This window comes from Schistocerca nitens, chromosome 1, assembly GCF_023898315.1.
Source record: "Schistocerca nitens isolate TAMUIC-IGC-003100 chromosome 1, iqSchNite1.1, whole genome shotgun sequence".
Taxonomy (NCBI): Eukaryota; Metazoa; Arthropoda; class Insecta; order Orthoptera; family Acrididae; genus Schistocerca; species Schistocerca nitens.
This window is the reverse complement of record NC_064614.1, coordinates 1,034,120,671-1,034,192,759: the sequence shown is the minus strand read 5'-3', so window position 1 is coordinate 1,034,192,759 and position 72,089 is coordinate 1,034,120,671.

Here is a 72,089-nt window from a genome sequence, read left to right as displayed (position 1 = left end):
AACTCCGTAGACTGCTCTATGAGCTCGGCTAGTTCGTCCATTCCTTGCGGTAATCGTGAAAGCGCATCTGCAATGTCATTGTCATTGCCTTTTATGCGGACGATTTTCAGCTGATACGATCGCAGTGTCAATGCCCATAGCGATAACCTGTTGGGAATCAACTTGCAGGTAAGTAATAAGCTCAAAGCCTGATGAGCACATTAGATCATAACAGGGTTATATATAATTATGATAAAATGAAATTTCTTGGCCACTCACACTACGGCCTGGGCTTCTTGCTCCGTAACCCAGTATGACTGCTCGCAGCTACTCATTATTCCGTTAGCAAATCCTATTACTCTCAAGTCTTTCTGCACATCTGCTTCTTCTATTTTGAACAGACAACATCCGAGTCCGTATGATGAATTACTCGTTTTTCATGTTTGTATGTTGCAGAAGGTTCGCGTTTAACAATGCTTGTTTGATATCTTTAAAAGCATTTTTACATTTCTCAGTCCGTACCCAGGGTACATTATTTTCGAGTACGCTTAGCATCGGTTCAGTGTCCAGTACTTGGCCTCATAGAAATCTACAGAAAATTGACAACACGCCTACAACTGCTTTTCATCGTCTTTTTGTAGATGGTCGTGAAAGCTCCTCGATGGCAAATGGCTCTGAGCACTAAGGGACTTAACATCTGAGGTCATCGGTCCCCTAGAACTTAGAACTACTTACACCTAACTAAGCTAAGGACACCACACACACCCATGCCCGAGGCAGGATTCGAACCTGCGACAGTAGCAGTCGCACGGTACCGGACTGAAGTGCCTAGAACCGCTCGGCCACCTTGGCCGGCTCCTCGACTGCAATAAGCTATTTCAGGTCAGGTACAATACCTGCCGGCGAAATGATATGAACTAGAAAAATTTTTTTCTCGTCAATCAGATTTTTATTTTTATTAATTTTCCATCTCCCTAGCTGTGGAAAATCTTTGCAGTACTCTTTCAAGTAATCCTAAGTGTTCTTCCCATTGTAGATGTAACACTTAGCAAGTCTTTGACATAGACAGTAACTTTGTCCGGTAAACTGGGCCTGGAAGAGTGTCTAGAGCTGCAATGAACACTCCGCCACTTACGTTGAACCTGAAAGATAACACACGGAACTCTTAAATGCGGCTGGCAAATATAAACGCTTTACATTTTCTAGACTCCTCTGATAACAGTATCTGCAAATATGAGGCTCTTACAGCTATCGTTGTTATAAGGTTTACACAAAAAACCTCTTGGATTTGCTCTTCCAAATTCTCAGGTCTGGCTTATATTTATTTCTCGAGCATCTAAGATTAGGTGTAATTTGCCGGCAGCCTCAGCTGCTACAAGCAAAGGATTACCATACCATGAACATTAAGACTCTGTTTTACCCCAATCAACGATTTTGGATATATATATTGTTATTTCGTCCTCCGTATTCCACGGTGTAGAATAATTGGCAATGCAGTACATTTCATGAGGCATTCCGTCAATGTTGTACTCATAGCCCTTGAGTATTCCAGTCTTGTCTGAAAACACTTGGACCTAGTCACACAACAAGTGTTCCAGCTCATCCTGCTGCTTGGTAGATAAGTATTCCGACTTTGCTTTCTCAATATGGGGCGTAATGCCTTCCCCGTCGTTAGAGTACTTAAGTTCCGTTTCAGTGGTATCAAAAATGTGCAATACCTGAGGCCCCTTACACAAAAGTTTTACATTCTGGTAATATCTATCACTTGTTTCCGTGGCCCTTACTAATGCCGATGCAACTCATTTTCTTTTATTGGTCAACGTGACTTCTCCATGAGGGAGGTCAATCTGTCCCTCTCTCTGCCGGAGAGACTCACGACTCCAAATACAAGGACCAAGAGTCCCCGGACGACATAATGTCATTTTATGTAGATTCGCATCCGACGTCGATTACGAGTTGTATTTGATATGTAATCGCTTGGGACTATACACCTATGGTTCCAGTTACACGACAGTTTTTCACTGGTAAAGTGGGTATTCTTTGCACTTGGGTTAGCGTCTTGAAAAACTCCATGCTCATCACGTTTGTGGAAACGCCAGTATCGTTTATTACATCCATTGGTATACTGTAAAGAGTACCTCCCCCCGTAGCCTGTACTATCTCTTTCTCTGGATTTGGATAAGACCTATTTTATTCTAATAATACCTGTGGCCCCTCACAAAAAACTAGTACATTCTGGTAATATCTATCACGTGTTTCCGTGGTCCTCACTAATGCCAAAGCTACTCCTTTTCCTTTATTGATCAACGTGACTTCTCCATGAGAGAGGTAATCTGTCCTTCTCTCTGGCGGAGAGACCCACGACTCCAAATGCAAGTTACATACGTCAGTGTATCTCAATCATAGTAATTCATGACTTCGATTGTGAGTAAGTTTGCTCTCATTCTTCTTCACAGGCCACAAAGGAGAGCAGATTGTGACTGAATTTAGTTTTTCTACGCAGATATACCTGGCTGGTGTGCATCGGATACCACTTCAACTATTCTCACGGTTTGACTGTTACTACCACTCAATTGCGAAGCCTGAGGATTCAGTGCTGTGACATTGATTGCGATATTAAAAATATTATTAGTGGTATTACTCTGTCCTAGGCTTTATTATCGCTCCATGGTGCAGGATATACTCCTTGTTTAGAACTTTTCCACTTAGCGATTTTTGCTAGGACTACAGCTACCTCTGTTCTCGTGACCTCTCTTTCGGTCTAATGACTTGCGTCGTGTCACAAGGCTTAGGCCTGTCCCACCCCTCATTAAATCGACGAAGACCTACGAATAATTGTAAGAACAGTTATTATTAATATGCCGGCCGAAGTGGCCGTGCGGTTAAAGGCGCTGCAGTCTGGAACCGCAAGACCGCTACGGTCGCAGGTTCGAATCCTGCCTCGGGCATGGATGTTTGTGATGTCCTTAGGTTAGTTAGGTTTAACTAGTTCTAAGTTCTAGGGGACTAATGACCTCAGCAGTTGAGTCCCATAGTGCTCAGAGCCATTTGAACCATATTATTATTATGTTCTTTAAGTTTGTTTTTGGGTTTTCAGAAGTACTGTGGGAAGAAAGTTTATTTATGTTGCAGATAACGTGGAAGACGTTACCCAACGATCACCACGAAAGTTCGACGTAGCGGCAAGTGGGCAAGGAACAAAACGAATGCTGCAAACTACCGCGAGCCATGGAAGAGCCTGGGCCGCGAGGGCGTCGAGCTTCCTAGGTCGTCGTTGGACAACGTCAAAGGAAGAGATAGTCTGCTTTCTCTTTGTAAACAGATCGATCGAGTCTTGAAAGGTTCATGAAAAGGTATAGGCGGGTGACAAATTTGGTGGGACTCGATGCATGTAATACTTCCACAGTTATTAAAAAGTTGTTAAACGGCAAAACCAATAGTTCATCGTTTATATAGATAAAAAGTAGTAAAGATATAGGAAAGGAAGAGTTGCGGCGTTAGAACGAAAAGTGATACATCGCTCAGCAAAGAAGAAGGACGTAAACAGCGGACGTTACGTGGTGAAAAAAAATCAACTGATAAAATAGTAAGTCTGTAATTAAGTATAAAGCCACGCAACACTACACTGGCTACTGTCATTGGTGTCGTTATAACCGTTTTGCGATTTGTGGTTAGTAATATTACCATAATCACTCTCTTTATTATCATTGCCGCTATATTATGGGGAATGGTTTCCCTTGTTTCTCTTCGATGGCGACATGTAACCATTGCTATGGTCGTCATTGTACTGTACATCTTCCTGTACAAAATCGATAGAATCTAATACTGAAATAAAATGTTCTGTGTTTTTGACACGTTAATTAACTTTTCCTTTACGTGATGCGGCTATATTGCCTGGAATAACCTGATACACAAGTGTTAGATATTTGTTCGTCCCAGTATCTACTCCTGTTGGTACATTTTTCAAAATACTATTTTGGGTTGCAAAATTAATGTGAATAAACCACTTTCCTAAGTCTTTCTTCAGTGCAGTGAAGCGAAACTTCGCAAGGAATGCTTTCTCAAGCATCTCATGCGTTTCACAAGAATCAGAGGCTTTCGTAGGCCACAAAACTGTTTCACCTCGAATATGAGATAGTATGTAATGAATCTTTAGTCTCTCACTCCACGTTTTAGGTAATATGGTCCTGAAAGTACTGGGTGAACTGACTTTTGTCGTCAGTAAAAGGTTGGTAATGCCTTCTCTTTACCACACTTTCTTCCACGGCCAATTCCGGCCTTGGAGATACTGCCTTCACAACTGAACTGTGTTGCAAAGAACAGTGATTACATACAGTTAAGTTGCTCACGTTATGTGACATAATCCCTAGCGGAATGTTACATAGATTCTGCTGTCGCAAACCGCATGGATAACTGTCAAAACGTGTGGGTCTGTGTTCCCACTTAAACATGTTAGCTTTGCCATACCTATCTGCATTGGCTACATGAACATTACCACCCAATGACTGTATGAACATCATTACTCAGTCTCTTGCTGTTAACTGAACATGTATTTGGTTCTACACGCTCCCGTACGTGTCATTGGCACAATATAACGTTATGTTTGGTTTTTAACACTGTATCATCCGAAACAGCATTTGCTAAATAATTATTTACTATAGGTTCTTGACGATTATTCCCTACTAAATTTTGTATTACATCCTTCGCCTTCTTCTCTAAGTGATGAATGATTCTATCGCCCTTGGCTTGCAACCGTTGGCTGCAAGTTTCAACACGCTTCTTACTTTCTTCTTCATGTTTGTGCTCTACCTGTTCGTTGGGTTCGAGCGATAAAATTTTGAATCTTTGTGTCAATTCTGACACTCCTTTTACTCGAAACTGCTCTGTCTGCAGGGCAGTTATTTGCGGGGTATATGCTTGTCGCTTCTTTCAACTGGGTAAACTCATCATTTCTTTCTTTTAAAATCTTGGTATCTCGATCTGCTCGTATACGTTCGTGTTCTATGATTTCATCGAGAGCGGCCAGCACGTTGCTATCTCGCTCTTGGCCACGCTCTTGTAACTTGCGCAACATTACAAATGTGTGAGCAGTTGGTGTTCCCCGTTGACATGTTCGGTAAACTATCTGTTATGGTTTGTTCAAAATGCTTTTTAGGCGTATTTTGTCTACTGTGCCTCTACTTTGACCACTGTGTCTCTCGTTGTACTGCCAGTGGTAAAAGACGGAGTATCTACTTCACTTATAGTTTCAGTTTGTAATTTTCTATCAGCATCCGTCATTTTCAGCAGATTGTCGGCTTTATGTACTGTAGGTGGCACAGCTTCTACTTCGACAAGCCTTGGCCACATTTCTGTTCTGCCAATTTTCTTTGCCTGATCGTATTTGTCAATCGAGGAACAACAATACTTTCAGTACACAAACACAAATGAAATCACAATAAAACTATACACAAATACTGACATAGGAAAAAACATACGCGTAGATAAATGAATTAGTGCTAGATATACAGTTCACTATGCTTACCCTGGTTCTGCTATGATTCACTGTCGTTTCGTGGAAGTAGGTCTGAGTTACTGCCGTTCTTACCTGAATTATATATAGTTAATTTACTTATTCTCTTTTTAAGAGTTTCCAACCAGCTTGAAAAATATATCCTTTCTCGCAGTCGAATAAGAGACAAATTTACACATATAAAGATACTGCACGGTTTCTGTGAATTGTTATCTGACAATGGGTTTGAGGAAGGCATGTATGACGAATAGATTTTTGTCTTATCTATGTTATACAGGAGCAGTTGATATGTAGAGATTCTAAACGATATACCGCAAAAACACTTACTTATATGGCAATAAGATGATTTGCAGTTAATGTAGTGACTCACTCTTCACTGTCAGTACAATTGGATATTAAATATCAATTACTTATGCAGCTTCATAAAGTGAAGCCAGAATCGTACGTCTTTCCCATTACTGCTCGCGTCAAGTTCTGGTGTTTAAATCAAAGTTTTTTGTTTTCAAATACTCGCCAGGATCATCTACACCATATTTTAAGCATTTATTGCGCCTTAGAGAGCGGTTTCGGTTTTAAATATATTGAAATTATAAAGTCTTCTTGCTGGTGGTAAGTGACAGTTCTTTTCGCCTCTGCAGCAGCTGTGCTAAACTGCTGGAAAATTTCAAATAAGTGGCAAATAGAAGTTATTATCTAATAACTGAATACATGTACGCTGAATGTTACTTTACAATGTATTAAGAAACATCCCCCCCCATTGAACCATAGACCTGGCCGTTGGTGGGGAGGCTTGCGTACCTCAGCGATATAGATAGCCGTACCGTAGGTGCAACCACAACGGAGGGGTATCTGTTGAGAGGCCAGACAAACGTGTGGTTCCTTAAGAGGGGCAACAGCCTTTTCAGTAGTTGCAGGGGCAACATTCTGGATGATTGTCTGATCTGGCCTTGTAACACTAATCAAAACGACCTTGCTGGGCTGGTACTGCGAACGGCGGAAAGCAAGGGGAAACTACAGCCGTAATTTTTCTCGAGGACATGCAGCTTTACTCTATGGTTAAATGATGATGGGGTCCTCTTGGGTAAAATATTCCGGAGGAAAAATGGTCCCCCATTCGGATCTCCGTGAGGGGACTACTCAAGAGGACGACGTTATCAGGAGAAAGAAAACTGGCGTTCTACGGATCGGAGGGTAGAATGTCAGATCCCTTAATCGGGGAGGTAGATTAGAAAATTTAAAAAGGGAAATGGATAGGTTAAAGTTAGATATAGTGGGAATTAGCGAAGTTCGGTGGCAAGAGGAACAAGACTTTCGGTCAGGTGAATACAGGGTTATAAATACAAAATCAAATAGGGGTAATACAGGAGTAGGTTTAATAAAGAATAAAAATTAGGAGAGTGGGTAAGCTACTACAAACAGCATACCGAACGCATTGTTATGGCCAAGACAGACATGAAGCCCACGCCTACTACGGTAGTACAAGTTAATATGCCAACTAGCTTTGCAGATGACGAAGAAATTGAAGAAATGTGTGATGAGATAAAAGAAGTTATTGAGATAGTGAGGGGAGACGAAAATTTAATAATCATTGGTGACTATAATTCGAGAGTAGGAAAAGGAAGAGAAGGAAACGTAGTAGGTGAATATGGATGGGGGGAAGAAAGGAAAGAGGAAGCCGCCTGGAAGAATTTTGCACAGAGCATAACTTAATCATAGCTAACACTTGGTTCAAGAGTCATAAAAGAAAATTGTATACATGGAAGAAGCTTGGAGGTACTGATAGGTTTCAGATAGATTATACAGGGTGAAAAGTATTTAAACCGACAAACCATGGGAGGTTGTAGGGGACATCAAAACAAATATTTTTCCCTAATGTCATTTTTCCTATGAGGAGTATTTAAACCAGTAGAGGAAGATTGCTCTCGCAGCAAATTAATTAAACCAACAAACACTTTTCCATTTTTTATGACTAAGAGGAAACACATTAACACAACCCAATTTCAATTACAGTAGATTTTCAAAAATGCTTCCATTGACACGTAAACAAAGGTACACCGTCGGATCATGTTCGGTCTGACACTGGCAAAAACCCCAGGAGTATTCTGAATTGTTCCTGCTGCTGCTACTATCCAGGCAACCAGATCCTCTTCTGATGCAACAGAAGCTGCGTAAACAAGGTTGCGCATCTCTCCACACATAGTTAAGTCCAGAGGGCACATATCTGGGGATCGAGCAGGCCATGGTACAGGACCACCTCTGCCAATCCACGTTTCTGGGAACCGTCGGTCCACGAATCGACGCACACGGCGACTGAAATGTGCCGGTAATCTGCTGAATGACCCGGTCTCATGTAGACGTTGGTACACAGCAGCGAAGGTCCTATGATGTGGGATACGGCGATTAGGATGTGGTACGCACCAACCATATCAGTATACTCACTCCAGGTGTATCGCTCCATTAGTAAACAAAGACAATGCACTGCTACACTGGTGGAAAGCAGTTGCCTACTACTGAAGAGCGTAATACGCCCTCTAACAACCGAATATCGTAATACGGCCTCCACCGCTTTAAATAAGCCTCATAGGAAAAAATGACATAAGTGAAAAATATTTGTTTTGATGTCCCCTCCAACCTACCAGGGATTGTCGGTTTAAATACTTTTCACCCGGTATAATGGTAAGACAGAGATTTAGGAACCATATTTTAAACCGTAAGACATTTCGAGGGGCAGATGTGGACTCTGACAACAATCTATTGGTTATGGACTGTAGATTAAAACTGAAGAAACTGCAAAGAGGTGGGAATTTAAGGAGATGGGACGTGAGGAAACTGACTAAAACAGTGGTTGTACAGAGTTTCAGGGAGAGCATAAGGGAACAATGGATCAGAAAAAAATGGTTCAAATGTCTCTGAGCACTATGGGACTTAACATCTATGGTCATCAGTCCCCTAGAACTTAGAACTACTTAAACCTAACTAACCTAAGGACATCACACAACACCCAGCCATCACGAGGCAGAGAAAATCCCTGACCCCGCCGGGAATCGAACCCGGGAACCCGGGCGTGGGAAGCGAGAACGCTACCGCACGACCACGAGCTGCGGGCACAATTGATAAGAATGGGGAATAGAAATACAGTAGAAGAAGAATGGGTAGCTATGAGGGATGAAGTAGTGAACGCAGCAGAGGATCAAGTAGGTAAAAGGACGCGGGATAGTAAAAATCCTTGGGTGACAGAAGAAATATTGAAATTTAATTGAAGAGAGAAGAAAATATAAAAATGCAGTAAATGAAGCAGGCAAAAAGGAATACAAACGTCTCAAAAATGAGATTGACAGGAAGTGCAAAATGGCTAAGCAGGGATGGATAGAGGACAAATGTAAGGATGTAGAGGCTTATCTCACTAGGGGTAAGATAGATACTGCCTACAGGAAAATTAGAGACCTTTGGAGAAAAGAGAACCACTCGCATTTATATCAAGAGCTCCGACGGAAACCCAGTTCTAAGCAAAGAAGGGAAAGCAGAAAGGTGGAAGGAGTATATGGAGTGTCTATACAAGGGCGATGTACTTCAGGGCAATATTATAGAAAAGGAAGGGGATGTAGATGAAGATGAAATGGAAGATACGATACTGTGTCAAGAGTTTGACAGAGCACTGAAAGACCTGAGTCGAAACAAGGCCCCGGGAGTAGACAACAGTCCATTAGAACTACTGACAGCCATGGGAGAACCAGTCCTGACAAAACTCTGGTGAGCAAAATGTATGAGACAGGCGAAATTCCCTCATATTTCAAGAAGAATATAGTAATTCCAATCCCAAAGAAAGCAGGTGTTGACAGATGTGAAAACTACCGAACTATCAGTTTAATAAGTCACCGCTGCAAAATACTAACGCGAATTCTTTACAGACGAATGGAAAAACGGGGAAGATCAGTTTGGATTCCGTAGAAATATGGGAACACGTGAGGCAATACTGACCTTACGACTAATCTTAGAAGAAAGATTAAGAAAAGGCAAACCTACGTTTATAGCATTTTTAGACTTGGAGAAAGCTTTTGACAATGTTGACTGGAATACTATCTTTCAAATTCTGAAGGTGGCAGGGGTAAAATACAGGGAGCGAAAGGCTATTTACAATTTGTACAGAAACCAGACGGCAGTTATAAGGGTCGAGGGGCACAAAAGGGAAGCAGTGGATGGGAAGGGAGTGGGACAGCAAAGGACTTGGAAGAGCAGTTGAACGGAATGGACAGTGTCTTGAAAGGAGGGTATAAGATGAACATCAACAAAAGCAAAACGAGGATAATGGAATGTAGTTGAATTAAATCGAGTGATGCTGAGGGAAATAGATTAGGAAATGAGACAATTAAAGTAGTAAAGGAGTTTTGCTATTTGGGGAGCAAAATAACTGATGATGGTCGAAGTAGAGACGATATAAAATGTAGACTGGCACTGGCAAGGAAAGCATTTCTGAAGAAGAGAAATTTGTTAACATCGAGTATAGATTTAAGCGTCAGGAAGTCGTTTCTGAAAGTATTTGTATGGAGTGTAGCTATGTATGGAAGTGAAACATGGACAATAAATAGTTTGGACAAGAAGAGAATAGAAGCTTTCGAAATGTGGTGCCCCATAAGAATGCTGAGGATTAGATGGTTAGATCACATAACTAATGAGGAGGTATTGAATAGAAATGGGGAGGAGTTTTTGGTTCAAATGGCTCTGAGCACTATGGGACTCAACTGCTGTGGTCATTAGTCCCCTAGAACTTAGAACTACTTAAACCTAACTAACCTAAGGACATCACACACATCCATGCCCGAGGCAGGATTCGAACCTGCGACCGTAGTAGCAGTCGCACGGTTCCGGACTGCGCGCCTAGAACCGCGAGACCACCGCGGCCGGCGGAGTTTTTGGCACAACTTGACTAGAAGAAGGGATCGATTGGTAGGACATGTTCTGAGGCATCAAGGGATCACCAATTTAGTACTGGAGGGCAGCATGGAGGGTTAAAAATTGTAGAGGGTGACCTAGAGATGAATACACTAAGCAGATTCAGAAGGATGTAGGCTGCAGTACGTACTGGGAGATGAAGCAGCTTGCACATGATAGAGTAGCATGGAGAACTGCATCAAACCACTCTCAGGACTGAAGACCACAACAACAATAAGAAACATAGCCATGATATATTTACCACGATACCAACCTACAAGTCCTGAGAAGAACAATCACCCTAATAACGATACAACACATAAGTAACAAAATCAGAACAAAACGAGCAATAAAGATCAATAGAGAGAAACTCTACTTGTGAGTTGCTATTTATACACTATTTACAACGGCAGCTATTCTTATATGTCTGCTTGCATTCTACACCCCTTTGATTGTCTTCCAGACAATTAATATCTGACTAAGATTGCTCATTTTTATAGGTTTGAAATTATTGTTTGTTAATTTTTAATGTCACTTTTTCTATATGGTATGTGCTATTTATTGAGTTCAGTACCCAAGGGATGCAATTCCCAGGATATTGCAGGTACTATTACTGATGATGCCATTCATGGAGGAGAAAAGTACATGGGCCAGTGACACCTGGCAGTGGTTATGTTGTTACCTGGTGGCTGGAGAACCACAGCCATCCATTGTCGGTCGATTAAATATACATCTTTTGCCAGGTCCATGCACACATAATGCATCTATGTAGTTGTTCACTGGCTGTATGGATGCAAAACCTCAGCAGAGTATTCCACCCCCCCCCCCCCCCCCCAGCCTTAGGAAGAGGATAGGTGGTAGTTCAAAGTTCCTGGAATGGACTGGGTCCCTGCTAGTGATTGGGTGTCTGTGGAGCTGAGGTCCACCTCCAATGGCATGGGCTCAAGTGTGGCGTGTGGGTAGCTGAGAGCCTCACTGGGGAGTTGGTAGTAGGCTGGAGCTGAGTTGACTCAGTGGTGTAGAGGAATTTGTCTCTAGATCAAAAGATGATGGTACATTACTGGTCCCAGGATGGTGACCAAAATGAGATTGCAGTTGATTGCCAACCTGAAGCATCACCTCAGTCATGGCCCTGTCCAGAAGATTGCAAGGGACCATATGAAACCAATGTAGGGTTTTTTTGATGAAGATAGAACCCCACATGTTCTGTTGGACAGAGAAACGACAGTGACTGGACTACTGGGGCAGGCAATGGTAGGATGACACACAACTGCAACCACTGAGGTCAGTTATGGAGGTGGTCTGTTCTGGTTCAGCATCCTGAGGAGTGGAACAATAGGAAGCCAGAAAGAACATGAGAGCATTGTCCAAAGACTGATGGCAGTGAAGCTGAGACCACTGGGTTTTAACTGTATGGATGAAGGATTTGGCTTGGCCATTGGAAGTATTGTTGGAGGGCACAGTATGTATCACTGCTATGCCATTTGCTTAACAGAAAGCATGGGATTTTGTAAACGCTAATTGAGGCTCTTTATCTGTGACAATAGCTTCAGGGAAGCCTCCAGAGAGAAAAACGTGAGATGGTGATAGAATGATCTGCTGACTGGCTGTGGTAGACGTGTGAGACATGGGTGAAACCAGTGATGATGAAACATGCGTACCCCATGATGGGACCCATGAAACCCATGTGGCAGAACTGTCTGGCCATGTAGAAAACGCCATGGAGATGTGGAGTGCTTGCACTGGTGGAACATTAGGCAACCATGTGGGTGATTGGCCATTTTATGTCTTGCCAGTACACACTTTGGCAGATCAGATGCATGATGAGCACAATGTCTCAGTGAATGACATGCAAGAAAGACAAGACACTCTGCTGAATGGCTGCTGGTGCAACCTTTGTCCCCCTCAAACAGGAAAACGTCACTGTGGATGGACACCTTATTTTAGTGATACAAATGGACCTTAATCTCCCGGTGTCGCAGCTTCTAAGTCTAGGAGCCAAATGCCTTTCACCAAGCAGAGTACCTCATAGATCACTGTGTCCTTGGCAACATAGTGCACAGTGGGCTTGATATCCAAGAAAGGTTAACCACAACCACCTCAGCAATGACGTGCAACTGGGAAAGATTTTGGGATCCACGTTGAATGGAGCCAGTGGCAGACGCAAGCCGTATTCTTGAATGCTGCTGAATGTCATAACTATAACTTGAAAGAAACGAAGCGCCACATTGAAGGCTGTGTGCCATTTTGGTCAGAATATTTGTCAACACTTTGAAAGAAGGGATTGTGCGGTTGTGGTGTGTGAACAGCGTGAAATGGCGGCTTTAGACATACTTACGAAACATTTCGAAGCAAAATATGTCTGCTAGAGTTTCGTTTCTGACTGAAGTTATATTGTGCAGCAGTGAGAGTCTTAGACACACATGCAATTGGTCATTTCACCCTATCAATCAAGCTTGAAATGTCCAATTCATAACTCCATTCATCACCTCTCAAAATTAGGGGCTTAGTGAAGATCACACAAGGTGAGGCACTAGGAACATATGGAGGCCTGTTTCAAGTCCCAAAAATGCTTTACCACATTCTAGGGTGTAAGAGGTGATGCAGGGGTTCTGTGATGGCTGCTCCATGTGCACACCTCAGTGCACCATAGGGTGTGGCAGATGCCTGATGCACTAAAAAAGTCATCGCAGTATCCCACTAGGTGAACTAAAAACCAGCCCTTCCCTTTATTCCATTTCATAATCCACCTGTTGCACGACCACGAACAATGCCTGCAGGTTGTCCGCCAAGTCTTGTGTGTCCTTGCCTGTGATGAGAACATAATCGAAATAGTTCGTAATGCCTGGTACACTGTGGGGAAGTGCTCAAGGTAGTGCTGAAAAATGGCCAGAGCAGTGTCTGTGTTCAGCGCAAGTGTATTATAAAGAAACAGTCCAAAAGGAGTATTGATCACTACGAAGCACTGAGAATCCTTGGCCAATTGAAGCTGGAGATACACAACATGGAGGCCAATCTTAGTGAACACTATGCAACCAGTGAGGCAGGTCATTCTACTCTCTAACTTGTGAAATGGATAAATATGTGTGACATATATAGCGCATTTATAGCTATATTGATGTCCCCCCTCCCAGTTGTGCAGCGTGCAATTTCTATGATGATGGTGGGGGTGACCACTCAGCTGTTGGGAATGGAGTGAGGTTACCCTCACCCTTCAACAGTTGTAAGACCAGCGAGAGTTTGTCTCTTGAGTGTAAAAAGAGCATTAAAGCATTACAGCTTCTGAAGAACTTCAGCATCACTGACGGGATAAGAATCACATGTACCTCAAAATCTGTGACTCCGAAGGGCGGTTTAGCTTTTAAAAGATGTCTTTTAGGTAGCGGTTGGCACCCAGCGCCGATGCCGTATGGGATGAGTGATGTATTCCTAAGCCAAGGGCGTTTAACAGATACAGGCGCAAGAGATTTATGTCTCAAGGATTACTGACCCCTAAAAGCTTCACTGTGAAGATGGTCAAATTGTACTGATCTTGCCGGCCGAAGTGGCCGCGCGGTTCTGGCGCAGTAGTCTGGAACCGCGAGACCGCTACGGTCGCAGGTTCGAATCCTGCCTCGGGCATGGATGTGTGTGATGTCCTTAGGTTAGTTAGGTTTAACTAGTTCTAAGTTCTAGGGGACTAATGACCTCAGCAGTTGAGTCCCATACTGCTCAGAGCCATTTTTTTGTACTGATCTTGGACAGTAAATTGGCTGTTGATTTCAACGTCATTACTGTAACTATGCAGTGGAGTGTTATAAGCGTGAAGTAGAAGGGACCCCACGCCATAATAAGACTGCTAAGTAGCACTGGTGTGTCTGGTGACTGCACGAAAGGAGCTTTTGAGAGCGGCGTCTGGTCGTACGGTCTTAACATACATTGTGGGAAATAGACCTGGATGGGGGTGTGATAGAGATGAGAGCGGCGCAGTGGTCGAGTGATGAACACTTGTGATGGGCTATACAGGGTGGCTGACTGTCTCAGAAAGTGTTCAAAAGCTCTGATAGTGGGTGGACATGTTTTTAAGGAGGGGTTCTTCATTTTATGGGAACCGTGTGTAGACTATCATCCGTGGTGTGCACGAGAACCTTGTCCTGGACAAAGGAAGCTGCTTATGATTTCGTATACTGAGAATTACTACACTGAAAAAGACGGAAGTGAGATGGACCCTGAAGATGGGCAATCAAGTAAGGCAGTCTGTTATGTTTATGGCAGCTGAAAAACTTGTGATTGGCTGCCACTGAACGCACCTGGGAGTCAGAGTCTTCTTACAAACATGACTTCAGCCTCTCATGGGACAGAGAGTAGGGTTTCACACTCAGTTTAAGTTGTTTTAGAAGTTGGAAAATGCCAGAAAGAATGTGTGTGCTACAGTGGGGCCATAGCCTAAGACGCGGTATTCCTTTTGTGTGATGTAGTTCGCCCATGGCTCGTCGTTCTTGTCATACTGCAGGAACCGCTGGAATGCTTTCCAGAAGCCCTTGATCACGGAGCCGATTTAGGACAGGTGGTCTGGGGCTCTGGAGGCACTGCGAAGATGCCACCAGCCAGTCACTCAGGATTTTAGGCGTGCGCTGCATCTACCAGACCAGTAACAACACCATCCATCAGTGCTGTCAAGCAGAAAGCAGCGTTACAGCAGTGTATTAGAAACTAGAGGAATGAACACCTAATTCACAGCCTTCCTACGTAGGAGCACACATGTGAGTCAATGACTAAAAAGAAAGAAAGAAACCTTAATCACAAACTGATAGGTATACTAAAGGGAGCGCAGGAAAAATACTTAAAGTGTGCATGTAACATACATCGGTAATCTTCTCTGATAGCAGTTGGTCATTCACAGTTTTCTCTGCTGGGAGTTTGTGTGGAGCAAAATAATTGAAAATTATAACTTCTTGCCTATCGAAGGAACGACAACAATGTCTGAAGGCTGAAGGCCTGAAATTGTCGCAGTAAAATGAAAGTTCCATAATCCAGTGTTCATACATAAAGCGTCCCACAGTTGAAGTCCTGATAGAATGAGGAAAAGATAAAGTCCAGAAGGGATCCCACAAAAGTTCAAATCTGGCGTACCGCCAGTGAAAAAGGAAGACGAATAATTCAAATTCCAGCTGGTCACAGAACCAAAGGCCACATCTCTACAGTGTAGAGACGAGTGGTGTAGGGACGTAGCTGGCAGCTCCTGGACGAAAAGTTCGATGTGAATGACAGCACAGTCATAGTGGTGGATCCAAAGTGAAATCCTGACTGTGTGTACACATAGTTTCCTCTGGGGTAGTACTGAAGTGATCTATAAAAATTTTATCAAAGTACCCCATTACTTCCATGAAAGCCAATGATATTTACATAACTCTGACCTAGTGTTAAAATAGTATGCAAAAGAGAGACAAAGTTAGATTATTTCCTTGAAAGCCAAATATGAATAGTGAAATGGCTCTCACACACACACACACAAACACATACATATATACACATACTCATACGCATACACATGTTTTGGTGATCAGTGCAGGCCAACAAGTTATGTTTGTGAGAAAGAGAGCCTCCACTCGTCTTACATATCATCATAACACACAGACAGATAGCTCCTCTTTATGTTGCGTCATGTAGAAACTAGAGAGGAATTAATGGGAAAGAAATATACAAAGAAGAACCAAAATGCATTCAACATATAAAGTTTATTATAAGAAAGTATTTAATACAATGTTTTTACATAGAATGTTGGCACTATCTGAGCAGCTATGATGGACCCCCAAGTTCCCATAAAATCATACACATACGAATGAGGGGACTGATGACCAGAGATGTTAAGTCCCATAGTGCTCAGAACCATTTGAACCATTTTGAACATACGAATGGTGCTATACACTTCAGCTTATAATCCATAATTTACATTTTGTTTCAGGTATTCACACCATTTACAGGTATACACATTATTTACGTTTTATCAGATGTATACTCAAATGGTTGAAATGTGTGTTCTAAATCACAGATTCCATTCGAAACAAACATTTTACCCATAACCCTTATTACTGCAGAGAAGTACTGTGGTGTTCCACTAATCATCAGTTACGGTTGGGATGACAAACGAAGTGCAGTGAGAGAATGGGAGAGAGTAGAAATGGAGGGGAAGTAAGAGAGAGTTTAAGGAGGAGGGAATTGACAGTGAGATAGAGGAGGAAGAGGTAATGCACAGACAGAGGGCGTGGCCTCTGTAAACCCTCGTCGTCAGTTTTGTAAAGGCCTCGTCGCTACAGCTGTGGAGGCCGAGTTGCCATTGTTGTTATGGTAGGCCGAGTTTTTGAGTTCGTGAAACGGCTGGCTCCTGGTGCAACACAACGCTAAGACAATTTCTCCCTGCCACTGAAATGAAATGGTCGTATGGGTTGTTGCCGGGGAGACCCCATGCGGGGTTGTTCGGCCGCCGTATTGCAAGTCCTTTTTAGTTGACGCCACTTCGGCGACTTGCGAGTCAAAGATGATGAAATACACACAACACCCAGTCATCTCGAGGCTGAGAAAATCCCTGATCCCGCCGGGAATCGAACCCGGCACCCTGTGCGCGGGAAGCTAGAACGCTACCGCAAGACCACGAGCTGCGGACTCTCCCTGCCACTATTGCACAGCTATGCTCCACGCTGAGCTAACAGGATAGGAGAAAGAAGGTCCTACAACACTCCTACAAATTAGTAACCAAGTTATATAAAGGAGTTAAAATTTTACTTATCTTAATGACTTGTTGAATTATTAAGTCTGCAACGCTGCTAGCAATATAACACAAAAAGGCCCTCAATGGCTAAGTGCAAATAATCATAGGTAGACTTCGCAGTACATAGCAAATGCGAATTACAACAACTGTTTGTTTACTTCTAAGGATTTACTAAACGACGTTCCCTGTCCACAGGGTGTTTCAAAAATGACCGGTATATTTGAAACGGCAATAAAAACTAAACGAGCAGCGATAGAAATACACCGTTTGTTGCAATATGCTTGGGACAACAGTACATTTTCAGGCGGACAAACTTTCGAAATTACAGTAGTTACAATTTTCAACAACAGATGGCGCTGCAAGTGATGTGAAAGATATAGAAGACAACGTAGTCTGTGGGTGCGCCATTCTTACGTCGTCTTTCTGCTGTAAGCGTGTGCTGTTCACAACGTGCAAGTGTGCTGTAGACAACATGGCTTATTAGAACAGAGGATTTTTCTGGTGTTGGAATTCCACCGCCTAGAACACAGTGTTGTTGCAACAAGACGAAGTTTTCAACGGAGGTTTAATGTAACCAAAGGACCGAAAAGCGATACAATAAAGGATCTGCTGAAAAAATTTCAACGGACTGGGAACGTGACGGATGAACGTGCTGGAAAGGTAGGGCGACCGCGTACGGCAACCACAGAGGGCAACGCGCAGCTAGTGCAGCAGGTGATCCAACAGCGGCCTCGGGTTTCCGTTCGCCGTGTTGCAGCTGCGGTCCAAATGACGCCAACGCCCACATATCGTCTCATGCGCCAGAGTTTACACCTCTATCCATATAAAATTCAAACGCGGCAACCCCTCAGCGCCGCTACCATTGCTCCACGAGAGACATTTGCTAACGATATAGAGCACAGGATTGATGACGGCGATATGCATGTGGGCAGCATTTGGTTTACTGACGAAGCTTATTTTTACCTGGACGGCTTCGTTAATAAACAGAACTGGCGCATATGGGGAACCGAAAAGCCCCATGTTGCAGTCCCATCGTCCATGCATCCTCAAAAAGTACTGGTCTGGCCCGCCATTTCTTCCAAAGGAATCATTGGCCCATTTTTCAGATCCGAAACGATTACTGCATCACGCTATCTGGACATTCTTCGTGAATTTGTGGCGGTACAAACTGCCTTAGACGACACTGCGAACACCTCGTGGTTTATGCAAGATGGTGCCCGGCCACATCGCACGGCCGACGTCTTTAATTTCCTGAATGAATATTTCGATGATCGTGTGATTGCTTTGGGCTATCCGAAACATACAGGAGGCGGCGTGGATTGGCCTCCCTATTCGCCAGACATGAACCCCTGTGACTTCTTTCTGTGGGGACACTTGAAAGACCAGGTGTACCGCCAGAATCCAGAAACAATTGAACAGCTGAAGCAGTACATCTCATCTGCATGTGAAGCCATTCCGCCAGACACGTTGTCAAAGGTTTCGGGTAATTTCATTCAGAGACTACGCCATATTATTGCTACGCATGGTGGATATGTGGAAAATATCGTACTATAGAGTTTCCCAGACCGCAGCGCCATCTGTTGTTGAAAATTGTAACTACTGTAATTTCGAAAGTTTGTCTGCCTGAAAATGTACTGTTGTCCCAAGCATATTGCAACAAACGGTGTATTTTTATCGCTGCTCGTTTAGTTTTTATTGCCGTTTCAAATATAACGGTCATTTTTGAAACACCCTGTATGTCAGCCCTGGACGATTATCTATAACCAAGTGGGCGAGAGCTGTTCTTCTGTTTTCCGAGTAGGCTTCTGTCCCATGTCGTCTGGTCTTTGGCGGATTGTACTCGGCCAGCAATTGGCCGAGGCGAAGTCGATATCTTCATACTCAGGGCCACCCGTGGCGCTGGTGGAACCCGCACAAGTGGCGAGTCTTTATGGCACTGGCACCAGCTCGCGTCTTAGCGTCAGTGAAGTTTTTGCCCTGGCTGTGTCTTGTTCGGACGACACAGCATCTAAGCCCTACTAACATTATCTGGTTAGGGAAAAGGAAAGGCACACAACCAAGCTTCGGAAAACATTTTTCTTACACCTTAAAAGCATCTGCTCTTTCCTTCGAACAGAACAACAGGTGGAAAATCTACTGTCGTTCATTCATCATAAGATATTTAAAATGCCTAATATCACCACAAAAACTCGGCTAATCTAATCAGTTAAGCATGGACGCCTTGATAAAACGAACTCACAATTTCCTTTTCATTACAACAAGTTAAGTCAGTCATATACAGCCGAGCGGGATTAGCCGAGCGGTCTCAGGCGCTGCAGTCATGGACTGTCCGGCTGGTCACGGCGGAGGTTCGAGTCCTCCCTCGGGCATGGGTGTGTGTGTGTTTGTCCATAGGATAATTTAGGTTAAGTAGTGTGTAAGCTTAGGGACTGATGACCTTAGCATTTAAGTCCCATAAAATTTCACACACAAGTTTCAGTCATATACAATTACCAATCAATGCAGTTATGATCACAATGGTCCTTAAATTAAACTTTTTAATTACAAGCAACCTCCAAAGGAAATCTGAAAATCAAAACATTAAAAAAATGCATAAAGCATCAAACCACATCAGTATCAAGTTCTCAGTACCTGCCTCTCACTGAATGTTATTCAGAACTTTGCTGTGGCAGTCGCACTGGTTGGCGTGTATTACTTTTGGTTGTCCTCCAACATGAAATCAGTTCCATAGACATGCAACAGCTCGCATTCTCACATTCCAAGTGAAATCTTCGATATTGATGGAACGTTTTTTGTTTTTTTGTTTTTTTCTCTTTTGTTGGGGGGTGGGGGGTGGTGGGGGAGACTATACGAGAAAGGCACGCGATAAGTCGATTTAGAGTAGAGATATGTAGACTTATTCCGCAAACAGCACCGCAGGAAATGACTTATAGTAAATGTGAGAGGGAACAGGGTAATCAGCAATCAGTAAATATGCGGAAATAGTGAGACGAAGTGTACTAGTATTATGTTTGCCATATGCCATACGCCATGTATTCCAGCATGTTAGCCCTTGGTTACGGACTGTTTCATGAACACAGCCGTCTTTATCTTAGCACTGGACTAATTAACGCCTTTGTACTCTACGCTATCTTGTCTCAGTTCCTCCCTAACCATGAACCTATTCTCGTACATACACAGAACTGATCGTAATCTGTCGCTGAAATGGCACTCCCTGAACCCAGGAAACGCAAAGAGATTCGTCGTTAATGGAGCAACACACAAATGGTAGGTTTCGTAGCTCAGGTGTCCTCACCGCACAAATGACCTGAAGTCGCTTCCTTTCCCCAGACAACAATAGTCAGGAGCTCTGCATCCTTCTCCTCCTCTCGCAATTCGTATTTACGTGTCCCACTTTGTTACACTTCTAACACCATACCGCGTTGTCCTTGTGATGCTCCTTCTCACACATACTACCTTTTTTCTCCATAACCTGTTCTCAAGAAGGGCAGATCCCAAACACCTCTGCCAGGCATTCCGATACAGTCAATAAGACAATGTCAGATTCCAATAAATAATAATTTTATGTTGCATGTACGTCTCTCCATCTAACCAACAAAGCTCTCTGCTACCAATATTGCGGCGATACTGGGACCAAACACTATTGACAGTGTCTGATTAGTGAAAAGGATTGAAACGATTTCCTGTTTTGGAAAAAAAAGGTTGAGCTATTCATCCAAAATTTTGTACCAAGATACTTATGCTGAACAACGATTTTTAATTAAACCTCTTAAGTGAAAGCAACCCTACACAGGAGATTTAAAAATTATGCTATTTGAAACCTTATGTAAGATATTAAAGCACATCTGTATACAGACCCAGTTCACAGTCCGTCGTGGCTTCCTCTCACCGAATATTACCCCGAACTGTGCATTGGCAGCAGAACGAGTTGGCATGTACTACTCTAGGTTATCCACTAACAAGAGGTTAGGTCCATAGACATGCGCCCTGTACTCACCCTCAAGATTATTTATAAGTTTAAGTGTACAGTTTGCTTGAAATACAAGTACTTTACGAACAGTTCTAAATAGTTGGTTTACACTCAGCTCATAGTTAACATTCACAATAACTGCCATCAGAAAATACGATAACCCATTAACTGCGAGAAAATAATGACGAAATCCATAAAACAGTCACATTAAATGGTCATAATTTCAGCTTAAGGAGGCGGCATCCCCGTAGGAAAAGAAAACCACTCACCTACGGTCCTACTTACACATATTAAATGCACCAGTCCTCAAGATACAGAACGTTTCACGGAAACCCGGAATCACGTTCAGTTCACTTATAACGCTGCATCTCCGTGGAGCATGCCACCCCACACAGGACACTGAACACACCCTTCATGTTGGAAGGAGGCCCGAAACACTCCGGTAAGTGGCCGACCTGCACAGCACTCGCGTTGTTACGTGTAGCTGTCATGGTACTTGCACGTGGAGGAACTTGCACTCCGTACCACAGCCACTTGTGAAGCACAGGTGTTTCCTGGAAACAACTGCCAGGCCGACACAGTTGAGCGTACCCTCCGTACCGTCTACTTACCCAGCCGTAATTAATTTTCAGCACGATGAAGCATCACTCTGCTCTCTCTCCATCATATTTGAATACGGACGACACAAACACTATTTCTCAGTCACCGCAGTAGAGAGAGAGAGAAAGAGAGACAGCCATACCATTCCGATTCCTAGAAGCGACTTCGTTACATCTCTTCAGCAGAGATACGTCTGTTCCCTCGCATGACCGTTAGACCTCTCTGCTTGAGCGATAGTGGGGAGAGGTACGTGCAGTATATATGACAGAAACCTACACAGTTAAAGCCGCGATTAAAAGACTAAGTAACAATAAGATTGATCATCATCATCATTCTTCAGATGGTGGCGTCTGTGTTTACTTGCTGAGTGCAGCTTTGATGGAATAATTTGCTTCATAGTCGAAATGATAGACTGCATAAGCAGACGAAGACTCACTTTTTTTTCTGCTCGTGGTTAATATCTGCTAAACGTCTCTGCTCTCCTACTCCAACATAAGCTCTACATTCGTATTTCAGTCTTCCGCTCCCAGCTGAAATGCTACGATTTCTTCCATGTAGCTCCAAACTTTCCTTTAGAGTTGGCAGGTATTGCTAATCTCGTGCGTGGATTTCTGCTGAATCAGAATCTGCACATGCACATTCTCAGAATCTCGAGTTTTCCGTCAAACGTGTTTCGGCAACCAAATCCATCTCTTTTACCATCTTTCTTTGTGGCACTGTTTTTTATCGGACGTAATACACTGCTACTGCTTGCAAGTCAACAGTAAGCTCTGGCGTCAAAAAGTGGAGCCTTTCTGGGTTACCTGACAAAAATAATTAATGGAGGACAAGATCATACCAATTTTAAATTTGAAGTATTTATCTGTGCTACATACAGACCACATGATATGAATCACTCACAAAGATTTCCAGTGGGCGAGGCTTTCTCAGAGTCTGCATTCTAAGAAAATTAGTCTAGGCCGTAGATTCTCTCGGTAGTGGAGCATGAACGAGCTTTATTCAGTTTCAATTTTCTTCCGTTCCGTAGGCTGGCTAAAACTTTAGTTCACTTTCAATACAGGAAGTTTAGCCTTCAATATTTTCTACCGCTGCTGTTGAAACGAGTCAGAGAATATGTAATGAGAAAATTGACAGGGGACTGAAAGGTTACAACCGAAGATACGGGGATTAGCACACGCTTCATATTCCAAACGAAAAACCACATGTGCCAACATGTATCTGTTGCGTCGATTGAAATTACACGAAAGACCTGACCAATCTTACGTTACAGCTAGCTGTAATTACAGATTTGAGTTTTTTGCGTGATATATTATCTATATAACAGTTTATACATCTTGTAACTTATGTATCCGATAGAATATGCATTTTATATTCCATTTAATTGACATTATCTTACTTGTAGTTAAGATCTTTGAAGTGTTACACCAGAAACTATCTGTAGCTACTGAATTGATATCAAGTGATCCAGCCAGAGCGTAATTGTTTATTTTCGGATTCTAAATTGTAATTGATGAATCAGCCAACATAAGTTCAAAGTTTTTGAAGTAATGCTAAAGAAAGGTGGAACTTCAGTTCAGAATTGACTGCACCTTATCACGCATTTCGTGCCTACCTACAAATACAGACACCACCAAAGCTTCGCCAGTTTGCTTACTACATCAACGGTGTCACGTAAAATATTCCATCAAAGTTTTGACTTATAGCTCTATCAGAGTGACGATTAATACAGTAATGCATCTGTGGTCGTCTTCTTCTTATGTCTTCTTCTCAATCGGCAAAATGTCTTCCCATCCGCTTGAGCTGAATGTTAGAAGAGATGGCTTTGATCATTGCTTAAAGTTTATGATGGCTCAGTTGGCGAACATTCCATCGATTGACAGTCGTCCACAAAAAGTTATTTCTCGTGGATTTGGAAACGGTTCACGTGATGTCCGGCATCACACATTGGATTATTGGTGAGGGATTGTATTTACGTCAGTAGCCGTTACTATGGTGGTAGACAGATCACTGAGCAGCGTCCAGAGGGCATGCTATCTTATCATAGGTGGCAGTTAGCTAGTCTCGTCATGACTTTTGATGCACAACCATGTTGAATTACGACGCTTACAACTAGTAATAGGAAACAAAGTTACAGGAAAGGTAAATCCAATTTGTTCTTCCAAAACACTGAGTCTGTGGGTGTCTCGAACTTTGGGCTCTCATTTCTTTGAAATAACGATAAACAACGAGAAAATAGATATCACGTTGACCAATGCTAAGTAAATAAATAATGATTTAGAAATTAAGAATTCGAAAGTGCTAAAATATATCAACGATTGAATTTATTACACTTCGACTCCTAGTAAATACACTACTGGCCATTAAAATTGCTACACCAAGAAGAAATCCATATGATGAACGGGTATTCCTTGGACAAATATATTATACTAGAACTGACATGTGATTACATTTTCACGCAATTTGGGTGCATAGATCCAGAGAAATCATTACCCAAAACAACCACCTCTGGCCGTAATAACGGCCTTGATACGCCTGGGCATTGAGTCAAACAGATCCTGGGTGGCATGAACAGGTGCAGCTGCCCATTTAGCTTCAACACGATACCACAGTTCATCAAGAGTAGTGACTGGCGTATTGTGAAGAGTTAGTCGCGCGACCACCATTGACAAACGCTTTCAATTGGTGAGAGATCTGGAGAATGTGCTGGCCAGGGCAGCAGTCGAACATTTTCTGTATCAAGAAGGGCCCATAAAGGACCTGCAACATGCAGTCCTGCATTTTCCTGCTGAAATGTAGGGTTTCGCAGGGATCGAATGAAGGGTAGAGCCACGGGTCGTAACACCTCTGAAATGTAACGTCCACTGTTCAAAATACCGTCAATGCGAACAAGAGGTGACCGAGACGTGTAACCAATGGCACCCCATACCATCACGCCGGGTGATACGCCAGTATGGCGATGACGAATACACGCTTCCAATGTGCGTTCACCGCGATGTCGCCGAACACGGATGCGACCATCATGATGCTGTACACAGAACCTGGATTCATCGGAAAAAATGACGTTTTGCCATTCGTGCACCCAGGTTCGTCGTTGAGTTCACCATCGCTTGCGCTCCTGTCTGTGATGCCGCGTCAAGGGTAACCGCAGCCATTGTCTCCGAGCTGATAGTCCATGCTGCTACAAACGTCGTCGAACTGTTTGTGCAGATGGTTGTTGTCTTGTAAACGTCCCCATCTGTTGACTCAGGGATCGAGATGAGGCTGCCCGATCCGTTACAGCCGTTCGGATAAGATGCCTGTCATCTCGACAGCTAGTGATAAGACGACGTTGGGATCCAGCACGGCGTTCCGTATTACCCTCCTGAACCCACGGATTCCATATTCTGCTAACAGTTATTGGATTTCGACCAACGCGAGCAGCAATGTCATGATACGATAAACGACAATCGCGATGGGCTACAATACGGCCTTTATCAGAGTCCGAAACGTGATGATACACATTTCTCCTTCTTACACGAGGCACTACAACAACGTTTCACCAGGCAACGCCGGTCACCTGCTGTTTGTGTATGAGAAATCGGTTGGAAACTTTCCTCATGCCAGCACGTTGTAGTTGTCGCAACCGGTGCCAACCTTGTGTGAATGCTCTGAAAAGCTAATCATTTGCGTATCACAGCATCTTCTTCCTGTCGGTTAAATTTCGCATCTGTAGCACGTCATCTTCGTGGAGTAGCAATTTTAATGGCCAGTAGTGTAATAATGTTGATTCGAAGATGTGGTAGAATTTATTCCTTATGAGTCACCAATCTACTTCTGTAGAGTGACAAAGTGTGCCTTTGCATTTTTATGACACGAATTTCTTGATGTAATGAGGATTTGTATACAATGTGTAGCATATCGTGGCAAAATGTGCGATAGGTTTTCACGCAAAGAGTATAAAAAAATCAGATTACCGGAAAAACTGTTGAAAACAGTAATTACATGTGTAACCAGTAAGTCATAAGGCTTTATCTGATTTGAATAATCCGTAGTGCACAAATACGTTTATTGTCCAACAGAAAGGAATCTATTAGACACGAAAGTATGCGATATTGGTACGTTTTCACATACTACGCATATCACTCAAAACAATCGCATAGCTTCCATCTATTCAAGGTTCAAAGATTCCATCCACCACTGTCAAGTACTCAGTAACTTGGACCGAAGTCAATGCAAAATGTGTGTTTGTCTAACATTGGACATGTAATTACTGTTTAAGAAATTTCAAAAATTCAAACCGATGCGCTGTTGCCGTATGAGGCTTTCATTGTTCTTTTATGGTGATACGTGCGTTGGATTGAACAGGTTATAAAGTTCAATGCATATTGCTAAATAACTGCAGTTGAAATTTCATACGAGTGTAATTCACGTTCTATCAGTTCCCTACCAGAGCTGTCGATTTGTTTCTTACTCGACGATTTCTGCGAAGTAATTACACTTTAGCACCCTTCATTAACGTCGTGTACAATGATATACCAAACAGTGGTGTTTTTACGATCTTCTGTTTCTCTAATCAGTTATTGTTATTCGTCTAACGACGCAAGAAACATGTTTGAAAAAGCAATGTTCAAAAATAAATATTTTGAAGTTTATATATTACACAACGTTAAGGAGATTGTTCTTTAATTTTCTTCCTATCGGTAGCTTTCGCAATATTCGTATCTATTAGCAGACAACAGTAATGTATCCAGAATCTTAGTTACTATTAAAATAAATACGAGGGCTATCCACAAGGCACATAACGTTTTCGTTTCTGTCCGTTAGGGGCGGGGCTAGCGCGGCCATCTTGGTGTCATGGCATTCCGCCGCTCAGTCGGCATCCCGTCGTGCTAGGGAGAGGTTCGTGCTGTACTCCGTTGAGTTACTGTGACAGTTTCAAATGTCAGAGTTAATTGAAAATGCCGCGAAGTGTGAAGTGCGTGCTGTAATAAGATTTCTGACTGCAAAAAACTGTACACCGATAGAAATATATCGGCAGCTTTGTGAAGTGTATGGGGACAACATAATCACTCAAGATGGAGTGCGTCAGTGGGTCATAAAATTTAAAAATGGCCGAACTAACGTTCACGACGAAGAGCGCAGTGGAAGACCCAGCATAGAGACTGCCGAACTTGTCGAAAAAGTCGATGCCGCGGTCCGTGAAAACCGTAATTTCACAATAACGGAACTCTCTATGAGTTTTCCACAAATTTCACGAAGTTTGTTGCACGAAATCATTACCGGAAAGCTTGGTTACCACAAGTTTTGTGCAAGATGGATACCAAAAATCTTGACAGAGATTCACAAAAATCAGCGAATGGCTGCAGCGTTAACGTTTTTGGACGCTTACGAGAAAGATGGCGACTCATTACTCGATCGCATCGTTACTGGTGACGAAACATGGGTTAAGCATGTAAACTGCGAGACAAAATTGTATTCAATGCAGTGGGGGCACACAAATTGCCCCCCAAAACCCAAGAAATGCATGCAGACAATGTCGGCAAGGAAGGTGATGGCGACTGTCTTTTGGGACAGAAAAGGTGTGATTTTTGTGGATTTTCTGGAAAGAGGCACTACAATAAACTCTCAAAGGTATTGCCAAACTCTGCACAACCTCAGAAGAGCAATACAAAACAAGCGCAGGGGAAAGTTGAGCTCAAAGATCTTGCTGATTCACGACAACGCCCGGACCCACACGGCAAATGCCACTCGTGAAGTTTTAGAATCTTTTAAGTGGGAGTTGTTTCCTCATCCGCCGTACTGTCCCGACCTGGCACCGAGCGACTTCCACTTATTCCCAGCAATGAAGAAGTGGTTGCCTATGCAGCGTTTTGATGACGCGCACAGCTTCAAGAAGAGGTAACCACGTGGTAGAAGGCGCAGGCGGCCGAATTTTAGGACGAAGGAATTTCCAAGCTCGTCCATCGCTACGATAAGTGCCTTAATTAAAATGGCAAATATGTAGAAAAGTAGTATTTAAGTGTGGCTTTCATTTGTATATAATAAAAAAAATTTCCAATACTTCATTTATTTTTAATTCCAAAACGTAATGTACTTTGTCGATAGCTCTCGTATATTACATACAGTAAAATGAAGAAAAATCTCTTCTGAAAATAACGTGTTGTGATGACGTGTTAAACATGTTGATGGGATGTCTTGCCACTGAAGTGCTAGTGTTTCTTCTCGGGGTGCCAGTTTATCCAGATTCTAGACTTAGTATCATTCTACGACACATGAAATGTACCACTTTGCATGTTCTTATCTTAGTAGTTTAGTCGATAGATATGGAATGTGTGACACTGAAACCTACAAGCGAATCTTACATCATATATTGTAGGTAAAATAGGATTTTTGCAGATGAAGAACTTACTCGAACATCAGTCGCGGAAATTATTTAGTACAATTAGAATCGTCTTCTTACATATTACTCAATAACAAAATTCTGAGAGATTTGCTGTTTACCGTCTCTATACATTTGATATGAAGGTGTAGATTCAAAACGATGTTATTGTGATCAAAACTATTAGTAGTAGAAATCATATTTCCATAGGACATATTGGTGGTATAAACAACAGTAGATTGCTTAGTTAAGAACCCATTGGGAATTCTTCAATAGCAGAGATAATAATTTCCCATAAAGAGCCACAATCGAGAATAATTTTGCACTTATTCTCACAAAATGTTGCATCGTACGGTACTGCTGTAATTAACGGTGATGTAAGAATCCCATAGCGTTACCTAGTCAATTATCCCCGTGACCAGCATGGCAGAACCGCGTTTGAACGCCTACAACAGCGTCCCTCAGATAATATTTTCCATCCAACGTTTCGTTTCAAACAACATGGAACAGTTTTCCCCTTGTCTAGTTTCTTATCTATTAGCTCTTAGCAAAAGTAATTATTATCTATGAGAAACAGTTAATTATATTATTAAAGGAATCTTGAGTGTCAACACCACAGGAAGCCAGAATGAACATGTATCTCTTATCCATTCTTTTAGTACTCTTCGTGGTGGGAATTAATAACGGTAATGGAAATTAATGTTCATCGTAGGGTAAAAAATGAATGAAGACTCCAAAGTGGTGTGAGCTCCATGATATTCATTAGATTCACTTTACCACGCATTTATCTCACAGAATCAAATTCTATTGACTCATCTGCTGTATAGTCGCGGATTTGACGTCTCATGCGATCAAGAGCTTAGCTACATACATAAATAAAGCAGCGTCCAAAGAACTCCGTTCCTTAGAAAAGTGCAGTCATATAGAACACATAACTGTCATTAGCTAAAAGAAAAGAAAACAATGGAGGCCGAAACAAGCGAACAGACATGTAAAAGCAGATGTTTGCGATAGTCGTTGAAGGGTTTTTCTGAAAAATCCAGGCTAACATAGGGTTCATGGAAAGAGGTACGTGACTTTGTAGTGGCAGGGGCAACAGTTTGGATTTCAAAGAATTACGCAAGTTTTCGCGTTTCTGTTGGGTGGTGGCGTTAGCTGGAAACATCTATATTTGTTTTAGATTCTTGTTAATGAGCAGTTGAATAAATCCAACGTTCTGGCTCAAGTGAAACGTCAATAAAATAGAGGCCTAACACTCAAAATCCTTGAATATTCACAACTGATAATTGTGTGATTGTCTTTTATGTCCCTAAATGTGCATCAGAGTACCATTTAAATAATGTTCTTCTCTACGTAGAAAATTGAAGCATCTGTATATTTTCCGAGGAACGGATACATTGCTGTAACTTCCACCAAATACTCTTCACGTTAATAAATATTGACTACAGCCTGTAGGACATCAAATTAAACATCACACCCCAACAGTATCACTCTAATATACTAATGAAATAGAAGTCCTATCAGGGTACAAACTGGTACACACATTTAAACAGTAATTATCACAAGCACTGCGATTCTTAATCCCTTTCTAACTTTCAAATCATTTAGGTTCGATTACGACAATTTTCATCAAACAATCTACCCTGGAAAAACCAAAATCATTGCACCTCATATGAATATGAACCAAAAAATCGCGTTCTCATAGTTTGAAATCAGATGGCTTTACCTCTGTACACTCTTTGTCCTGACATCCACTTTCATTCTGCCATCGCCTCACACACAGCTTTCCGCAGGTAGTCAAATTACTCCATGGCAGCGTGTTACTTTACTAATATACTTTAAAAAGCGATTAAAACGATGGTTGTCCTCCAGTAGTTGCTTAGTTCTCTGATTCAGCTATTTTTTCCGTATTTCCTTAACTTCGTACTTAGTAGGAGCGAATAAAAGAGGTGATGGGCTGTCACAGGGGGACCGCCATACCCGGCCCCTCTGAAACGAAAACGCTCGATCTGGACTGATGAAGCTACGAAATAAGATCTGATATGGGTCGATTGCAAACTGATATCTTGAATGGTAAAAATCTTTGACTGACAACGCATGCAGGACTGAGGATATTACATACATAGGCTCCAGGTACTGATGGTGACTGTATTTCTGTAAATAAGATTCTTGGAACTATTGTCAATACACACACAGGTTCAGAGAACGACTAGAGATACCGTGGATGTTCATATTCACAGTACACTTACATTACTACGTTCTTCGGAAATGATTAGCATTTGAACCATGTCGGCATGCGAGCTCAAGATCAACATCGATATCGTAGTGCAACACCACCTACCGGTAAAACGCGCATGCGGCTCTCGTTGTCGCTATAAATCGAAGGTAATGGATCAGTGTGACTCGAGCAGATGTGCAGCATGCCTCGGAGACGTATGCTAGGGACGTACCGTCGAATCAGTGAGTTTGATGGATGGTGCATTGTTGGCACGAGAGAATGTGCCGCAACCATCCTGGATATTGCTGATGGTGTGGGACGAAGTGTTTCGGCAGTGCTAAATGGACGCGTCATCCGAATGGGTACGCAGCTCTAGCGTTGCTGCCTCTGGATCATGAGGTCCTGGGCTAGATTCCCGGCCGGGTTGGGGATTTTCTTTGACCGGGGACTGGATGTTTGTGTTACGTTCATCATTTCATCAGCAACATCAGCAGCATCATTTGTGACAGTGGCTAGATTGGACTGTGTGGAAATTGCACTGTGAACATCGAGAACATCGGGAATTTGTACGGGCGCAGTTGGGCGTCCCACAAATCAAACATCATCATCATCCGAATGGCTTTGCGGGACAGAGCTACTTCCTCCGCGGCTGTGGCACAACAGTGGAACACATCGTACACTATCGGGTTTGATAATCTGTCGCTGTTTATTAAGGCGTATGTTTCGTGGGTATCGTCCACTTCTCCGCTTTCCTTCGACTAATATGCAGATGACATTGTAATTCTGTCAGAGACAGCAAAGGACCTGGAAGAGATGCTGAACGGAATGGACAGTGTCTTGAAAGGAGGATATAAGATGAACATCAACAAAAGCAAAACGAGGATAATGGAACGTAGTCGAATTAAATCGGGTGATGCTGCGGGAATTAGATTAGGAAATGAGACGCTTAAAGTAGTAACGGAGTTTTACTATTTGGGGAGCGAAGTAACTGATGATGGTCGAAGTAGAGAGGATATAAAATGTAGACTGGCAATGGCAAGGAAATCGTTTCTGAAGAAGATAAATTTGTTAACATCGAGTATAGATTTAAGTGTCAGGACGTCGTTTCTGAGAGTATTTGTGTGGAGTGTAGCCATGTATGGAAGTGAAACGTGGACGATAAATAGTTTAGACAAGAAGAGAAAAGAAGCTTTTGAAATGTGGTGCTACAGAAGAAGAAGATTAGATGAGTAGATCATATAGCTAAAGATGAGGTATTGAACAGAACTGAGGAGAAGAGAAATTTGTGGCACAACTTGAGTAGAAGTAGGGATCGGTTGGTAGTACATATTCTGAGGCATCAAGGGATCACCAATTTAGTATTGGAGGGCAGCGTGGAGGGTAAAAATCGTAGAGGGAGGGCAAGAGATGAATACACTAAACAGATTAAGAAGGTTGTACGAGGGCAGTTCAATAAGTAATGCAACACATTTTTTTTTCTCGGCCAATTTTGGTTGAAAAAACCGGAAATTTCTTGTGGAATATTTTCAAACATTCCCGCTTCGTCTCGTATAGTTTCATTGACTTCCGACAGGTGGCAGCGCTGTACGGAGCTGTTAAAATGGCGTCTGTAACGGATGTGCGTTGCAAACAACGGGCAGTAATCGAGTTTCTTTTGGCGGAAAACCAGGGCATCTCAGATATTCATAGGCGCTTGCAGAATGTCTACGGTGATCTGGCAGTGGACAAAAGCACGGTGAGTCGTTGGGCAAAGCGTGTGTCATCATCGCCGCAAGGTCAAGCAAGACTGTCTGATCTCCCGCGTGCGGGCCGGCCATGCACAGCTGTGACTCCTGCAATGGCGGAGCGTGCGAACACACTCGTTCGAGATGATCGACGGATCACCATCCAACAACTCAGTGCTCAACTTGACATCTCTGTTGGTAGTGCTGTCACAATTGTTCACCAGTTGGGATATTCAAAGGTTTGTTCCCGCTGGGTCCCTCGTTGTCTAACCGAACACCATAAAGAGCAAAGGAGAACCATCTGTGCGGAACTGCTTGCTCGTCATGTGGCTGAGGGTGACAATTTCTCGTCAAAGATTGTTACAGGCGATGAAACATGGGTTCATCACTTCGAACCTGAAACAAAACGGCAATCAATGGAGTGGCGCCACACCCACTCCCCTACCAAGAAAAAGTTGAAAGGCATACCCTCAGCCGGTAAAGTTATGGTTACAGTCTTCTGGGACGCTGAAGGGGTTATTCTGTTCGATGTCCTTCCCCATGGTCAAACGATCAACTCTGAAGTGTATTGTGCTACTCTTCAGAAATTGAAGAAACGACTTCAGCGTGTTCGTAGGCACAAAAATCTGAACGAACTTCTCCTTCTTCATGACAACGCAAGACCTCACACAAGTCTTCGCACCCGAGAGGAGCTCACAAAACTTCAGTGGACTGTTCTTCCTCATGCACCCTACAGCTCCGATCTCGCACCGTCGGATTTCCATATGTTTGGCCCAATGAAGGACGCAATCCGTGGGAGGCACTACGCGGATGATGAAGAAGTTATTGATGCAGTACGACGTTGGCTCCGACATCGACCAGTGGAATGGTACCGTGCAGGCATACAGGCCCTCATTTCAAGGTGGCGTAAGGCCGTAGCATTGAATGGAGATTACGTTGAAAAATAGTGTTGTGTAGCTAAAAGATTGGGGAATAACCTGGTGTGTTTCAATGCTGAATAAAACAACCCCTGTTTCAGAAAAAAAATGTGTTGCATTACTTATTGAACTGCCCTCGTAGGTTGCAGTAGGTACTGGGAGATGAAGAAGCTTGCACAGGATAGAGTAGCATGGAGAGATGCATCAGTAGAAGAAGGGGTCGGTAGGTAGTACATATTCTGAGGCATCAAGGGATCACCAATTTAGTATTGGAGGGCAGCGTGGAGGGTAAAAATCGTAGAGGGAGGGCAAGAGATGAATACACTAAACAGATTCAGAAGGATGTAGGTTGCAGTAGGTACTGGGAGATGAAGAAGCTTGCACAGGACAGAGTAGCATGGAGAGATGCATCAAACTAGTCTCTGGACTGAAGACCACTACAACAATATGCAGAAACATGCTAGACAGCAGTAGTGCATGAAACGACGTCACTGGAAACGGTAATGGCATTAGGTAGTGTTTCGGAGGTTTCTAGATTCTGTTTGTTTGAAAATGATGACGGCAGACAAGGGGAGAGGTATCACAGTGACTGGATACGCACAAGACATACAGCACCAACTCAAGACCGTATGGTGCGGGGTGCTGTTGGCTACAACAACAAATAACAGCTGTTGCATGTTCAGGGCACTGTCATCATTGTCATCTACGTCCATGACATCCTGCGACCTGTAGCCACACCCATTCTGCATAACACCGCAGATTTTTCTTTTTTCAGCAAGACAATGCACGGCCACTAATCACAGCATGAACACGTGCCTTCTTGGTGTCTGGGGTGTCAGCCTTTTTCCTTGGCCCGCTATATCTCCAGACTTGTCACGAATCGAAAATGTACGGGGTATGGTGAGATGACAGTCACGGTACAGATGAACTTTGGAACCATGTGAATGCAGCGTGGATGACTATATTACAGGGCACCGTTCGCACCCTACATGCGTCAATGCCATCACGGATGGAACAAATTATCAGAGTTCGTCGCGGCCCCTGTGCCTGCTGGGTGACAGGACACGTGCTGAACCGAGATGACTGAAATTCTAATCAGTTCTGCTGAACGTACTAGTGTACAAGTCCTCTAGTCGTTCAAGGCATTTTGTTCTTTCTGCACATGAGTGTACATTCAAAATTCTTTTTGCTCATGCCTATAGGTGGCTTTACTTCATTACAACCATGTGTATCTGTCGTACTATGGTCCAGTTCCCGCAATTTATTTTTCATTTTGTTAAAATAGCATGTGTGTACAAGTACTTATACTTCAATTATAGTACATATCTCAGTTCTTGGAAGAGATGATGCTTAATGTTAAACAAAACACCAAATAACATGCTTGTGTGTTGAAATACTGATGTGTAATTAATTCGCTCGATTATAAGTTTACGTAGGATCAATTACAGAGACCTTTCACAGATTTTAAAAACGATGCCGCTGCCAGATACACAATTTCCTATATTATACGAATATAGTCTAGTTTAAGCATTCTATACTTTCTGCCAGGCGGAATACCGTCCTTAACAGTCGCTTTTGTTTTAGGTAGTTCTTTTCTCCAGTAACAATGAGTTTACGTGTATTCCAACACAAAGGAAGCTAATTAGGCGTAACAAACCACCTTTATTTTTTTATCTTGCAGTCACCCAAACAGAATATACAATGCAATCAACAAAATTTATGTTTTCTCTTATGAAACTGCAACAGGGCACAACAGCAGTTGCTAACGGGGTGAAAATATTAATAAATAATTTTTTTTTTGGTAGGATTTATCACTGATAGAATTCGTTCTTCACGCAGTGGTATCAGGCTGTTTAATGACTCTCCAAAGCAGCTCTCAATAAGGGCTCAATGTATCGCCAATTGAAACGCCATTTTACAATGATAGGTTTTTAAAATTTGGTCTGGGAAGTTTCTTCAGACTGCAGGTGGTTATTCAATTTCGAGATACATCAGGCATTCAAATTTATCATACTTCGGGACAGAACAAGGGCATAGAAGCACCTTTCGAACATCATTGTAACAGAAGTACGAGCTTAGGCGTAAAGTTTTAGTTATCAGCACTGCGATGCTTTTACACACTGCAATCACCATGTCAAAACAGAGCAGCATGCCAACATTTTGTGTCATATGATCTTAAACGATTTCGGCCGACTGTGGCGATTTTAAGATGCTACTGTGGAAAATTGGAAAGCTTGAATTAAGACCTGAAACACATAATTTTATTTTCACTGCATCTCTATCTGAGCCAAATAAAGTCCTACTGAAGCGCATGTGGGTCCTACCTATAGGCGGCATTTCGTGAACATTTATTCATGCATTCACAAACTAAACGTGAAACCATAAATCACGGAATTGTATAGCTACAATTAATTGTAATAATAATTGTCTTTCCCTTGTCTTTCCCTTTACCCTCCACGTTGCCCTCCAGTGCTAAATTTGTGATCCCTTGATCCCTCAGAACATGTCCTACCAACCGGTCCCTTCTTCTTGTCAAGTTGTGCCACAAACTCCTCTTATCCCCAATTCTATTCAATACCTCCTCATTAGTTATGTGATCTACCCATCTAATCTTCAGCATTCTTCTGTAGCACCACATTTCGAAAGCTTCTATTCTATTCTTGTCCAAACTACACTCCTGGAAATTGAAATAAGAACACCGTGAATTCATTGTCCCAGGAAGGGGAAACTTTATTGACACATTCCTGGGATCAGATACATCACATGATCACACTGACAGAACCACAGGCACATAGACACAGGCAACAGAGCATGCACAATGTCGGCACTAGTACAGTGTATATCCACCTTTCGCAGCAATGCAGGCTGCTATTCTCCCATGGAGACGATCGTAGAGATGCTGGATGTAGTCCTGTGGAACGGCTTGCCATGCCATTTCCACCTGGCGCCTCTGTTGGACCAGCGTTCGTGCTGGACGTGCAGACCGCGTGAGACGACGCTTCATCCAGTCCCAAACATGCTCAATGGGGGACAGATCCGGAGATCTTGCTGGCCAGGGTAGTTGACTTACACCTTCTAGAGCACGTTGGGTGGCACGGGATACATGCGGACGTGCATTGTCCTGTTGGAACAGCAAGTTCCCTTGCCGGTCTAGGAATGGTAGAACGATGGGTTCGATGACGGTTTGGATGTACCGTGCACTATTCAGTGTCCCCTCGACGATCACCAGTGGTGTACGGCCAGTGTAGGAGATCGCTCCCCACACCATGATGCCGGGTGTTGGCCCTGTGTGCCTCGGTCGTATGCAGTCCTGATTGTGGCGCTCACCTGCACGGCGCCAAACACGCATACGACCATCATTGGCACCAAGGCAGAAGCGACTCTCTCCCTCCATTCACGCCTGTCGCGACACCACTGGAGGCGGGCTGCACGATGTTGGGTCGTGAGCGGAAGACGTAGCCCAGCTTCATGGAGACGGTTGCGAATGGTCCTCGCCGATACCCCAGGAGCAACAGTGTCCCTAATTTGCTGGGAAGTGGCGGTGCGGTCCCCTACGGCACTGCGTAGGATCCTACGGTCTTGCCGCGCATCCGTGCGTCGCTGCGGTCCGGTCCCAGGTCGACGGGCACGTGCACCTTCCGCCGACCACTGGCGACAACATCGATGTACTGTGGAGACCTCACGCCCCACGTGTTGAGCAATTCGGCGGTACGTCCACCCGGCCTCCCGCATGCCCACTATACGCCCTCGCTCAAAGTCCGTCAACTGCACATACGGTTCACGTCCACGCTGTCGCGGCATGCTACCGGTGTTAAAGACTGCGATGGAGCTCCGTATGCCACGGCAAACTGGCTGACACTGACGGCGGCGGTGCACAAATGCTGCGCAGCTAGCGCCATTCGACGGCCAACACCGCGGTTCCTGGTGTGTCCGCTGTGCCGTGCGTGTGATCATTGCTTGTACAGCCCTCTCGCAGTGTCCGGAGCAAGTATGGTGGGTCTGACACACCGGTGTCAATGTGTTCTTTTTTCCATTTCCAGGAGTGTATTTATCGTACATGTTTCACTTCCATACATGGCTACACTCCATACAAATACTTTCAGAAACGACTTCCTGACACTTAAATCTATACTCGATGTTAACAAATTTCTTCAGAAACGTTTTCCTTGCGATTGCCGGTCTACATTTTATATCCTCTATACTTCGACCATCATCAGTTATTTTGCTCCCCAAATAGCAAAACTCCTTTACTACTTTATCTCCGAATCTAATTCCCTCAGCATCAACCGACTTAGTTCGACTACACTTCATTATCTTGGTTTTCCTTTTGTTGATGTTCATCTTATATCCTCCTTTCAAGACACTGCCCATTCCGTTCAACTCCTCTTTTAAGTCCTTTGCTGTCTCTGACAGAATTACAATGTCATCGGTGAACCTCAAAGTTCTTCTCCATGAATTTTAATACCTACTCCGAATTTTTCTTTTGTTTCGTTTACTGCTTTCTTAATATACAGATTGAATAACATCGGGGATAGGCTACAACCCTGTCTCACTCCCTTCCCAACCACTGCTTCCCTTTCATGCCCTTCTACTCTTATAACTGCCATCCGGTTTCTGTGCGAATTGTAAATAGCCTTTCGCTCCCTGTATTTTACCCCTGCCACCTTTAGAATTTTAAAGAGAGTATTCCAGTCAACATTGTCAAAAGCTTTCTCTAAGTCTACAAATACTAGAAATGTAGGTTTGCCTTTCCTTAATCTTTCTTCTAAAATAACTCGTAGAGTCAGTATTGCCTCGCGTGTTCCAATATTTCTAAGGAATCCAAACTGATCGTCTCCGAGGTTGGCTTCTACCAATCTTTCCATTCGTCTGTAAAGAATTCGCGTTAGTATTTTGCAGCTGTGACTTATTAAACTGATAGTTCGGTAATTTTCCCATCTGTCGACACCTAGTGTCCTCTAAAGGCAATTTTCACTTGACGAAGCCCTAACATGTTTCAAATATTAGAATACTTTCTATTCATAACAAATATAAATAGACTAGTGGTCGTTAAAGCAGTAAAACCATACTCGGAACAAAGTGTTAGAAGAATATTCCTTATGGTACATAATTCCGAAGCCTTATGTCCCTACACTTGAGGCTGACGGATATTTACGCTATTGCCCGTAAGTTTAGAAGACACGATATGAACTGGACGATCAGGGCGGTTCCCTGCTGAAACTCGTTACCACTTTCCTTCCGGCTGCGAGATGTTTACGTTAGCTGGGCAGATACTGGGAAGTTCAGACGTGTCCGAGAAGACACAGTACGCTCTCGGTCACAGGCAGCTCGAGCATGAATGTAGGACGCGATGACTACCTCATCTGAATAGATAGTCGCAGACATTAAAATATGCTTCTGCTGCAAACTCATTCTCTTCAATGGGGTGTTTATCTGGGGCTTTTTAACTGTTTACTTTTTTTTAACTGTTTACTTTTTTTAACTGTATACTTTTTTCATTTTCATGTAAAATTTGTAGTTGTTCATCGATATTACCAATAATGTTTCCCACCCTTCGCGTATGGAAACCTAATTTAGCTATTTTGCTGATGCATGTGAGCTCGTTATATCTCAAATTAAAGGATATGCCTGTCTGGGCGACAGAGTCGTTTCTAATAGTGTGTGGCTGATGTTACTTCTGGTACCAATAACTGTTCCCTCCGCCCCGTCCCCCATCCTATTCCGATCGCTAGTAGCTGGTAGGATGAATCATTGTCGATAAGCCTCTGTATTATTTCTAATTTCTTGAATTTTCTCGTCGTGGTCATTTCGCGAGATGTATATGGGAGAAAATAATGTGATGCCCTCCCGGAACGTTCTCTCTCGATATTTCAGTAGTAAAACTCCGTGGTGCAAAACGCTTCTCTTGTAGCTGTACCGTTCCAAGTAGAAATTTAAAAAAAACTTGAAAGTGGTATTTGAAAACAACATTTAATACTGGATTATAAGTGAACATTGACCGCTCAGGCGATATGTAATTTTCTTTCATGTGTATTGTTATTATTATCATATAAAATTCTGTGCATTCTGACAATAACGGAGCACGTAGAGGGAAAAGGAAACATCCTTTGTCATCTTGTATCCGTCATCACTCCCTCTCTTGTGTTCGATGCGAGTAGTCGGACATCTTGGCGAGTGTTGTTGAAGCAAGCATTATTGTACTTGTAATCAGATAATATATTAGTTTTATGCTATTATTCACTTTCAGTTGTAAGAGGTGAGCCCTGTCTCGTGTCTGCTTCCGTTGAATATCAGTAATTCAGGTTTCTTAGCGCAACAATTGCAGCCGCCGTTGCAGCCACTGCCGCTAATTTTAATTTATGAAATTAGTGGAAGCGAATTATTCGCCCGCTTGAGTTATAATACACATTTTTTTCCACAACCGCCAGCCGCTGCAACGGAAGACATAGGTTTAAGATTTTTATTTTCGGTTTAACAGCCGAGATCCAGAGCCACGACTCTGACTACAATGCATTACGAAAGAAAATTGTAAGAAATTATTCTCTCGCACGTTATCTCATGTTTGAGCTGAAACGTTTAGCCGAGGCAAGAACCTAAAAAAGTTTATTTCATTTTTCACCTTATATGTAACTTGTTACAAGATCAGTGTGTCTTACAATTATAACGTGATTAATTATTTTGCTAATAATTAACTTTCATTGAACAAACCGTCTTACAAAAAGCAATTTAATTTAAATGACAGAAAAAATCAAAATTAAACTAATAACCAAATTAGCAATTAATTTTGAAAAAGCCCACCACGTAATAACGACATTCATATAAAAAGAAAGAGAAAAATATTATATATTATCATAAATCACGCGAGATAGCGTCTACCACCGGAGCTTGTTGAGTGTCTCTGTAACGCTCTTTCGCCGACTAAATGATCCCGTGAAGGAACGTACCACACTTCTTTGGATCTTTTCTATTTCTTCTATATGTGTAATACTCCGCTTTTAACCTAACTATACCTGGCTGTTAGCCAGCAGGCAAGCTGCTGCATGTTATCAGAAGATCATGCAGGTTTCATTACTCCCATCAGAGTCAAGCTATGCCCAATTCAAGCACGCTACAGGAGTGTTGCCGGCTTGCCTGCCTGTCTTCGCACTGTGTCATGCTACGTGTCGATTTATGTACTGTTGTGAGTAGAGTTCGGAACTTGATGAAAATACCTGACTATCATATGACGAGGCTCAATGAAACATACAGGATCAGTCACCTAAAACCTGCACCACAAATATTGCGGAAATGGAAAGTGCTATTGATGTGCGATCTTCACAGAAGGGACTGGAAGTCAGAGGTACGTTTTGTTAGCCAATAATCACATTGTAATAACACTTAAAAAGTTTTATTTTTGTGCAAAAATACAATTTTGTAGACTGAACGATGCCTACTGACATTAACAAACTAAACGTAGGGTACATTAGAATGTTCGTGCTACTTGCTGCAAGATTCTAGCGCGAGTTGTTTACGACATATCGTATTTAGAAAAGTTTCCATTCCGACATTTGTTTGTGCCATTCAACCTGCGTTGTTACTAGGTACGATGTTGTTGCATTTGCTTACAGTATGCTTGTGTGTTCATTGCGAGCACGGCGGCTTGCTAGTCATGTAGTGTGTGAGAGAGCAAGCAGTAGATCGTAAGCACCTGATGCGATCTATCAATGCAGAGAAAGCCGACACGTTAAAGGTGTACAGAGAGTGTAGGAAGAATGAAGTTCGTTCTAGTACGCCGTATGCGTCAAGATATCGCAACAGACGTCAACCGCGTCGGCTGTTATTTATTAACATCTTCAACCAGTTACGTGAAAATGTTAGTGTAACACCTAGACAACGTAACATAAGGAAATAAGTGATGATAGAAGAGGGAGAAATTAATGTTCTTGCTCCTGTTGCAGCTGATCCGCACGTTAGCTCCTGCGCAATGGCACGAGGAATTGGCATATGACAGGCAAGTGTCCAACGCATTCTCCATCGACATAGTTTCCACGCTAATTATAACTCTCACCGTCAAGAGCTCCATAAAAACTATTTTAATAATCGTCTTATCTTCGTACATGGGCTTTAAGATAGGATTCTCGAGATGTAACATGTATCTTGTTAAGTGGCGAAGACACATTTGTCAATCATGGCGAGGTAACATCCGAAACATGCAATATTGGTCTGCTAACAGTCCACGTTGGCCATGTCTTGCGCAACGTCAGCGTCCATGGAGTTTAAAAGTGTTCTGTGGGTAATGAACCAATCGCATCATACACCCGAGTTTCAATTTTTCATACGCGGATCTCTGAATGCACACAAGAATCGCAGCTTCGTAGCGGACAATCTTCCATGGATGCTAGAAGACATGGAGGAATCTGTGACACCAACATGATAGCTGACGAGACAATAGTTCATGAAGTACTGCACATGCGTCAACGAACTGTTTTTATAAGGGGAAAGCTGAAAGACGCTGTGTACGAGGACGTACCACCGACACCCTATGATATTCAAACACATATTACTGCAGCCTGCTTGGACATCTCCGCTGAAACGCTAGCACATTTTCAGTAACGGTTCCATATCGGACTGGATGCATGTATTGCTACAGCCGATGGTCATTTTGAACGCAACCTGTAACGGTCTGTTGAGTCGTTAGTCGTCAGAATCCACATAACTAATGGATGCAGTTGTGCTGTTGTTTGGTGTGTGCTACTACAGGTGCTGTGCAAGTACTAGAATACTGCAAGAAACACCACTTACATTCTGATTTACACTACTTTTATTTTGTTGATGTCAATAAGAATGGTTCCATTTTAAAACGCAAGTTTGCACAAAAAATACACATTCCAGATATTATTAAAACCTGTTAATTGTTTGACAATGCAAGCCCCTAACTGCACTCCTGGAAATTGAAATAAGAACACCGTGAATTTATTGTCCCAGGAAGGGGAAACTTTATTGACACATTCCGGGGGTCAGATACATGATCACACTGACAGAACCACAGGCACATAGACACAGGCAACAGAGCATGCACAATGTCGCCACAAGTACAGTGTATATCTACCTTTCGCAGCAATGCAGGCTGCTATTCTCCCATGGAGACGATCGTAGAGATGCTGGATGTAGTCCTGTGGAACGGCTTGCCATGCCATTTCCACCTGGCGCCTCAGTTGGACCAGCGTTCGTGCTGGACGTGCAGACCGCGTGAGACGATCACCAGTGGTGTACGGCCAGTGTAGGAGATCGCTCCCCACACCATGATGCCGGGTGTTGGCCCTGTGTGCCTCGGTCGTATGCAGTCCTGATTGTGGCGCTCACCTGCACGGCGCCAAACACGCATACGACCATCATTGGCACCAAGGCAGAAGCGACTCTCATCGCTGAAGGCGACACGTCTCCATTCGTCCCTCCATTCACGCCTGTCGCGACACCACTGGAGGCGGGCTGCACGATGTTGGGGCGTGAGCGGAAGACGGCCTAACGGTGTGCGGGTCCGTAGCCCAGCTTCATGGAGACGGTTGCGAATGGTCCTCGCCGATACCCCAGGAGCAACACTGTCCCTAATTTGCTGGGAAGTGGCGGTGCGGTCCCCTACGGCACTGCGTAGGATCCTACGGTCTTGGCGTACATCCGTGCGTCGCTGCGGTCCGGTCCCAGGTCGACGGGCACGTGCACCTTCCGCCGACCACTGGCGACAACATCGATGTACTGTGGAGACCTCACGCCCCACGTGTTGAGCAATTCGACGGTACGTCCACCCGGCCTCTCGCAAGCCCACTATACGCCCTCGCTCAAAGTCCGTCAACTGCACATACGGTTCACGTCCACACTGTCGCGGCATGCTACCAGTGTTAAAGACTGCGATGGAGCTCCGTATGCCACGGCAAACTGGCTGACACTGACGGCGGCGGTGCACAAATGCTGCGCAGCTAGCGCCATTCGACGGCCAACACCGCGGTTCCTGGTGTGTCCGCTGTGCCGTGCGTGTGATCATTGCTTGTACAGCCCTCTCGCAGTGTCCGGAGCAAGTATGGTGGGTCTGACACACCGGTGTCAATGTGTTCTTTTTTCCATTTCCAGGAGGGTACTAATCGTGCAACGGCCTTGCCGCAGTGGATACACCGGTTCACGTGATATCAGCGAAGTTAAGCGCTGTCGAGCGTGGCCGGCACTTGGATGGGTGACCATCCAGGCCGCCAAGCCCTGTTGCCATTTTTCGGGGTGCACTCACCCTCGTGATGCTGTAACGACAACTGTACATATAATAATTTTTTTCTTTATGAATTTAGATAAATTAATGTAAGCAATGTTTTGAACTTCATTTTCGGTCCGTATCGTTATGTTAAAGAGACTGTGAGTAACTTTTGAAATGAATATTATTATTTATGTTGGATTTCAAATAATGTGGTAATCAAAGGGAAGTGTATTTAATGTTAAAGCTATTGTAAATTGTGAAAATTGTAATTTATACACTTGGTCCATACGTAGGTAATGCATTAGAATATGTGTAGTAGAAAACCTGTGGTGAATACGCTACCTGTAGGGGAGCGGGAAAAGGTAGACAGGCGAGGCGGGAAGACGCACACTGGGCGCGGTTCGGCACAACGGGCTCAGTATATCAGTCGGAGTTGTGAATCGGTCAGAGGCGGCTACCCAGGAAAAGTGGATTCCATTGAGCCTCGGATGAACCGATTCCGACGACTACTTGGCATGGCTTTATTCTAAGGCACAAAATTGGAAAGATTACGACGCTAAGAAGATGGAAAGTGCCGATGTAGTGTGAGCCTTAGCCGTGCTTGTATGTGTGCCGTGCTGCCCGCTATCTCGCTGCCCGCCAACCGCCGCACCGACTTGCACAGGTCAAACATTTATTTCATCTTTAGAAGTGTATCTGTGTGGGCCAGTGTCGAAAAGGTTTCTAACTGTTCAATAATAACGTGACTTTTACCAGAATTGCTTTAGTCATGACTTATCCTGATCACTGACCTAGACAGGATCCTTACCTCGTATTGTGCAACCCGAGTATCCTGAACTGAAAGTCTAAAAATTAGTGGCTCAAATGGCTCTGAGCACTATGGGACTCAACTGCTGAGGTCATTAGTCCCCTTAAAAATTAGTGCTAATAAGAATTATCAGTAGATCAATCTATGCTATAAAGAAGTTTTAAAGTTCTATGTGTTATTGCAAATGTTGGTAAAGAACAAAAGTATGACTAACTTGGAAGAGAGTTTTTTGAACTGAGTTAGCGATGTTATTTAATTAATCTGAGACAGAAATAATGACAGTTAAATTATTCAGAAGTAAGACAAAAGAGTAGTTATCCATAGATTGATAATTTTGAGTGTTAATTTGCCTTCAGTACTTAATAGTTTCAGTATAACGACCATAACAGTTTCAGGGCCCCCCCCCCCTTCTCTTGTCCATTCTTTCAAACCTTGAAATGTGCTGATCAGATTTGACCAGTAAAGTTAAGTTCTATATTGAACCTAAGGATATTAGTGTTGTTTTCCAATTTTAATAGTGACATTGTATGTGTGCTTTCAAAACTGCTCATTCTAGGACAATCTATGCGCGATTTCAGTCTGATCAATATACAAAATGCAGTTCGTAGTAATCATTGCTGTGTGGTGTTGTGTAAATTTAGCTCGTCCAAATTAGTACAAAAAGAGAAAGCTTTAATTCAGTGGATTTTTCTGGTTCCAAACTTTGCCATATAACGCATCATTACTACGTGTTACTATGCTTGTACATGCACCCACTTGTACAAGGAAAAACTCACTCATTGCCTAAGTAGGCTGGCGACCGAATTATTAATTATAGGTAGCATCTACTGTGTGTACTTCTTGTCCATGCGAAAAAGCAATCATACTTTACATTTGCTTGATGCATCACTGTAGTTATTGGCTGAGTACAAGTCCGATCTTGCTTCTATTAAGTACACGCGGTCAACTTATGTACTAAAATCCTTGTTTATAAGGTGAAGCCCGTGAACTTATTACAGTACAGGCTTTATAGAGCTAACGTACGTCCGAGTAGGGCGGTAGCGCAACAACGCCAACAGGGGAGCTACTCGACTGATTAGTAGCGGCTTCGGTCAAGAATACCATCATAACGACCGGGAGAGCGGTGTGCTGACCCCACGCCCCTCCTATCCGCATCCTCCACTGAGGATGACACGGCGGTAGGTTGGTCCCGGTAGGCCATTCGTGGCCTGAAGACGGAGTGCTTTTTTTTAAATAACTAATCCATTATGTGAATGCCGCACGTTAATAGCACTTCGCATTCTCACAATATTTGCGGTGCAAGTTTCAGCCGGAACTGTTCGAGTTTGACGAGGTCAAAAGACACTTTGCTGTGAGCTTGGTGGGTCATGCTGGCCTAATCGCTATCCCGATGTTACGTCTTTAGTCTAATTTTAGCGTTGTTACATCAAAGATCAACAACACCATTCAGTGAGATTGCTTCCCTTCATGCACGATTCAGCGACACGGTAAGAAGTGTTTATGCTGCAATGCCGACACATACATGGACAGAACAGTAATTTTACCTTGATGTTTTGTGAGTGAAGTGTGCGGCGTACTAAAATTGTGGCATAAGAAAACTTAAACCTTAGCCTACTCTTCGTCATTGCTAAATTGTGATCCGAGTCTGTATCTACTCCTGAGTACACACTACAATCTAATGTCTTATTTTTGTCTGACTATGACGTAATCAAGCTGTAATATTCCCGTATCTCCAGCCTTTGCCAAGTACTCCTGCTCTTCAGTATGTTCGCTGTTAATAAATAAAATTTAGTGGAGAAGTCTATTAACCTCTTTGCTCCCTCATTCCTCTTATTATGCTCGTATTCGTCCGCAACTGTTTCTTTTATTTCTTCCTCAAATACTGCATATACATCCTCCATGATTATCTAATAATCGTCTGCTATAACATACTGCATTACCCATATGCTCAGATACTTTCTCCACCTCTTGAACTTCTGCATCTAACGTCAGCATGAATACTGGAGTTATTGATATTGGAACTGGTTGCTGCCGATCTAATGAGAAAAATTCCTATCAATGAACTGTTCTCAGTAACTCTTACCCCGTCCTACCTTCGTATTCATAACAAACCCTACCACCTTTCACTATTTTCTGCTGCTCTTGATGTTGTCCTGTATTCGTGTGATCAGAGTCACTTACCCTCTTTCCATTTCAATTCACTGACCACCACTGTATGTAGACTGAGTTTTGCAATTCTCCTTCCAGATTTTCTGGACTCACTAACACGTTCAAACCTGTGACATCCCACTGTTCGAATCAGAGTATGTTACCCTTTCGTTGGTTATTCATTCTTATTCTCGTAGTTACATCCCCATTGGCAGCTCTGTCCTGGAGATCAGAATGGTGGCCAATCAGGAATCATTCGCCCCTAGAGAGATCAATATGACACTATCTCCATCGCATAATACGTGTGTTAACGATAAACATTGTTTGCCTTTAACGTTCTGGCTTCCATTGCCTTCTGCATCCTCACACTATCATTCATCGCTGTTCTTCCGTCTTTAAGGAGCTATTTCTCGCCCCAAGGCCAAGAGATTGATGAGAAGCCCTTACCGTTCCCCCGCCATTATGAAATGGCTGTCGGCATAACGATGGTGACCCGTTACACACGTTGGGAAGTGTTAGTGCTCAAGCTAAAAACTTAAATTTTATTTCAGAAAACCCATTCTCAAAGCAGAAAATAACGTTTCAAAAGTGAACCGCACATGATATTCCAAAAGATATGTAATTTGCTGTTTTATGATTAAGTAGTGTCAGACACGTGTGAGAATCGTTCTGATCTATCTTCCTACCACAGTTGCGGAAGGACGCTCTGTGAGTGTTTTACTAATTTGTGTTGAACATACGGCCTGCAAAGTGAGAAGACACCAGCTCCTGATGCATACTTGTGCAGAGTGCAGCAAATGGACAGCGATGTACTCAGACAACGATTTCAATGTAGGTTCTACTACCCTCCATGTAAAGGAAACTTCATTGCTAACAGAAATGAGTGTACGGGTTCAGGCATCAGTATATGTTAGCAAAATTGAAAATTGTAGATTTTCGTTATTAATATTTATTTTTACTGTAAGTATAACTTCATGACATAGTAATCATAGTAATAACACGCACAGGATGGTAAAATATTGATAATTGGTGATCACAACTGTGAAGCGAAATTCGTAACTATTCTAAGGTTCTTTAATGATAATATGGCGGATAATCACGACTGGGGAGGGTGATAAAATACAAACATATTAAATACAATTGGGGCTAAAGATATTAATGAAGCTAAAACGCACAATCAAAATACCCAAATGTAAATGGGGTCTGTATTTGGTATGTAAATATCACTGCAAATATCGATGCGCAGTTAAAACAGTTCAATTACATCAGAGTATAAAGCACTCTGCTGTCGCTGATCAGTTTCTTTTCATTATCTCGTTTAGGCTTCAAATAAGCCCGACAATCATGGATATGTTTAACTACAGGGCATGGTTGAAAGTACGAAAAACAAATAGGAGAGACGGAGATGACCGCAGTTCTGGTGTTAGTTGAACATCACTTGCTGGCCTAGCGCGAGCGAGCGTGTTCACCTTCCGTTGGCGGGGGCAGTGGCTGCTGTCGGAGCGAGCTGTGACTTGAGAATCTCTTCTGAATCTCTCTCGACTGTTAAACACCCGTCTGATACATGTCCTACGTCTTCGGTGAAGCCGAGACCACTAATTATTCCTAAGCTAAGTTAATTGGCATGGTACACGCGATTTGGCTGGAATAGTGCGTACGTCGTTGCCCTGAAATTGTTCGCAAGCATTAACTGTCAGTGGTCACTGCAATACTCCGTACTAGGAGACTTTGCAGTGTAGCTCCTTAGGAGTTAAGTCGAGCCTGTGAACAGGTGTTCACATAACTGGTCTCGCAATCATCTCAGCGCAGCGCGAGTCGCCTTGCTCAGACACATGACGATTTACTGCAAGAGAAGAGCGAATTTTTCTGTCTGCATTTTGCCTATATCATTTTACTTTCTGGCCAATCAGAGCGTTCGTACGTGTTATAACTCCACCAACTCGAGTTCCTGTAGCCTATCAAAGGCGTCGTTTCTTTTGCAGGGCAGAGGCAAAAACCCTTTTTTTCACTTGGGTTTTAACATAGGTGGTTACAGTGTTTCGAGTGTTTTTCTTTCTGCACTCCTGTCTGCCATCTCCAGTCGTGTTCCTGGAGAAAGGCTTTCCAAAGGGTCATCGTTAAGAGCAATGCAAGGGCGGCCTTCGAATGTGTACTTGCGTTGTGGCTTCGGCGTCCCATTGTGTCCACTGTATGACCTGCTGTGAAGATTTCGGCTGAACATGGGATGGGCTTTGCCATCATAAAATTCTTCTTTACTCAGAAATGCGTCTCATAGCTTGGGCCTGGGAAATTACTTGCGTGTAATGCCTAGTGTGAGAGACAGTGGTTTATATTCACAAGTTGTTGGCTTGTTTATTCGATTTGAATATGAATAAAATTTGTACATTTCCGCATAATTATGTCCTGTGAGGTATCGATTTAACCAGAACTCTTCGATTACTTCAATGGAAGGTGTGTTATTTGTCTGCCACCTTACATATCACCACCTCTCCGCGATAATTTTTAGGCTGTGGGTAGGCAATGGCTGAGGTGTTGTCTGAGTCAGTCAAAAATATACTTTTTCTGAAGCAATGAATACTAGTCAGCTAATTGGTCTATTCCTCATTCTACTTCATTCTGATGGTTTATATACTTTATTTTTTAACACAAGAAACTTTGTTAATGAGTTAACACTCTCCCTTAAGAGAAGAATATAATTTTTTATTAATGCTGATATCAATTTCCTTTTCTTTATTTAATTAGATGTGTTGTGTATTTTTAAGGTTTTATGTTGAAGATGAGGAGCGTTTCACATTAGTCTTGTAATGTTAATCTCAAATATTTTGGCAAATGACTGTAAATTCCAGTTTTCTTTCTGATCTGTAAATTTACCTAAAACTTTAAATGACTTTACACACAATAAAAAGAACAAAATGTCTGTATTCAATTATTACAAACAGTCAAGCATAAAAATATTTTTTTAGTAAATTCATCTCATATAAATTTAAAAAAATTCTATATTAATAAACCATATAAATCGCAAAAATATTGTAGTCACAAACAACATTGATATACACATGTGATTATATAACAAAAACATTACCTTAACAGACAATATGGTTTTTAAGAAATAAAGCATTGATACTTATACATCAATTAAATTTTAAAATATTACACTCACAGACGGTAAATTGACTTTACAGAAATGTTATGATTCAAATGGTTCAAATGGCTCTGAGCACTATGGGACTTAACAGGTATGGTCATGAGTCCCCTAGAACTTAGAACTACTTAAACCTAGCTAACCTAAGGACAACACATAACACCCAGTCATCACGAGGCAGAGAAAATCCCTGACCCCGCCGGGAATCGAACCCGGGACCCCGTGCAGAAATGTTATCATTAGGACACAATATACATTAAAGGTTTCTCTTTTTAAGATATTATTCTAATTACCATTGTAAGTATATAGAACATTATTTTACAAAACGGTTTTTCCTGCATGACTCATAAAGGAAAAGCTTCATCAGAAGGACCGTTATACAGTTATTATTCAGATAGTTACACGTATTGTATAGAGAGACGTAAACTGCATCAAATCGATATTAACACATCGAAGTCCTACGTTAATGGTTATGTTTCTTTTTTTTTCCTTTTTTTGCTGCTTTTTCACTGTCTGACACTGATCATTACATTACTTCAACAATTATCTTCACACGATATCTACGAAAGATCTTGTGTGAGGTTGGCGAATTTCTTTGCGCGAGGTAGATGGACTTGAGCGAGGTGATTGTCGGCAACTTGTGGGTGGACAGTGTCGTTCTTCGTTGATTTTCTAGCAACTGGATGTTGCTGTACTTTTTTGTAGCCTCATAATAATGTGGACCTTTTAGTGCGGAGTCTCGTGGGTTATTGGCTTTAAAAACATGTGTATCTCTACCAAGGCATTGCTGAAGGTGTTTATAATAATGTAACACTTTGCAGACAACTAGTCTGCAATAGGATGGATGTTGCGAAAGGTGTATCTTGAAATATTGTCATCCACCTTCTCTCTTCAGTCTCTGCCTTGGGACTCTTCATCTTCTGTTTTTCCTAGTTTCTTCATTTCTTCACATTTGACCCTTGTCTCTTCTCTGGGCTGGATATAGGAAAGTATTGATTATTACTAGTTGCTTTGAAGTTCTACATTCGTTAGTGTTTCAATCGTTAGGTAGGACAGGTAGTTTAGCGTTGACTGATTTTAATTCAGCTCTGTAGTTCACTATAAATCGCAGTCTGGTGCCGACAGAGCGATTTTAGACGTATTCTTTTTTTTCTAAATTGTGACGCAGCCAAACTGGATTTCGTCGAGACGTTGAGTATCGGTCGAAAGTGAATTTTCACAAATCCTGGATCCAACGTCAGTCTTCTGTTGTCTGTTTGCCATGTCTTGTACTTTTTCTTGTCGAGAGGTCACTACCGCTGTCAGGTACAAGGGCTGCCTTAGTTGCAAGTCGCCGTCTTTCTCGTGCTCTTGCTGAAGCCTCCGCATAGTAGAAGATAGTTGATTGTACACGTTCACGTCAGTTACATTCTTCAGTTTTCATCCGCCACATCGTCGTCGGCAGTCGACGATTGTTTCTTGCAAAAGGTTTGAGTACAAAAATCTTTTCTTATAATCTACCTTAAGCCTAATGCCTAATTTACACATCTAAAGAAATTATTTACATGCTACAGTTCCCTATCTCTGCGTTAAAGTTCTAGTTTCTCTATGAGGTTCCTATTTGTTCCTTATATCTTAAACTAACGAGACTCCTTATGTTCGTTATGTGTGGTGCCATGGAGTGGCACGTTTTTATGTCATGCAGTTAGATGATGACTTATCGGTTTCATCTTTTCAGAGTCCACATATCATGTTAGTTCCTACATATAAAAATTTGAGGTGCTTCTCATTTCTCTGTCTCTTCTTTTCCTCACACTCTTAATCACGTCCTGTCGGAAACATACTTGACAGCTTCTTTGATATTATTTCCTGATGCCTATAAGAGATTATTCATCATACCTTTAAATATGGCTTACTCGACGTAGTCCTAAGCTCTTACCTATCTCTTCCTATGCTCAGTTCGTTCTGTGTAAATCATTTTGTTTGAGTGGTGGAACATTGTTAGAAGGCCCTTTCTCTTCCACCTTTGTTTGACACTGTACAGACCTGGCTCAAAGAGAACTGTAGTGTTCTCAGAAGTAACGCTATCTTTTCCCATGTTTATCACAGTCTATCTTTGATGTATAGAATCCGCACATATCGTCGTGTCTACTGTTAATTTCGGTATGATAACGAAATTGGCTTCGCTCTTTTGACCTTCGCACGAAAGAGTTAGCCTTGTTTGCTTATTCACAACGGCAGTATAATTTCTGATGGGACCCTTCAGTTTAATCTTCTTCATTTTCAAGGTCGGTTATTCTTCACTAGCATTGCATTGGTTGCGGTTAGGTCACTTCCGCTACAGTAACTGGGACTTTTGCTACCATGGACTTCACAACTGCTTGAATCTCGACTGGTTTGCTCTGTTCTTCTTCATCTCCCTGCATGATAGTATCCTCTATTGAATCATGCGTGCGGAATTTCAGGATTTTACCTGTGAATTCGAACCTTTAGTATGATAAGCCTTGACTACTAAACTTCTCTTGTCTACAATTTCTTCGTCACATTTATTTTCGTCTTCCCGAAACTCAACCACATCTACCTCTTCTTTCTTCGTGGAAACAACCAAATAATCCCATCTTATTATATTTCCGTAAATTCCATCTTCGTACACGTTGGGATCTGTGCCCAGTTTTAATTTGTTTTCAATTTCCCACAACTGCGCATTATCCTCCTGAAGTTTCCTTACCGGGTTTTAGCCTGAAATAACTCTAAAATTGTAATTTCTCCGTCCCCAATCTCTTCTTCCGTCGGCCTGCCTCTGGCTAACATTTTCTTCGTCGGTGTCCTCCAAATTAATTTTTCCCCAGCATGCTGTTGTAGTTTTCCTACCTTTGTTTGATCCGTGAGATCCTATTTGCTCATTTATTACCTGTCCTGACAAAATGTTTACTTCTCTCAATGGTACATTATCCTTCTTGGAATCGGCTATCGCAAGTATCAGTATTAATTAACTCTACAATGCTAACTGCTTTGTCTTTTAACTCGACCTCCATTATGCTTGTTTCATTTTGTTCCGGTAGCCTTGTTTTTCTTTTTTTTTTTTGCGATATCCTCCCAAGTAATTACTGTCCAATCTCACGTTTGCAGTATCTCGACTTCTTATGGTCCCTGCGGTTCTGTTCCTTTATCTTTCACCTCTCTGGATAACATGTGTTTCCCTCTCGTTACGTTGCTGCTGCTTGCTTGGGTAGGTGCGCCGTTCTCCTTGGCTTGGGCGATATGTTGTCAGTTCAGATGTTTAGCGGATCTCCTCGTCTTCTTTCGGTGTTTCCTGTCTTTTTCCTTCTTGGTGACACGGATTTCGTTGCTGGTAGTTTTTCCACCTGCTTGTCCTGCTATTACTGCAATTACTGCTATTCTTGCTGTAATAGTTATTACCATTCCAATAACTATCTCTTTGTGGGACTTCTCAGTGCGAAGTTATAAGGCAGTTTGTAAAAGCTGACACTCCTTCGTAAGTATCCGGTTCATTCCGTGATTTTTCTTACACGTTTTCACGCGAGTTTCGCTTTTTCCTTGTCTGTCTTCCATGAATATGAATTCTACTTCTCTCAAAATACCTCGAAGGCTTACAGGTCATTGTCTTCGCGCCCTGTCAGTGACTATTGGTATTTTAATGGCACCTTCATGGTACACAATTTAATCAATTCTCCATACTGTATGACATATTCAAACATTGGTTTTATTTGTCATTGCTTCGAAAAATTCTATAGGTTTCTTCTATCCTGAATTATATAAGTATGGGTTATGTAATAGTTCATACGTCACTCTATTTTGCACTTCACTCGACCAAAAGCGCGAGAGAAATTTATCTCTGAAATCTTCATACGATCGACATGTAGCTGCTACGTTTTGTATCATTTCTGCTACTTTTCCAGTCGTATGGGCACATATAAAGTCTAGTTTGTGTGCTAATGTCCAATGTTCTGGTAGTCTTACTCTCAAGTGATCAATAAAGGTTGGTGGGTGCAGGTGAGTTTCCTTCACGGAAATGATGAAGCTTTCTTACTATGAGGAAATAATCGTTGTCATACCTCGTCATGGTACCGTGCGAAATTCTAGAATCCTCGCCGCTTCTGTTTCTGATCATAACACGTGTCAGTCTTTCAGCTTACGGCAAATGCATTGGATATTTCCCACTGTGACTTTCGCCTAGTCTTGCATGATATCGTTGCAAAGGAACGCAGTGACATTCTTCCACTGGCTCAGCGCGAGTGGCGATATGCATTACTCTATAACCTTCCCACCCTTCCATTTCCCTGTCACGTATTGGCTCAATGTCCTGTCTGGCTAACCTTGCTGCTTCACGATGTGGTCCAGATTGTTCCAAATATTGTGCTTGTGGTACCCGATGTCTTCGTATTGCTGAATGAACTTCAAGGATTTCGAAACGTATCTGTCCTGTTACCAGTCACTGGATGTCATGTAATTTCTCTTCCGCTGATGATCGGAATCGTATTTGCGTAAAATCCTGTTTCGTTCCTGCAGAAACTTCTTGCTTTTCTGGTGACGTTATTGACTCGGAAAATTGGTACAGATTCCCCGCTTTTATGATCCTAATCGCTTCGCTCTTGTATAGTTCGCAAGAGTTCTTACTTGAGTTTTTGAATTGGTGCTTTGTTTTTGCTTGTATTCTCACGATACGAGTATCGTATGTCTTGGGAAGTGCTTTCGTGATGCGTTTTCGCAACACATTATCTTCAAATATTTATCGTGCTGTCTGACTGCTTGGCGTGTAATTGCATTAAATGTTTGGTTATCTTTGTAAGTTCACCTCGAGTATCATCACCTAATGTTTTGTTATCATCACATTATGTTTTGACGTCATAATGTAATGTTTAAACATCAATCTGAGTGTCGTCACGCAAAGTTTTTATTTCAGCCTGGGTGTCATCCCGTAATGTCTGCACGTCCTGTGGGACCTCGTCAGTATCTTTTCTTAACTGTGTGTGACCCATTATTAAATTTTCGATCACATCTCGGGATTCTTTTCTCTCTTCCTCAATGTGATGTAATTGTTTTTTGACCTCTATGGTTTTTTTTAATTTCACGTAGTTGTTTCGTTGTTTCTGCAATCTGACCGCGAATCTGTCTCTTTATCTCCATATTTTGTGTCGTTATGCTACGTTTTAATTGCTGGAGTATATCCGACAAATTAATGGATCCTACAACCTTTTCTTCCAATGACCGTCGTTCTACACCCATGCTCATTAATTAAGGATAATTGCAGAATGTGGTGCCACACAACGTGGCACTACACAAAACTGGCGCTAATAGCGTAGGCACATAGGGAACACACACGACACAGATCTGTAAGTCCACGGTATTGGTGATAAGTTGAGAAAACCGTCCGGAAACACATGTGCTACAAAACGCCACTGTTTCCTGGTCATGTACCCCGACAGCAACATGGGATATGATCATCATGCACACGTACACAGGCCGCACAACGGGCTGGCATTCTATGGATCAGGTGGTCGAGCAGCTGCTTAGGTGTAGCCTCCCATTCTTGCACCAATGCCTGTCGGAGCTCCTGAAGTGTCCTAGGGGTTTGAAGACGTGCAGCGATACGTCGACCGACAGCAACCCAGACGGGTTTATGTCTGGAGAACCGGCAGGCCAGTCCATTCGCCTGATATCTTCTGTTTCAAGGTACTCCTCCACGATGGCAGCTCGGTGGGGCGTGCGTTACCATCCATCAGGAGAGATGTGGGAGCCACTGCATCCCTGAAAAGGTGGACATACTGGTGCAAAATGACGTCCCGATACATGCAGGGGTGTACGTGCACCAATCATAATCCCACCCCACACCACCAAACCATGACCTCCATACATGTCCGTCCGCAGCTCGTGGTCGCGCGGTAGCGTTCTCGCTTCCCGCGCCCGGGTTCCCGGGTTCGATTCCCGGCGGGGTCAGGGATTTTCTCTGCCTCGTGAGGACTGGGTGTTGTGTGATGTCCTTAGGTTAGTTAGGTTTAAGTAGTTCTAAGTTCTAGGGGACTGATGACCATAGATGATAAGTCCCATAGTGCTCAGAGCCATTTAAGCCATCCATACATGTCCCTTTCAAGGACATTAAGGGGTTGGTATCTGGTTCCTGGTTCACACCAGATAAAAACCCCACGAGAATCACTGTTCAGACTATACCTGGACTCGTCCGTGAAAATAACCTGGGACCACTGTCCGATTGACCATGTACTGTGTTCTTGACACCAGGCTTTATGGGCTCTCCTGTGACAAGGGGTCAGTGGAATGCAGATTGTAGGTCTTCGGGCGAATAAACCATGTCTGTTCAGTCATCTGTAGACTGTGTGTCTAGAGACAACTGTTCCAGTGGCTGTGGTAAGGTCCCGAGCAAGACTACCTGCAGTACTCCGTGGCCGTCTAAGGCCACTGATGGTGAGATATCGATCTTCTTGTGGTGTTGTACACTGTGGACGTCCCGTACTGTAGCACCTGGACACGTTTCCTGTCTGCTGCAATCCTTGCCATAATCTTGAGATCATAACGTCATCAATATTTGTTCTTTGAGCCATTTTAACACACAGTCACCATTCGCACGTCTGGAAACGTCTGCACACTTACTCGCTGCACCGTACTCTGACATGCACCAACACATCCCTGCGTATGTGGACTGCTGCCAGAGCCATCGTGTGACGACCGCAGGTCAAATACACCGCATGGTCATTCCCCGAGGTGATTTAAACCCGCAAACCACCGACCAGAGCGTTGTCTCACCATATATAAGCATTATCCTTAATTTATGAGCACGAGTGTGCATTCTCAGTCTCATGTCTTTCCACGATTAACTGCAGTGAACCGTGTGGTGACACATTTCTGCCTGTACTGGGTCGTGACGGAGGTCTTATTACATGTACCATGGGGTCGATGTATTCAAGCCATTCCCCATCTTCCTGCACATCTGCAATATGTTGATCGCCGCTTTCGGCGCCTTTTAGTGCATTACCGTCCTGATGTGCCCCCTGATCTATTTCTCACAGTATTGTGTTGCCTGTTGTTCTGTCTTGTGGTTGCCATATCTTATTTAGCTGGATGTCTACCTGTATTCGGTCAAGATCTCCATCTGCCATTGCTGATCGCTCAGATTCCCGTCTTCACAATTTTGACTGACGCGCCCTACTTCGTGTAATAATGAGATCACACAACCTGATTCGCTTCGTAACGTTATTACCATCACACTTTCCTTACTGTTCCTAATTCCTTTAACACAATAAGAACGATGTACAATCGTCACTTACCAGTAGGAACCCATCCAATTTATCAACACTGAGTCAGCCACCAGTGCACTTGGAAGAAAAACTTAATGGGACACGCCCCTGAACGGGATAGATTATTAGCATTATCTTCACCCTCATAGTGCAACTGATCTATAAATGAGAGATAGCTCAAAATTCCTACACACAATTAGGATCATTAGTCAAAGCATTTCCCAAAAAATCATTGATATATTTATTATATTTTGGTACTGACAACAATATTTAAAATAGTGTAAAACGGAAGACTATTTCACTGCGGTACCATTTTCTTTGGGATCAATGACTGCACAGCTGGGAAAAAGAGTCAGATTACAGACAACATTCTCATAAGTGTTTTTTGCCTCCGATTTCCTTACCTTATGCTTACTTGTGAAAAAGACTAGTAATTTATTTTACTACAGCATAAATATTTAAAAATGTAGCTCAAATATCACCGACATCATCATCATGCTATAAATTTTTCAGGAAATAGTAGACAAGGGATGTAGAGGAGGACATTCTAAATATCCATACCAAATTCTGTGAGTTTAACTTCAGTTATTTAGGAAAAGTGTACCTGAATGATGGAAATTCCAGTTTTCGGTTAATCGCAAAAGAAGGTTTACAGATTTATTATGTTACCATTACGCTCGTTTAGAACAATCCAGCTGCATACTCCTGTTGTCCTGTTTCTTTATCCTCCATACTCTTTCTCTTCATTCCTTTCTTTACCCTTGACTGCTTGGTAGCAACTTCTACAGCTGTCGCAGCTTCGGTTAACCGCCGATTACCAATAGCAGTAAGAGCTGAAGCCATATTCCTTCCAGTCTGGATGTTAAATTTTTTCATAACATTCATCCTTGAAATTGCACCATCATTGAATGTTATTATTGCATCCATTACAACAATGTTCAGCAGCCCAACAAATACAGTTTAGGGTATTCTCTCCAATATACAGCTGTTGAAGCTTTCATTTGAATTCTGAGACACAACAGGCATACATTTCCTAAATAAATTTTTATTTCACAGATCCATATATATATATATATATATATATATATATATATATATATATATATATATATATAGCCCTAATTGTCCCCATTACAGCAAGTGGTAAATAATGCTTGTGTGTATATCGTATGCCTGTAGCATTGCTCAACCAGTACTTGTACCACGAATCTTCCCCTTTTGGACACAAACCATGCTGTGGGGTTTCATCTGTTGACACACTCTGAAACCATGTTGCCCAAACAGCTCGTCCCATGTTCTCCAAATCTCCTACATTTCTCCTTGTTGCTAGTCCAGAATATTGAGTGAAAGAATCAATTTCACTTTTCATTAGACGGTTTTTCTCCACTGAAGTCTTTATATAATTTTCTCAGCCGAACTCCCATTCTTTCTTGTACATGCCCAGCACAATCAAGCTTTTCTATCAGTGTGTCTCGATAAGATCTGTAATTAACAAAAGTAGTGTGTCCTTTACAGTCTCCAGTCCAAAGGTAGCCTACATACTTCACACCACGACTGACCTCTGATCTTCTAAAAATGTTTAGAACTCATTTCCTTTTGATGATTCCACTTGGGCCATCAAAGTTCTTTACACAAATATGTGTGCCAATAAATTTACTTGAACACCCCTGTCAGTGCTTTGTTGGACATTCGTAATCTAGTATCTTACCAGATTCAATAAATGTGGCAGTTGCAACTCCATTCAGAGAAGTATGACCTCTCTTCTGGCAAGCTCCATCAAATGCTGCTACATTGTCTGTATTCTCAGACAAGGCTCTTTCTTCTTCTGCTGCTCTTTACATTGAATGTTCACTTACATCACATAAAGCATTATTTATTAATTTATTGTATCTGTGAGCCGTCAGTGGAGGTGAGACAAATCCATCACTGCACAAAAAGTCTGGGCAGCTCTCCTTCCCCTTCCAGTACATCGCATTGCATAAGCAAACTGAATATTTACACTGTAATGTCGACTATTAGTTACTGGCAATGTCATAATATCACTGTGCATCTTACACGAGTTACAGGCAATCACTAACCGACTTGAAAGACCATCTCTTCCTTAAATGTCCTTAGAAGCGTCAACAATATCTTCACGATTGTAGTCCTCACATTGCACAGCACTCTTCAAAAGTCTTGACAGCATATTTAGGTTCACAATAACATTTCCGTCCTTATCGCTGCTCGCAGTACTACCAGGCTTGTAATTATTACATTCAGGAAGCGAAAGTTTACGTCTAGACGCACTGGCCGTAGACACAGTTTCTGTGGGCGACTTTTGAAGCAACTGATGTGTGTTATTCGGTGGTGTTAGGAACAGGTTGCCGCGAAACTTTCGTTTGGGGATAAATTTCTTTACTCTCGGCATTTTTAACACAGGAAACACACACACAGAAACAAAACAACACACAATAACTACAAAACCACACGCATATGAAATTCTGAAATTATATATTCTCAGATCATCGTTTACATTCGAATCATAGCCTTCTAGACATGCCTGTACTTTGGTTCTGGGAGTCATTGCCTTCCAGAATACACCTGTGTTAACATTCCTTAACTAACGATGGAAAAAATGGAAGAACAAAATGATGCATCACGTATTCCGACTCACTTCAAACCGACAGATGGGCGTGGCCCCTGTGCAAAATTATGTTCAACCTCAATATAAGAACGAACGGAAATGATAATGCCCATAAACCATATATTTTTTTTAAAAAAATCACCATGAAATGCTGTTTTCTATAGACCAAGAAAATTTTTTGCAATTTTTTGTCATTTTCACGAGTGGTTCCCCTTCAAGCTAATAATGGTTTTACAACTATACTATGAGGATACTGCATATGGCTCTCCCTACTGACTTGTCAGTAGAATCTGATATTTACCAATGGATGACCCAACAGAAAAAAATTTATTACGAAAAATTTTAAGAGGATACTTCCCTGGCTTACTAATTACATACAGTCGACAACCTTATCATGATATTCTATCATCCTGGAAGGGATGCTATTTTCAAACATGTGTGACACTTGATCTGATCAGTCTTCCTGCCACAGTTGCGAAAGGACACTCTGTGAGTGTGTTATCAATTTGTGTTTAACCTACGGTCTACAAGGAAAGAAGAAACCAGTTCAGCATGCAGAGTTCAGAAGAGTGCAGCAATATGGTCAGTGATGGGATCAGACCATGATCTCAATGTAGGTTCCTCTATCCTCCCTGTACAGGAAACGTTATCGCTAACCGAAATCAGTGTATGGGTTCAGGTGTAACTATATGTTATCAAAACTGAAAATCTTAGGGTTTCGTTATTAAGGTTCATTTTTACTCTAAGTGTGACTATATGGCATAGTAACCATAGTCATAAGAAGTACACGATGGTAAAATATTGATACTGGGTGTTCACAACTTTGAAGTGAAATTCGTAACTACTCTAAGGTTCTTTAATAGTAAGATGTTTGATGACCATATCTGGGGAGAGCGATAAAGTAGAAAATAATTAAATACAATTGGGGCCAGAGAAATCAATTAAACTAAATCGCACAATGAAAATACCTAAATGTAAATGGGGCCTGTATAGGATACGTAAATATCACTGCAGATATAATTGCACAGTTAAAACGCTTCAATAACTACAGAGTTTAAAGCACTCCTCAGTGGCCGATCAGTTCTTTCCATTAAATAAGATATCTCGCGTTTCTGATTAAATGAAGCCCGGTAATCATGAATATGTTTTACTACGGGGCACGGGTGAATGTGTGAAAAAAATAGGAGAGACGGAGGGTGACGGCAGTTCTGAGTGTCAATTGAATATCACTTGCTGTCGTAGCCCGAGCGAGCGTGTTTACCTTCCGTAGGCGGCGGCAATAACTACTGTCGCAGCGAGCTGTAACTTGAGAATCTCTTCTAAATCTCTCTCGACTGTTAAACACTAGTCTGATACATTTCCTACGTCTTCGGTGAAGCCGAGACTGCTGAAGCCAAATTAATTGGCACTGTACACGCGATTTGGCTGGAATAGCGCGTATGTCGTTGCCCTGAAATTGCTCGCAAGCATTAACTGTCAGTGCACATTGCAATACTCCGTACTAGGAAACTTTGCAGTTTAACTCCTTAGTAGTTAAGACTAGCCTGTGAACAGGTGTTCACATAACTGGTCTCGCAATCATCTCAGCGCTGCGCGAGTCGCCTTTCTCAGATACTTGAGGATTTGCTGCACCAGAAGAGCGAATTTTTATGTCTGCATTTTGCACATATAAAAGCTGGTATCCACACTGTTTTCTTTCTGGCATGCCAGAGTGTTTGTACTTGTTATACCTCTACCCACTAGAGCTTCTGTAGCCTATCAACGGCATCGTTCTTTTCTTAGAGTTGAGTTTAACTTCTGCTGGTGTTCTGCTGAGACAAACGGTTTTTTTTCACGTGTGTTTTAAAACAGGTAGCTATAGTGTTTTGAGTGGGTTTCTACCGAACCTATATTGCTATCGCCAGCCATATTCCTGCAGAAAGACTTTCCAAAGAGCTATCGTTAAAAGCAAAGACAAGGGCAGCTTTCTCCGCCGCCCTGCTTCGTGAATGCAGTTTCGTATTGCATCCGCTGGATGTCCTACTGTTAAGGTTTCGGCTAGGATGGGCTCTGTCAGAAAATTCTTCTTTACTCAGGACTGCGTCTTATAGCTCTGGTATGGGAAATTACTTGCATGCAATCCATAGCATGAGTGTCAGTGGTTTATATTCACAAGATTTTGGCTTGTTTATTCGATTTGCATATCAATAAAATTCATTCATTTTCACGTAACTACATCATGTGACATTTGAAATTAACCGTAATTCTTTGAGGCATTCAATGGAAGGTGTGTTATCTGTCTGACACCCAACAAGTGAGTAGGGAAATAAAAACGAAAAATACACGTTTTAATTTCCAGAAAATTATTTGATATCATTACTGGAAAATTATGGGCTATTCGGGGGAATATGTACTGTTATTTACATCTGTTTAAATATTTCAGATTTTTGTCGTATGGCACAACGCAGTTTCCGCCTCTACTGTTCTTCCCCTCATGGGACCATAAGCCCTAATACACCTTCATTCATTACAACTTTATTTCCATTTAAACTGGCAGCTGTATACTTATAATATAGAGGTGAGATGACGTAATAACATTTCGAACTTTGAATGTGCTGTTTATAAATCTAATAATGTCTGTAAATGCATATTACTTTTAAATTCATGTTTACAAATGGACACATAGAATGCCTTAATATTTTATTAAACGGATATTATGTGATATGAAAATATTTCAGACAAATGGAAGTCATGGATTTCATTTGTATGGAGCATTTAAAAAAGAGAAATCTATTTAGAATTCCTATCCACTGATGGTGACACTATAATTACTACATTATCAGTAATTTGGATAACAAATATTTTACTATTCCAGAATGAGATTTTCACTCTGCAGCGGAGTGTGCGCTGATATGAAACTTCCTGGCAGATTAAAACTGTGTGCCCGACCGAGACTCGAACTCGGGACCTTTGTTTTCGCGGGCACGTGCTCTACCATCTTTTTTTTTTTTTAATCTTATTTTGTTCGCTTTTGTTCGCTGTATCTGCTCGGGGCGGACGTCGCAAGACACCCGTTTCAGTTCGTCGTTGATCCATTAACTCAGTTTTTTATTACAGAGGGCAGTTAACCCTCTGACCGAACACGCTGAGCTACCGTGCCGGCGCCATCTGAGCTACCGAAGCACGACTCACGCCCGGTCTCACAGCTTTACTTCTGGCAGTATCTCGTCTCCTACCTTCCAAACTTTACAGAAGCTCTCCTGCGAACCTTGCACAACTGTCGGGCACACAGTTTTAATCTGCCAGGAAGTTTCATATTTTATTATTGACTGTCGATAGGCAAGTGACAATTAGGTCGAAAAATAATATATAGAAATAAAATATTACCATGTTTTCAAAAAAACTATTTACTGTATTATCACTATTAAATTAGGGCAAAATTAATTTATTGCAGTGGAACAACGTGTTTCAAAAAACAAAGCTGTTCACATATTAATGGGTGGATGTAACAGACTAGATAATCTCAGATGTTCAGAAGTAGAAAGGAGTAGGAAATCTAACGCCTATTAATTAAAGTTCAGGTTATCACAAAACTCTGGAACGAAAGTATCGTAAATGTTCTAAAGGTGTAACGCTTACTACTAAGAAAGAAGACGATTTATACCGATCTGACGATAGCGAACCTTCTTTCCAAACAGAATAAACCTTCCTATGGATATTCTTTCTCCTATATGTAAAGCATCTCTAATATACAGTAACTGACCATCGTAAATCGAAACATAACCTTGGCGAATGGTTTAAAGAAGTGGGACAAAAAAAATTGACTCTGAGCACTATGGAACTTGACTTCTGAGGTCATCAGTCCCCTAGAACTTAGAACTACTTGAACTTAACTAACCTAAGGACATCACACATATCCATGTCCGAGGGAGGACTCGAACCTGCGACCGTAGCGGTCGCGCGGTTCCAAACTGTAGCGCCTAGAACAGCTCGGCCACCACGGCTGACGAAGTGGGACAGAATCAGCAACGCGTGGCAATAAATCTCATGAGATGTCGCTTGAGGAACGAAGTGACGTGGTAATATAGGTACCTCCGGAGGGCACCACAAGTAAAGACAGTCGCCGCCAGACACATCAGAGGATCGGAGACGTGATCGTAGACACTTCTCCATCTGTCTCCTTATGCCGCCACAGCCGGAAAGTTATTAATGTTCGATCCAAAACCACTGAGCCCACTGTCTACGTAATGGTTTAGTCTCCATGTTATCAGCGACCAATTGTAATCATCGCTTACGACGACCCTATCACCTTAGGAAAGATACGGCTGCGTGCTAATATAACAGTTATTCGGAGCTTTGTATCACGCCCCAAACAGTTTTATTCTAATGTGAAACTTCCATTCTATAATGAAGGTTGTGCTAAATGTTATAAGTGTCAACCACAGTCTTAAATACATGTCACATGCGGGATACTAACTGTTTCCTAAGTTAAGTAATTGCCATGCTCAAATTTTAATAAATTGGTAACAATTTGTGTGTGTGTGTGTGTGTGTTGTAGTATCTCCCAGACATCATCTTCAGGTAATGTAGCCCTTCTGCAGCACACCACATCTAGAACAAAGAAGAGAAGGAAGAAAGGATGAGAACGCAAGCGGATCAGAGCCTTAATTAAAGTTCTAGCGACCCTGTTACAACACTGGAATCGGACGTCTAGCAAAAAGAGGTCTTAGAGCTAATGAGAGTTGCCCTGTGGCAGACGAGGAAATAGTGCAGCCGGGAGGATTAAGGTCTGAGGGCTGATGCTGCGCCTGCTCTCCCTGCCATGACGTCGCGAAATGTTGGCTTTCTTAGCGTACTTTGAAAATTCAATTAAGAACGCTGTTCTTACTGACAGACGAACCTTACAACAAAGTACAAGGCAAGTCACTATTTTGGAGAAACATGTTTATTTACGTATTTAATATTGCACGAATTTTTCCCATTCAGTTTACAGCAAAGGTAGACAAAACACATACTCATTTCACCATTAGAATTATACCGAGTACTTAAAAATTTAAGAAATTTCGGTCATTTGGGTAGGAAGGGGAGGATTTTAGTATAAAGGTAGGTCCGTTAGATGACGCTCACAGTGGTGAATGTCAACAATTTGCTACACTTACAAATTGTAAGTGGGTCTGCTAACGTCATACGCCAATTGATGTGAGAATGCCAAGTGGAAAGCCTCTATTGCGTGAAGAGCAAGCAAGTATTAACCCGTAAAAGGATGAGGGGCAGTATAATTGCTGGATTGCTAGGAAATTATGGCGTCCCAGTTGCGTTACTGACAACTTTGTCAGATTCTGTGTACACTACGGTAAAAATGGCAAATGTGGCCGGACACGAAAATTATCAGGACCAGATACGCGTTTCATTCTGTGCAAAGTAAAAATCAGCGGCTTGTTTTCCTCTCAAATAGTGACAAATTTGCAGTTATCAGTCACTTCAAGGTGAGTTAGACAAATCCTGGCTCAAGACACGAATCTGGCATTCAATAAACGGCTCCATAAGCCAGTTTTAAACAATGCACATTAGGAGGCTCGCCTGAAGTTTGCGGAAGATATGTGCCCGATGGCTTTCAGTGTTACTGACATCATCACCATCAATAAGAGCACTGTCGGACGAGCAGAACCTTTAGTGGTGGCAGCAATAAGATCTGGATAACATTTTGTGCTGAAGGCACGTCCAGCATAGCATGCGTGCACCTCAAAATGAAGTTGGACGGTTATGCAGGAATGCTCGAAATTGAACTGGGTCGTATTTATGAGAGACCTGACGATGATAATTTGCTATTCCAACCCAATAACACTGGGGTATGCGGGTAAGCTACTATAAACAGCACAGTGAACTCATTTTCGTAGCCAAGATAGACATGAAGCCCACTCCTACTGCAGTTTACGTGCCAACTAGCTCCGCAGATGATGATGAGACTGAACAAATGTATGATGAGGTGAAAGAAATTATTCAGATGGTTAAATGATACGGAAATTTAATCGTGATGGTGGACAGGAATTCGATAGTAGGAACAGGAAGAGAAGGAATAATAGTAGGTGAATATGGTCTGGGGGGAAAGGAATGAATGAAGAAGCCGCCTAGTAGAATTTTCCACAAAGTATAATTTAATCATCGCCAACACTTGGTTTAAGATTCATAAGAGAAAGTTGTACGCATGGAAGAGATTTGAAGACACCGCAAGGTACCAGATAGATTATATACCGGTTAGACAGAGATTTATGAACCAAATTTTAAATCGTAAGGTACTTCCAAAGGCAAATGTAGACCCTGACCACAATTTATTGGTAATGAACAGTAGATGAATACTAAAGAAACTGGAAAAACTCATCAATTAAGTAGATGTGACCTGGATGAGTCGAAAGAACCAGAGGTTGTTGAGAGATTCAGAGGGAATATTAGACGACGTTTGCGTAGAACAGAGGAAAGGAATATAGTAGAAGACGAATAGGTAGCTTTAACAGATGAAATAGTAAAGGCCGCACAGGATGGAGCAGATAAAAAAGACAAGGCGTAATAGGAATTCTTCAATAACACAAGAGATGTTGAGTTTAATTGATGAAAGCCGAAAATTTTAAAAAGCAGCAAATGAAGCAGACGAAAGGGTAAACAAATGTTTGGAAAACGAGATGGACTGGAAGAGCAAAACTGCGAAGCAGGAATGGCTAGAGGACAAATGTAAGCAATCAGAAGCATATTTCACTAGAGGAATGGTAGATACCGCCTGCAGGAAAATTAAAGGGGCCTTTAGGGAAAAGAGAATCTGTTCTATGAATATCAAGATGTCAGATGGCAAACCAGTCCTAAACAAATAACGGAAGACTGATAGGTGGAAGGAGTGAATAGAGAGTCTGTACTTGGACGATGAACTTGAAAGCAATACTCTAGACAGGGAAGTGGATGTAGAAGAAGATGAGATGGGAGATATCATACTGCGACAAAGCTCTGAAAGATCAAAGTCGAAACAAGGCCCCGGGAGTAGACGATAGTCCGTCAGAACTACTGATAGACTTGGGACAGCCAACCATGATAATACTCTTCCATCTGGCGTGCAAGACGCATGAGACAGGCGAAATACCTTCAGAATTCAAGAAGAATGTAGTAATTCAAATTCACAACAAAGCAGTTGGTGTCAAGAGTTTAAAAATTACCGAACAATCAGTTTCACAAGTCATGATTGCAACATACAAAAACGAATTCATTTTAGAAAAGTGGAGAAACTGGTAGAAGCAGACCTCAGTGAAGATCAGTTGGAATCTAGAAAAAAAGTAGAAACGTGTGAGGCATACTGTCCCTAAGACTTATCTTAAGTGATAGGTTAAGGAAAGGCAAACATACATTTATAGCGTTTGTGGACTAAGAGAAATCGTTTTACCAAGTTGACTGAAGTGCTCTATTTGAAATGCTGAAGGTATCAGGGTTAAAATAGAGAGAACGAAATGCTATTTACAGCTTCTACAGAAAACAGATGGCAATTATAAGACTTGAGGAACGTGAAATGGAGGCCGGGTAGAAAAGGGAGTGAAACGGTGTTGCAAACTATCCTCGAAGATATTCAGTATTTGCACTGAACAAGCAGTAAAAGGAACCAAAGAAAAATTTGGAGCAGGAATTAAAGTTCAGGGACAATAAATTAAGAACTTTGGGGTTTGCCGATGACATTTTAGTTGTGTCAGAGACGATAAGTGCCTTTGTATCAATTTTCACCCTTAAGATTGTTATGGGTTCTTTACATTTCTTAAGTACCAATGCTAATGGTGAAATGAGAATTTATTCTGGTTTGATTTGTTTTTAAAATGTGCGGGTAAAATGCGTGCAGCACCAAATGCCTAAACAGAGTTTTTTTTCCAAAAATAACCACATGCCATTATACTCATTCGCACCACTGTGTAACGAAGGAAAAGAAGTTCTGAAAGATTAGTTGTGTAAAACTTGAATTCAGCACCTAATTAATGATTCTCTCAGACTGCTGTCACACAGGCTTCATTATTGACGGACGTCTTATGTCCCGCTTAATTTCTGAGGGGCAGGTAATACTCTTCGTAATCCATCCTAACAGGGTATGGACAACGACATACGTATTTTAAATTAATATCACCTGTAACGCCTTACAATAAGCTTGTCCAAATAAGCTAGTAAAAATTCATTGGATCAAGAATGTAATATTGTTATTAAATGTGGTGACTGCAGTTAACAGACAGCCCATTACGGAATACAAGTTCGGTACCTGGAGGCTGAAGTACAAGCACTGAGCAAAAACTGCAGCCGAATTCGAGGACGTACAAGCATGCATGGCTTTCAGACATTCGAGCAGCAGCAATCTCTAAGAGTTTTTGAATTCGATTTAAACATTCCTTAAATTGTTTCTTTCTCTCTTAGGAGTATCTACAGTTCAACAGATGATTTTGAACTCGCAGTTTATGTAACTAAGTACAGATTCGTAAGAAAGAATTTCAGATCTGGATGTCCGAGATAAATGTTGTTTATCTACATCCACATCTATACCCTACAAACTACCTTGATTTCCATAGCAGAGGGTACGTTCCGCTGCACCTGTTATCAGGGTTCCTTCCTGTTCCTCTTACATATGGAGTGAAGGAAGAATCATGTTTTAAATGCGTGTGATCGTGCTGTAATTAATCGAATCTAGTCCTTATGATCTCTATGTGGGCGACACATAGGGGGCTGTAATACATATTTTTAGTCATCATTTAAATCCGGTTCTTGAAACTTTCAAGAGTCTGAGAGTGCAGTTTCTTCAGAATCTCTGTGACTCTCCAATACGGGTCCAAAAGTCATGAGACCATTCGTGCCGCCTTTCCCAACATACTTTCAGTCTCCCGTGTTAGGCCTATTTGGTATGGTTCTCACACACTTGAGCAGTATTACAGACTGGGTAACGCTAGTGATTCGTAAGCAATGTCCTTTTTAGACTAATTGCATTTCCCAAATATTCAACCAATAAACGGCAGTTTACCACCTGCTTTATCTATAACTGAGTCTATGTGAAAATTACATTTCATATCCATACAGAGTTTTATGACCAAACAGCGAGGTCATCGGTCTCATCGGATTAGGGAAGGACGGGGAAGGAAGTTGGCCGTGCCCTTTAGAAAGTACCATTCCGGCATTTGCCCAGAGCGATTTAGGGAAATCACGGAAAACCTAAATCAGGATGGCCGGACGCGGGATTGAACCGTCATCCTCCCGAATGAGAGTCCAATGTGCTAACCACTGCGCCACCTCGCTCGGTTTTATGAGTTGACCTATTCCAGATGTGACTAACTGATATTGTAGTAATAGGATACTACTTTTTTCCGTTTCGAGAAGTGCACAGTTTTAATTTCTGAACATTTAAACGAAGTAGCCAGGCATTGCACCACTTTGAAATTTTGACAGTAACTGGCTGATTATTTATGCAGCTGTTTTCATAAAGTACTTTACTATAGATAACTGCATCATCTGCAAGAAGTCTGAGGTACTGTTAATAGTGTCTGAAAGGTTACTGGTACACAAAGTCAACAGCAAGAGTTCGAGCAGGCTTCTTGCGGCACATCCGAAGTTACTTCTCCATCCAGAATAACATGCTTCGTCTTCCCTATCCCAAAACAGGACTGTAACAATTTGCGCTTTATGTCCTATATAATTATAATTTTGACAGTGAGCGTACATGTGATACTGAGTCAAATGCTTTTCGGAAATGGACACCTTGATCCAAAGCTTCCTGTGTATTACGTGAGGAAAGATTGAGTTGAGTTTCGCATGACTGATATTTTCCGAATCCGTTCTGGTTGGATCCGTTCTGGAGGTCATTATCTTCGAGATACATCATTATGTTAGATCTCAAAATATGTTGTAACAATCTAGAAGAAATCGTTGTCAATGTGGGTTACGCATATAACTGAAATATCTTATATTATATGGTAAATTGAGTGATAACTAAAGACTCTTATTAACGTTACTTAGCCAGCCAGCTAACTTAGGTGCAATCGTAAGAAACATTGGGCTACTAAAACGTGATGTGATTTAGTAATACTCGTTTACCCTTTAGCGCCACGATGAAACCACTTTTTAGATTATAACCCGTTTTCTCGAAAGGTGTCTACATACCAGCCAATAATTGTAATGGGTGAACAGTGGCTACACACATACTGATGAATATTGTCGACCGCGAGAATGAATATCTCCTAGGGGAGTCGCGGGCCATTGATGCGGCAAGGAAACTATGTAATCAGTGCAAAGACATATCATGAGGTAACATTCTGTCAATAATACGGGCCGGGAAAGAGCAATTTCACTGACATAACAGACTCTGACGTCGCGCACGTTTATGTGGCTCAGCGCTGAGGAACGACCAAGTCACAAGCGGTGAAGCTGTTCGGCTATTCGTATGTTACTGTTGTGGGCGTCTATGGAATTCTGTTGAAAGATAGTGAAACCACGAGTGTTCGACAAGGTTTTGAACGTTGGCTTCTCAGGACGGGATGTGGTGGTCAGAGACTTTCCCAGCCTGTAAAGCAGGATAGACGGCGATCTCAGGCACATTTCACGACAAAGTGCAACTCTGCTGCTGGCACAAGTGTTTCGGAACAAACTGGTGAGAGCAGATTGTTAAAATGGGGCTCCGCAGCAGACTAGCCTTATGTATTCACATTTCGACGCGACGAAACCGTGAAACATGATTGCAGCATGAACATGATCCTCAGCATTGTAACTTAGATCAGTGCAAACGTGTCGCCTGCATGGAGATGCATCAAGTTTCTTGCTACATGAGATCGTTAGTCTTGTTCGAATTACGCCATCAACCAGGCGAACGGCTGCTCGAAACATGCCCTGCGCCACAGTCATAGGCCACTGGGTACAGTGTTATGTTGTGGGGGACAATTACATAGGCTTCCACGGAACCTTAAGTCACCGAAACAGCTGTGGACTAAGCGAACATTTACTGACCACATGCATCCCTTCACCCAGACGGCGGTGGTGTTATGACTTCTGCACCACTTGTTAGCAGCAGACACAGTGGCTGCGTCAAAGACGGCGTGGAGTTTTACAGTTATTTACTGAACTTTCTTTACAATTTCTCCCTCGTCGTCGCTGCCCAGCCCTGCGGATCCCTCTGCCTAGCTGCTGCTGTGTAGGTTCTCCAACAATGCGCGCAACGCGAACCGCTGATCGCACTCGGGAGCCTCAGGCTACCAGTGCTCCACTGAAGCCAGTATGCCCTGTGGTTAAGATGAACTCGTCGCCGCTCGGCGCCCCAGCATGGGCACGCCCACAGAGCCGCGTCGCCGTGAGGTCAGCTGCCGTCGCCTGCTGCACCGGCGGCTGGGAAGCCGTCAGTCGCGATGTCCGTTAGGTCCCGTCATGGATGGAACACGCGCCGTGGGGCCGGGTTGCCGTGAAGTCTGGGCGTCAGTCCCCAGCGGCGCCCATGACCAAGACCGCGCTGCGGCTAGTCTTGCTGAAAGTTCTCACTGTAGTCAGTCAGCCATGGTGCCGACCGAACTCGGGCCGACCTCCAGAGCTGAAGTTGACATCCGGTGGCGAATGGATGACTCCTGTGAGCTGGAACAGATTTCCGGAATCGTAACCTACGAAGACTGAACATTCGGACACGAACCACGTCCGTCCTCGGATCCGAACTGCTTCTAATGGTTTCTGTCTGTTGCTGCCTGCGATCCACTATTTATATCCGGCAGGAGGACGTTTTTTACCCTTGGTGGTAGCTTTTTGTTATTAGTCCCACAGTACATTGCAGCGTAACTTAGCGTGCTGGCCTCACTTCAGCTTACTTAGCACTCTTCAGACTTCGCTCGGCGCTCGGTCTGTGTGCGTCTTTGCGTCAGTCTGTTGATAGACAGCTGCTGTCAGCAAGGCTATCTGTGCCTGCCTACTTCGCAACGCCTCGGTCGCCGCCATGCATCTGTTTTGCCATTCTCCACTGCGTGTAGCAATGCTTACTGCATGTGGCCGCAACAGTGGTATCATCCAGCAAGACAAAATCCGTGTTGCGGACAGACAGACGAACATGATAGCCACCAGATTCCCTTTGTGTGAATCCTATTGAACAAATCTGTAACTAAACAGTTTTAGGTGTTGCTGCCCAACAGTGAATAAAAATTGTTAAATGAACACACTGCCGTTTGAATGTATTGCTCTTTATTTAATTAAGACCCAGGTTTCAGCCTTTTATGCCATTTTCAAGTGGCATTTCGTGGGGAGCCAACATTTGTGGGGAGCCAAATTTTTTCCTAATTTATGGTCAATGTTGAGCTTGATGTCCTGCAATATATGTTAATGCCGTAAACTCAGTCACTTCATAATGGCTTAAAAGCCTGAAGTCTGGGTCTTAATTAAATAAACAATAATACAGTAAAATGATGGTGTGTTCATTAAAAAAAAAATCTGGAGCTTTATTTGGCACCAGGTCCCCACTCACAAATCACCAGCCAATACATACCAGAACTGCCTGACCTGAAGTAGATATAAGGCGTAAGTCTTAACATTTACGTGGCATAGGGACATTGCGACCCCATCGCCCAGTGGGAAACCACTGCAATCAGCCACCTGAGTATTGGCGGGGAAATCATACCTTAGTGGGTTAGGAGGAAATGCCAACCCAAAACCGTGAACATCTATGGTAGTGCCTCTGCGGTCAACAACCGTAGTTGTAAATCGGAGCTTCCTCCACCCAAGGTTAACTACCTTCGAAAGTCAACAATGGAAAGGTCCTTTAGGAAAAATATTCCCACTGCCCTGTCCAAGAACGCAGGAAAAGGTTAAATCGGATTCGTTGGGTAGCCACCTAGAGGGCGTCAATGAGTCGGAGCATTGGCAATCACCCATTCTTACGCCAGTTCATAATAACAGGATCAAACAAGATCAGATCAGCTACATTGCAACTCATGATATTAATT